Genomic DNA, 72,089 nt, shown 5'->3' with positions numbered 1-72,089 from the left:
ACAAGCCAAAAGGTTCTCATAAGAAACAGTCAATGTAGAAATTCTTTCTATGTTAAAATCAATACAAGAGCCTTTTCTCATGATGAGACTAAAAATAACACAAAGGGGATAAAAGAACAATTTTTTAATCTAAATCTACAAACTCAGAAAATGACTACAAAGAAGGAACTAGCAACCCAGAAAATAGAAGGAAAATCAAAGGAAACAGATCCAAAGATGAAGGACCTAAAGAAAGGAACTAACAGAGAGATTCAGACAAATGAAGAATTAGAAGACGTAGCGATAATATTAGAAATGGAAAAGATATCTTACCTGTCAAGATCTCAGAACATACTTGAGGATTAGAAAGAAAAGCTGATTAAATGGAAGATAGAGCTGTTAGGAGAATTGTGGGAAATTGGAGAAGGAGGGAGGCTGTTTAATGAATATCAATAGGCTGAGCATCCTTCCAAAGATACTTTAGTCAAATTGTCTTTCTTATTCAAAACAATATACACAATAATAGAGGAAGAGTTACTTGATGATTCAAATTCATTGACTTGGAAAGTTAGTTGGCAAAGGAAAAAAGCTAGAGTAAGAGTGAAGAAAATAGAGGTTTTGACCCATTACATGGGATGTTATACTATTAATCAGATGTTTGAATATGGCTGAGAATATATAATTGTTAGAAATATAAAGTATTATTATTATAACTAGAAAGATAGGATTTGTAATTAGAATATTGTATTTTGGTATGAGAAGGGAAATACAAAAACGCTAAGAGCGTTTGAATAAGGAAAGCTTTTGGTTACCCAAATATAACTTAGTATGAGACATTATAAGTGATAGAGACATTCTGAACACTGATGGGAAATTAATTTTTTTTAAAAGCGGGAAAAGCAGGATATTAATTAAACAAATGGATATTTGGTTAGAAAAGATATTTTAAATTGACATTATTGATATTATTAGGAAAATGTATTCAATTATATATGTATTAACAACAATAAGAATTGTATTTGCCTAATGTGGGAAAATATGTACTATTGGAAGAAGAGAGGAAGCATTGGATGGTGTAATATTGGGCCTAGATTGAAGAAGTTAATATGTACCACTGAATTACTAATGGACCCAGACAACATGTTGTTTGTTAAGTACTTATGATTGAAAAACTAGAAAATTAATAAAATGTTTATATATATATAAAAACAAACAGCCAATGTAAAGCAAGGAAGGAAAGAAGAAAAATAAAAGAATCCCAAATGCTGAAGTTGGATGTTAAAATTAATTCCAAATTCACTGTCCAGAATCCATGTTCAACTTGGTTTTGGAGAACTACAAAATTCCTGCAGGATCTCCAGATAAGTGGAAAATATTATGATTCAGGCACATTGTTATCACTGTAGGTTCGTAATTGCCAACCTATATTTAAATTGTAGCCCTCGTTAATGATTCAGAGAAGCAGCCAAGCACACACATGTGGTTACTGAAAAGTGCCATTGAATATTATTCAAATTTGAATAATATTGCGAGCCAGTTATATTGGGCAGAATGTTACCTTAAAATAAAAAAAATCATTCAAGTTTGTTGAAGAGATCAGATACACTCTATCTAACATCTATCTATCATGGGGAGAACAATCCTGAATGCAGGATCTGGGTGAAGGGTGGATATTTGAAGCTAAGATGCCATTGCAAAGCAGAATGTCCATTGAACCACAATGACAACAACTGCAGATAAGAAGAGGCAATTTTTGGCCAAATTCTTTTCAAGGGAGTTAAGATTGCCATCCTGAGACTGGTATAGTTTTTGAGCCTTTTCAGGACATAAAAGGGATCAAACTGCCCACAATACTTTTCCAAAGTCCCCTCCTTATCATCCTATCTCCCTTCCTGGCATTTTATAGTCTTTCAGCTATCCTCCTGAGGAACATTTCCTCCATAAATGTCCTGGAATCAGACAAAACCCACTCTCTGCTTTGGGTTCGGGAGAGAGTGAAAAGTGAAAAAAATCCTTAGAGACACTACTCTAAGCTTCCATAGAGAAAATATGAAAAAGAAAGACAGCTAAAAATAATTTAAAGTCTCTCCTTCATCAAGCTAAAGGGAAAAGCTATTACATTTGTATTGTTTTACAGTCTGTCTGTCTGTCTGTTGTCTGTCTGTCTGTCTGTCTATCTATCTATCTATCTATCTATCTATCTATCTATCTATCTATCTATCTATCATCATATGTTGGCCTGTCTATCATCCATTTCATACAAAGACAACACACACACACACACACACAGTTGGCAGCCTGGACTGTTATTAGGGTTGGTTTGATCCATTGCTGCAGCCTGCCTAACCCTCTACAGCTGGTGTGGGAGGAGGAACTGACCTAGACATCAGTTCATTTTTTGTTGTTATTATCCAATTCAGCTCCTGATTTTTTTTTCAACCTTGGAATTAATTGCAACGTAATGAATTGCATGCATGAGGATAACTTGAGCGGTCATAAAATGGCAAAGAAACGGAAACCGTAAATTGGACTGCTACTTGTAGCACACCCATTTTATTTGAATTTCTCTCGTAGGGAATATTATCAATTTTATTTGCCTTTTCTATCTCCAACTTTTATTGGGCTGTCTCTCGTGGAAAGATAGAGAGCACAGGCCATATGTTTCAGGGATTTGTTATCTATTTATTTTCTCTGCCATTTCAATCCTGGTGCTTTCTTCATCTGCTGAATTGACAACCTGCTCATATTTTACCATAAAATTCCATGAAGTACCAATTCACTTTTCTAGTGCTAAAAATAAATGCTCCACTCTTGACTTAGGCAATGAAAATGTCTTCCTCTGCACTGTTTCAAATTACATTGACATATTCAATTTTGGATTCAGTTATCAAGAACGACAATTAGCATACTTTAAAAAAAGCATTTTTTTTAAAAAAAAATAACAGCAGGGAAGATATCTATAGATTTGAGATTGCAGTAGTTTTACTCTTTGCAGCAATGACACAGTATCACAAGGATTTTTCCTTAGAAGTGAAAATGACATTTTGAGTGCTTTATAAAATACTTCCATTTCAATGTTTTATTTTATTTTTTACATTTTATTTAAATGTTTTTGTTCTTCATGAGTGTTATTCCAAAACCGGATTCAAATTAAATTCTAGATAAGAGAAATATATAGATATATAAAATATTATTTTGTTGTCTTGTTCTTGCATGATGTTTGGTGATATCATTACTAATACATGAGACTATAGTGGCAGTGTTATTAACAGTATTTATTGGTTTTAACTGGTTTTGTTTTTATGAGTATTTTATGGGTGTTTCATTGTCTTTATTGTATGCTATCAAGGTCATGGGAATAGGCAATAAACAAATGACAGTAACATTCATAAATTAAATAAATCAATATCCCAAATTACAAGGAAAAACATCGTTTAGCTACTAGACAATTGTGATTAACAGCATCCAATGAATAAACAAACAAACAATAGCTAAAGAGTTTGGTCTCTGTGTATTATACTGAAAGGCACTGTTGTGAGCTAGATAGCTTAAGGAATCTTTTTTTTTTTTATTGAAAATTTTTAAATTTTTACAAAAACAAATCCCCTTCCCATACCCCCCCCAACCCTACCTCACCCCCCTCCTCCCCAACCTCCCAAACCCTCCCCTAGACTTCCCAGAGCTGAATACAGGCTTAATTGAGAAAAAAACTTAAAACACTTTTAAAACCTAAACAAATTTAAATACAATCATCATTCTATATAAACTCCCTCCAAAAACGCAAATTTAAACATTACTTTCTTTGAATATCTATAGCTATAATGTAAAATCTAATTTCTCCCTCTTTCTTTATCCTAATACAAAAAAATAAACATATAAACCTTTGTTGTACCATTAAAACTAAATACTCTTAGAAAACTTAAAGTAAATACATATTTCCTTCAATCTTCATCATCTTCTCACCTATCCAAAAAAAAAAAAAAAACTTAAAAATCCTAAACAAATCTAGACACATTTAGTTAAACAAATTATTTTCTCTTAAAAATATTAATAATAATATTTAAAAGCTTGAAACACTTTTAAATCCTAAACAAATCTAAATACAATCATCATTCTATATAAACTTTCTCCAAAAACACAGATTTAAGCATTACTTTCTTTCCTAAACAAATCTAGACATTTAATTAAGCAAATTATTTTCTCTTAGAAATATTAATAATAATATTTAAAAACCAAATTTAAGCATTACTTGAAACTTAAACAAATTATACTCCCTTCGAAACACAAATTTATTAGAATCCCCTCACTGAAATAAACAAATTATAATCCCTTCAAAACACAGGTTTAAACAATATTATCATTAAAGGTTTAAAACTTAAAACTGAAATATATTATTATCCCAAAACACATATTTAGACATTACATAAGACATTTTCCAAAAACGATATAAGTTTTACTTCTCCCACAATCTCAATAGTAAACTTCTTGTCTAAAGTTCTCATTCAATGTCCATAATTTTCTGTCCAATAACCAGTTGCACCCACTATAAACACAAACTTCTTATCTAAAATTTTCATTCAATATCCATAATCTTCTGTCTAATAGCCAGTTGCATCTACTATAAGCACAATCCATATGGTCTCTCTTGCCCGCAAGCATCGAAAAAAATGCGTGGAATTCTGCCCTTGAAGATCGCTCCAAAGAGTTTGTAAGTCCTGGTTGACCCACCAGCTCAGGAATCAGTACCTGTGAAACTTCCTCAACCTCCTTCTTCTGTTGGTCTTTCTCTTTACATTTATATGTTACTTTTTCTTTACATTTATATGTTGCACAAGTCTCAGGGACCGATACCTGTAAAACTTCCTCAGTAAATTCCTCCTTGTGTTGATCTTCACAGTTGTAAGTTGTACAAGTTATCCTCTGCCCGTTCCTCTCTTGTTGGTGCCCCTCAAGCTGAAATTTCCCAATTTCGATTTCAGGCAGCAATTCCACCCTTGAAGATTGCTCCAAAGACTTTGTAGGTCTAACTTCTCCCAGAGCTACCCTTGAAGATTGCTCCAAAGACTTTGTAAGTCCAACATCTCCCAGAGATTCAGAGACCGCTGAATATGAAACTTCCTTAACCTTCTTCTGTTGCTGCTTTTCTTTGGAGTTATGTGCTACACAAGTTGTCTTCTGCTCCTCAATCTGGACTTGTTGAGACCTAATAGATGGCGATGCACATACCCCCAGGACCGAAGTATAAAAATCTTTTGCTTGAGAAACAGTATTAAGTCTATGACATGTCCCCAGGTAGTTCACCACCATTCCAGTCGGAATATCCCATCTGAATAGAATTTTTCTCTTTTTAAGTTCATTTACTAGAAAAGCAAACTCCTTTCTTCTTCTTAAAATTTTAGATGGGATCTCCTTAAAAATTATGACATCTTGTGAAGCAATTTGAAATCTCTTCTTATAATAGGCTTGCACAATTTGATTGCGTAAGGATCTTTTACCAAAGTAAATTACCACATCTCTTGGCAGATTCTTCTGTGCTGCCACCACAGAGTTAACCCTAAATAATTTTTCAATTTCACTAAGTATTCCCTCTTTTTCTTTATTCAAAATCAATGCAAAGTCCTTTGCAACCATTTCTTTCAAATCTTCTTGCAAAGACTCTTCCAGGCCTCTGATTCTTAAGGCATATTCCATTTGTCCATATTGAAGCATAAGAATCTCATTTTCCATTTCTTTTTCCATACTTTCAATTTTCCCCTCCATTATGTCCACTTTTTCAGCTACCTCTTCCACATGGGAGTTCACCTTTTCAAGAACAGAAGCAACTCCTTCTAAAGCCAAAACAAAATCTTGTCTCAAGATCTTATTATTTTCCTCTAAAATCTTTTTCATTTCTGCCCTAATTTGAATTATAACATCTCCCATCATGTTTTGCAAATCCTTCATAGTTATTAGCTGACCCCCAGAAGAGGGTGAAACTGTTGATTTAGAAGCTGTAGAAATCCCTGGACGCTTTGGAGCCATCTTAAAGAAAAACCTTTAGCCCTTCTTAAAAAATTATAAAAATTCCTTCAAAAATCATAACTCCCTCCAAAGAAGGTCATTATAATAAAAAGAAAAAAGGGAAAAGAAAAAAAAAGGAAGAGAAAAAGAATTAAAAAAAGCTTTACTCCTTCTTAAAAATTGCAAAAAATTAAACAGAAAAAAGTCCTTCAAAAAAGAGTCATTACAATATAAAGAAGGGAGAAGAAAAAAAAAATAATAATAATAATAATAATTAAATAGAAAAAGTCCATTCCAAAAAAAAAATACTTAGAGATACCAAAAACAACCATTCCAATCATAAGAAAATAAAAAGGGAAAGGGAAAGGAAAGAAAAAGAAACACCAAAAAGCCTGCCGGTCAGCATTCTAACTTCAAAAAAAAAAAAAACACCGAGAGATTTGCCGATCGCCATTTTACTTTCCCTTTCAACAGAGAAAAAAAAAAAAAATAAAATAAAAAGAGAGAATAAAAATAGAAGCAAGTCTTAAAACTTAAAATCCAAATAAATCAAAGAAAGCAAAAACTAAATCCTCTACTCAGCTCTGTCCGTTTATAAAAAAAAAAACTCACCAGTTCTCTTTAAGCACGGAGGTGTTTGCAGCGGCTCGTTTTGTCCCTGAGGACAAAAACAGCTGGGAAGCGGAGACAAGTCCGAACTCCGTGGGAGCACTCCTTTCACCCCCCCAAAAAAAACTTGGGGGGTGCAAAAGAGGCTCTACCACTATTCAGACACTCTCTACCCCCCCCCTTTGCCCGGGAGGGGGATTTTGAACCGCTGAACAGCTGGTGTCTGCTGTTCATAGCGGTTCTTACACTTACCCAGGAAAGACGGCTACAAAGTAGCCGCCATCACGCGCGCAAAATCCACCGGAAGCCTCGATAGCTTAAGGAATCTTAATACAAAGAAAACTTGAACTAGGAAGGTAGAAAACTGCAATTTTCCTATCTCCAGGTTCAATGTCAGGACAAGACACTGATTTTCATCCAAAACTACCATACACCAAAATATTTGTCCTCAAATTTTTTCTTCAAGGGCTTGAATATGAAGGAAAACCGAACATAAATATTTATGTGGCATCTGCTGCACAAAGGTTAATGTCTTTTCTTTGACTGGGCAGGACAATTCTCTAAACATTTGAACAGTTCTGGACCCAGTTTTTCCCCATTACAGATAGCCCTCGACTTACGGTCACAATTGACCCCAACATTTCTGTTGTTAAGTGAGACATTTGTTGAATGAATTTTGCCACACTTTATAACCTTTCTTGCCTCCATTGTTAAATGAACCATTGCAGTTGATAAATTAGTAACCAGGTTATCAAGTGAATCTGGCTTCCCCATTGACTTTGCTTGTCAGAAGATCTCAAAAGGTGATCACATGATCTTGGGACACAGCAACAATCATAAATATGAACCAGTTGCCAAACATCTGAATTTTGATCACATGATAGTAAACAGTGTTGACTAATGCAGGGGTCCCTAACCCCCCGTCCATGGACCAATACTGGGCCATGGCATGCCAGCAACCAGTCCACACAAACAAGCAAAGCCCCATCCGCAGCATGCAGACAGCACACAAAACCACGCACCTTCCAGTCCATGGAAAAACCTCTCTCCATGGAACTGGTCCCTGGTGCCCAAAAGGTTGGGGACCTCTGAACTAATAGCTCCTGATAAACCTGGCCCCATGAATGCATTCAATCTTCTTTTAAAGCCATCCAAGCTAGTGGCTACCCACATATTTTGTAGCAATTATTCCATAGGTTGCACTGTGTGAAAAATGTCATTGTGTGAAGTAAACAGCTTCTTTGGGTAATTGTTAAACTAATGTTATTGTACACACAAAAAACCTTCCCCTTCTATGCTGTCTCCGCATCATGCAAGTTTATACACCTTGATTAAATCCCTGAACAGCTGTCTTCTGTCTAAGATTTTTTTTTTTAAATCCTTCTTGTCTTTTTTTGTAAAGAAGATATTTGGTTCCCTGAATACTTTGGTTGCTCTACTTTTCCAGGTCTAATCTATTCTTTTTTCAAATGCAGCAATCAGAATAATACAGAGTTCCAGATGTGGAAGTAGCAATGATTTATATAAGATATGTTGACAATTTTATTTTCAGTCTCTTTCCTAATGTCCTCTACCATGGAATTTAGCTTTTTCATAGCTGCATCAAATGAAATTGACATCTTTATTGAGCTAATCTTCACTATGTTCTCAGACTTCATTCATCTGCTTAACCCTGCACTGCTTATCAAGATCATTTATGAACAAGTTAAAAAGAACAAATCCTAACACAAATATTTGAAAGACCACTTCTTACTTCCCTCCATTAAAAAACCCCATTTATTCCTATGTTTGCTTTCTGTTTTCTAATCAATTAGTAAGCTATAAAAGGATATTCTTCTATCTTATAAATACCTCTATCTTATGCTTACTCAAGAGCTGTTTAGCAGTGGACCATCACCAAATGTTCTTTGAAAAGCCAAATATGCAATATTACCTTCGTCCACATATCTGCTGACACCCAGAAAACTCTAGAATATTGTTAAGACAGAATTCATAATTGTAAATCCATGCTGGTTTTCCTTCCTGTAAATTTTGTTCCTTTAGGTACCAGTACTTAGGCTTTTTTTTAACCACTGTTTTCACCAAGTTGAAAAGAACAGAAATTAAGCTGAGCAACCTATAATTTCCTAGATCTGTCTTGGATTTTTTTTTTAAAAAAGTTGTTTTTCTACTCTTCTGGAACTAAGCCTAATTTGGGAGGCAAATTACAACTCTTTTGCTAAGAATTCAGCAATTTTATGTTAGAGTCCTTTAAAAACTCTTGGTGGATGTATCAGGACCCTGTGATTTGTTAGTGTGTCATCTTTCAAGATGTCTTAGAGCAGAGGACCCCAACTTTTCTGGCACTAGAGATCAGTTTAAGAAAAAAAAATTGTCTTCCACAAACATGTGTGTTTGTGGTTTTACACACAACTTAGATACCATGCATGTGCAGATGAAGCTTCGCTCGCTTGCCCACCCACTGTTTGTATGGCCTGGTTCCTAACAGGCCATGGACTGGTATTGGTCTGTAGCCCGGAGATTGGGGACCCCTGTTTTTTTTTTTTCTCAGTTGCTTTGTTTTTGGATTTCTCCTTGAGAAAGTCAGTACAGACTCAGGTAACTTCCTATATCCTCAGATGTAAATAATTTATTCTGTTTCTCTGCAACTGCAGACTTCTTTTGAAAAAGTTAGGTTAGAAGCAGGCAGGAAAGGACATAAAGTTCTAATAAGTAGGCTTATTGCAGAGCAGCAAATGAAGCCATTATAAAAGAGTTCCAGCTATTACTAGCTATCAAATACAAGTCCCGTTTATAAAGACATCAAGGTTTTATTGGACCTGTTTACCTGCACATATGCTGTGACAGACTTGAAATTCTCTCTCTCTCTCTCTCTCTCTCTCTCTCTCTCTCTCTGTGTGTGTGTGTGTGAGTGTGTGTGTGTGTGTGTGTGTTCCATGTTTTTATAACAGATTGGTCCATTTTCAGACTGCTTGCCTCTGCCTTGGTGTAGAATATACAATCTGTATATGGTACTAGATAATTTATTTTATTCGCTTGTTACCAACAGCCCAATAGCATCCTGGGCTGATTGCTTCCTTTAACTACCCAAAGTCACTAACAGTCAGGCAGCATATACATTTAATAAATCATCATTATTATTAATTAGTATGCTTTGACCCCCCCCCCCCCGCACACACATTCTATTATTTTTTTAAAAAAATTCTTATTGTCACCTGTGCTTTTTTCTGCTAGAGTTTATGTTCTTTTTTATTCCTCCCATTAAGACAGCCTTCCTATTTTGTGAAGGAAGCTTTTTAAATTTTTAAAGCTGCTTGGACATCCTTAGAAACAGGCAAGTTGATTCTTTCTTACATTGTATATATACAGTCTAATTGAGCCTTAGTCTTCAAAGTTTTTAGTTTGTTTTTTTTAAAGAAAATATTTATTTCTTTTAATTTTCAGTTTAGGTAGCAGACAAGAATATATTGGAAAATCAATTTTATTCTAGCAACAGGAAACAAACAGCTGATGTTGGGAAAAGAACTAAAGAAAGATCACAAATGTGGTCAAACTCTTAGTCCCCAGGCTTTTTGAAAACGTTGTTCTTACAATTGTCCCCCTGCTTCTGCATTCCATATATGCGTGGAAAATGTATGCATATATGTATAAAATGTTATCGTTCAGCAGCAGCACATATCAGAATTCATTCATTGTTCCCATAAATCATAGGCTTCCAGTGAATTCATAATTCACATAAATCTGTAATTCCCGTAAATCTGTCTCCAATAAATTGGAGCCATTATTCTTATTAACACATACACACATACATTCTTTTCAGAGCTTATAAAAATGCAATTCATCTCTCTATAAACCTATTACTAGAATTTCATGAGTAGCTTTTCAAGACAGGAAATTGACCATATTTAGTACACTATGCATTTTTTCCAATCCCTAAATTACCAAGGAATTTTCACTTATCTGCTAGAAGTAAAAAAAAAAAAGATAAATTCTCTATTATATAATTAAGCATTAATTCCTTTGAAAATATACAATGTGTAACTCTGGAACATATTCTACTCTTTGCTTTGTTATAATCCTTGCTTCTTTTAGTATTTTCTTCCACAAAGGTACAACTTTTTGACATATTTGTTACATATATTAAAAATGTTCCATTCTGTTAACAACTCCTCGAACATTTTGTCAGTTGTAAGATAATTGCATTCTACTCAGTGCTTTTTTTGTAAAAAAAAAAAAAAAAAGGTGCCGAAACTCACACACATCATACAACCCACCTTGCCTACCCTACAAAGTTCCATCCCAAAAAGGTGCCGGAACTCCGTTCTGGGCGTTCTATGACAAAAAAAGCCCTGATTATACTAATTGGAGTTAACCGCCACCGCTGTTCTCTCTTCCACCACAGCTCTTGCCTAGAAGTTGATAAACAGCTTCCTGATTGCCACTTATTGTTTACTGTTTCATGGTATGAGACTGCAGTGGCTTATGTGATTCGGATGCTGAGTCAGAAGACCATGGAGAGGTTGGCAGCTTGGCAGTTCAAAAGCTGGGAGTGTGAGCCACGTGATAGAATAAACTCCTGTCAATTTGTCCCAGCTTCTGCCAACATACAGTTCGAAAACATGCAAATGCAAGTAGATAAATAGGTACCACTTCAATGGGAAAATACTGGGGACATGAAAGGAGCCTTCTCAGGCATCCTCTGGGCAATGGCGATGTCACTGGCTAATCCTTTCAACTCGGAAGTGCCTTGATAGGTGCTTCTGGCACAAATGTATTAGTACCATTTCATATGACTTATTTGTTTCCATAGGTCTGTATTCTAAGTGTTTTTTACATATACAAGGAGATTTTATATTTTTCAAGAATAACAAACATGCACAAACATATATTTGAGATTTCTCCTTTAGGCTGTGCAGAGTATCTAAATATTAACTTTTCAAAATCTAAAAACAGTAAGATGTTGACAGACTTACGTCTTTTTTTTAATTAAAAAAAGATTTAAGTTAGAATCATGTTAACCAAAATAATCCTATTTATTTTATTTATTAAACAAACCCACACACAGTTTGTGTGACTCACTGTCTTTCTTATAGAAACATCTTATCCTACAAAGACTGTCATGACTCCATGATGTCAATCTGGGCAATTCCATATTGCTCATTAATTCCTGGAGATATCATTAAGGATATTTGGATGGAAGGGGAGATATCTTCTGTCAATGCTGGATATTGATTTCTCCAAGCCGGAAACATAGCTTTTGTAATCATATTATCTAGATTGACTTTTTAAAATAAGTTCCTTAGGAAGAAAAAGCAGAATCTCTAATTTGTCTTATAGATTTATCTAACCCTTGTACATATTCTGTGTATTCCCCTATTTTATGGAACCTTCCCACATAAATGGAGTAATATATCCCAAATTTCCTATTTGGTAATATAAAAATGTATTTATTTATCAGATTGATTTGCCATCCATCTTGCATTTCAGGTGACTCTGGATTCCCTCATTCTGTTTCTGAGTCTAATATAGAATATTTCTATTAACTCTTATTTTTTTTAAATTAAAATACAAGGTGTTAATTTTTCTTTGCCATAGCATGCATATTTTATCGCAAAACTATCTCTCATTTTGGTCATGTCATATGGGAGAATTCATTGGAGAAAGCAATTATGTTTGAAGGAGTTAGCGGTCAAAGGATATATGTTATGCTACATTCTACCCCTATGCTCTTCATTTCTGAATGTAATACATTTGATACATATAATATTCTTTTTAATCCTGATCATTTGGCTTATATATTCACTTCTTATCTTTGATTTCAGGGTGACCTATCTTGCTCTTAACAATGTTTGCTTCTCAGCATTTTTGTTTCTTTTTGTTTTTTTAATGTCAAAACCTGAGCTTAATGTTGTTTCACTTGGCTGGAGTTCAAATGAGAAAATGGGATGCTTCCATTTCAGGAACACTCCAAAATCAATGGAGCATGACCTGAAATATTCATTGGAACAATTTCTTGTTTGCTGCAGTTGAATAAAAAAAAATTTTTTTTTGAAGCTCAAATACAGATCAGCCTTGAATGATGCCTACCTGAGTAATATGTAAATCCTTTCATTAAGGATTTAATTAAAGCTGCCCAAATATCAATACATTTTACAGCTTTTCATTTGATTTTCCAATGCTTTCTGCAAAAAATTATCTTCCAAACTATTTGTTTTTAATCCTTTCTAATTTATATGTTTCCTGTAATACAATCAGAGAGGGGTTGAAAGATCTTAAACAAATGTTGTCTTTTTTTTATGCTGACCACTGGTTCAAAGAAGCAATCATCTGTTCTGCATCGATTTCATATTATGTTTTTTTTGTTCCTTACCAAGAAATATTTTATTTTTCATTTATTTCTTAGATTTTATCTAGATTTTTTTAAATCCAGCTTTATTATTTTTGTAGGTAACGCAAGGCAGTGAACACACCTAATACTCCTTCGTCCTCAATAATAATCCTGTGAGGTGGGTTGGGCTGACAGATAGTGACTGGCCCAAAGTCACCCTTAAAGCAGGACTAGAATTCACAGTCTCCTAGTTTCTAGCCCAACACCTTAACCATTATACCACATTTACACTTTTAATAAAATGTGTTATTTGGAAAAAGCATTACTAAATCTTTTGAGATCTAGCTTTCATGCCTAAGGTGGGACTAGAACTCATAGACTCTTTGATTCTAGCCAAATCTGTCATATAAGCATATAGATTTCCAATTAAATTAATAGAAAATATAGGAAATATTTTCTGATTATCTATCCTTCTTTAAAACACTATTCCTTCTCTATTCTTATCTCATCTTCCAAACCTATCTCTCTACTCTGCCCTACCCTTCCTTATGCAATGTGTGAATAACTGCTTTTTAATTTATTTTCATTTCTTTAAGTAATATGGCTGCCCAACTCAAACATTGCAATTCTGGGCAGCATAGAGTAGATCCAATAGAAAGAAAAAAAAAACATTTCAGTTTAAATCCAATCAACCATTAACAGAAAATCAGAGACCTATATTTGTATCTACTTCTGGATAGGAACTCCAATCATCCTGGCCTTAAAGCCCAAGAAAAAATGAAGACCAACCAGTTTGGAGCCAATCATACTTTAGGATTAGGGAGATCATTCCAGATTGTTTTAGGAGATTAAATAAATCCTCTGTTTTATCTAAAAGGAGAGATGCTGTGTTGAGCTCAAGTCTCCCCACTCCCTAGCCAATTGTGTCTCTCTATTACCTTCTATAAAATATGTCTCTTTATTTTTTTTCTTTCATATTTCCCAACTAACAATGAACACTTATTCTGTAACACCGAATCTTCTTATATTTCCCCAGCTACAAAATGTTCTTTTATCTTATTATCTTTTGGAGAGTTACAAAATACAGGATTCTGGAAGTCCAAGGTTATGTTTTATTAGTCATTCAAGCAATATTCTGATTGTTTTTTCTTTTTTTAAATAATTCTTTGGTAAGAGGTTTAAATGCTTTCCTTCCCTGTAGTTTAACAGGGCTAGCACATTTAAAAACAGCATTGTATCTCTGTTCCATTTTATCTCTTTCAGGTCATAAGCTCTTTGCACTTTTTTGTTTCTCACATGGGGATTCACACATCTTATTATGTCATTTTCTCTAAAAGCTGAAAGTCTAGCAAAGGGCATTAATCTTGGAGATAAGTTATCCAATTAACTCAGTATTTTCTGCATTTTCTCTGATGCCTTTTACATCTTAAATCATTTCTTCTATTCTGGTCCTAGACATCTATCAAATCTAATGTCTGTAATTTTGAGGGGAAGTTTTCCAATATCAAGCTCATTTTTCATAGCAGCATCAGATGCTTTACCAGCTATCTCAGTGACCTTTGATATTTGATAAGACATTCATTTCTGTTGTTTATTAATTTGTTCAGCCATATCCACCAAATCCTTTCCCATCTTTTTAGCCAACTTTTAGCTTTCCTTAAGTTGCTTAAGCTTATCTTTTATTGAATCAAAATCCAAACCCTTTCCGGGACTGAGTATAATTTTTGAGCATCCTCTTGAGATAGGAAGTGCTGTTCTTGCTGTATTTGTTTATCTAATGTAAGCTTTAATTCCTCTGCCTCTTTGTAAAGTTCCTTTTTAAAATATATATATATATTTATTTAACTTTGTTGCTTAGCAGGATTCCAACCAGATCTGAATGGTTAAAATTACCAAAGGAGCCGAGTCAGGAAGAGAGCAAATGTCGCAGCGTGCCATTTTTATGAGAGCTACCAATTCTCTTTGCCACCCCACTCCCCAAATAATTGATGTATTACTACTTGGCCTTCTTTCTTTTCAATCTTTTTCATCAGATCCATCCTTTTGAAGAATGTTCTCCCTTTGTAGTGCTATGTTGAATCCTTTGGTGTTTCCCACTTGCATTTGTGCTACATGAAATAACATTATGGTTCCTATTTCTGTTGGTTCCACATCACTTCCATATCACACTGATAGTCACTGTATAGGATTAAATGTAGGGTCGCCTTTCATCTTCTTGGCTTCAACCCTAGTTGTGCTCTAGCTCAGTCATTTAAATATGTAAACTTTTGGCTTCTTTGTTGTGGCTTGAGTAAAATTGTGCTTGGACTATGTGAAGACCTCTATTATTACAACAGCTTCCTATACACACCTGCACTGACAGGAGGGTGTTCAACTTGGCTTAATTGTCCTTTGGTTAGCCTCTGTGATTATGTTATATTACATTACTTTTCTGTTAAGAAATTATATTGATATATTCTGAGCCATTCTATTTTTTTAAAAATAGTTCATGTAAATCTTCAGCTGCCATACTCCCTATCTTGGGAAGCTCTTAAATAATCCTTCACCAGGTGTTGAAATAATTTGATTCAAATTCTACTGTGTATTTCACTGTTAAACTAGTCCTTTGTGCTTCTGATTACTAGAAAAGTTCCTGTGAACTCTAAACATCTGGAGGCAAGTATGGACAAATTCCTTTCTCAATCCTCATAGAATGTAATGATGAGAAACTCTTATTCCCCTGAAAGCTTCTCAGCATTGTAGCAGTTCCAGATGGCATTTGATATAAAGTCCCATGGTGGAATATGACAGTCATCTGAACTGGATTACCTACTTTGGATGTTTGCGATGATTTCATTGGTAGCTGAACCAATATAATCTCTAGCTTTGCTAACAGAAAAACAATGTGTTTGGCATTTTTTCCTTTGTTGAACATGGATGAGAAAGAAGGATCGACTCTGCAGTATGCTGCATGAAGATTAAATTTCACAACAAATGCAGAAAGGGCATTGCAGTAGTCAGAAATTCTATTTGACCTTCAGAAGACTAAATGAATAGATTAAGAAAAAGCAGGAATCAAGAGCTAAATTAGGAACAGAAGTCATAAAATGAATCCAAATGCCAACATAAAAAGATAACAGTACCTTTAAGGAAGACTGATTTATGTTAATTTAATTCATGCAGCTTGACTGGGGTTTGGTGAAGTTTGTCCAGCTAATGTTTTTCTTGGCCCTCCTCTATTCCAGTTTTCTGTTTCAACTAATTTCAGGAGTCTATTTTTTTTCCTTTTGTCACAAATTTTGTATCTCAAATTTCACTTCTTGCAGTCAATTCATGTATGTGTCCACTTCTGTGTCTCAGAGGCATTCCAGACCATTCCACGTCAAAATCACATGGATCAACTGTTCTTGGATTAAATAATGGTTCTGCCCAAGCCACTTCCTCTATTCAACCATATTCTGGCCTTCAATTCAAATTTGCCTAGAAACAATAGAACATTTGCCTAGAAACAATAATTCATCCTGAGTAGACTCTCTTCATCTTCTGATTCATTTAAATCACATTGATTCATGATTCCCCTCAGTTTTTCTATTCCATAACTATATTTCTAGTAAAACGGTTGATATGTTAATGAGATAGTGAGATAGTTCTCAAATAGCCAAAAACATCTTTGAATTTGCTACATCTATAGCACTGCTGGAAAAACACCTTGTATGGTCATAAATCTCTGATGAAACTATTGATTTAATGAAAAAACAACGGACAGTGAAGAATACCAGAAGTTTCAATAATAAACTGGAGTACATTGAACTTTGCAAGACCATAAGAAAACATATCCAAGAAGAAACGCATCAGTTTAACATTGAAGAAAACAAAGGGATTAATAGAGCAAAAGGCAAGCCTATGAATACAAGAAAGGTTTTTGCATTAAAATGTGAAGATGGCTCTGTGCGTAGAACAAGACAGTTAGAAATGTTAGAAATAATTGGAAAATTCTATTCAGAGCTATAGAAAGATCAAGATCACTCAAAATAACTATATTTTGAGTGATATACCCACAAAGAGGAAATGCCAAATATCCTAGTGGAGGAAGTATCAAGTGCCATAAAATCAATGAAAAATGGCGAAGCTTCAGGAAATGACTATGTTACAGTTAAATGCTGAAACCTGGTGGTCACAGTTTGTACAAGATACTACCAAAACAATAATCAAGATGACTCAGAGAAGAAAAAATACTTGATGCATGGAAAAATACTGAAGTGATTCTTATACACAAGAAAGGGGCCCATTATAATTTAAAGAACTATTGCCCAATAAGCCTTCTTTCAGTCATCTACAAGGTTTTCACCAAGGTAATAGCAAAAAGAATATTGAGAATATTAAATGATGCACAGCTAAAGGAGCAGACAGGATTCAGAAGAGGCTATAGCACAATGGATCACATCCAGGTTGTTCAGCAAGTTATTGAAAGACACAATGAGTACACCATGCTTCTGTGCATAGCTTTCATTGACTATGAAAAGGCATTTGACTTGGTATTCCAGCAAGCAATAATTAATGCATTGTTCAATCAAGGCGTAGACATTGCTTACATAAACTTATTACAATCAATATATGAAAAAACAATGGTGACAATTTGCCTTAATGATCTTAAAGAGGAAATCAACATAGATCAAAGTGTATGAAAAAGCAATACAATATCACCTATCCTTTTCTCTGCCTGCCTTGAAGATGTATTTCGCAAACTAGACCGGGCAAAAGATGGAATAAAAATCAATGGCGCCTATTTAAATCATTTAAGATTTGCAGATCTTGTTAAGATTTGCAGATGGTATTGCTCTCTTCTCACAAGACCTGAAGAGCTACACAGATACATACAAGAGCTGCACAAAGCTGGAGAACTATTTGACTTAAAAATAAACCTGAACCAGGTTATGTTTAATGAATTCACCAAAGGGGAAAAAAAATATCTGGAGAAGAACTAGATGTAATAGACTACTACAAATATTTTGTCCAATGGATCTCAATGGAAGATGATACAATAAAGGAAATTGAATGGCATGTTAAATATGGTTGGCAGGCATTCAGCAATTTAAGCATAATTTTCAAGAACTACTTCCCTCTATGCCTGAAAAGAAAAGTTTTTGATCAGTGTACGTGCTACCTACTCTAACATATGTTGGTGAAACATGGATACTAACTTCATAATTGATACAAAAGCTACGAGTGGAGCAAAGAGCCATTACAGGACATGATAGAAAGACCTGCATATGGATTAGAGAACATACGACAGTATACGATATCATGAAGAGAGTAAAAGAATGGAAATGGAAATGGGCTGGTCACATAGCAAGAAGAACTGATGGCAGTCATAGAATGAATCCCATTTGATTAAAAAAAAGTGTCCACAAAAGAGACCTAAAACAAAATAGAGCGATGACATCAGCACGTATTGTGGGCCCAATTGGCAAAAGAAAGCTCAGGACCGTATTGGTTGGAAACATGAGGAAGAGGCCTTCATCCTGCAATGTATAGACAATAGCTAGAATGATGAGCTGATATCAAAATATTCAAAATGGAGAATTTTCCCACAATACCCAATGCTGGTATTGCTGGGAACTCTGGATGGTTAAAACAACATCAGTACATGTGACTGCATTCTCAACAGAGTGCACAGAACTGAGTGTTTTTTTTTCATAACTGAATCTACATTTTTGCTGTAAAAAGTTAATTTCAGCACTGTAATAGGGTTTAAAAAGGAAGACTTGTTTTTATTTTGCCATCTGGTATCATGCCTCTTGGGCTTAGTACCTCACTGATGAAGGTCAGGCTGCCCCATCTTAAAGACCCCTTCAGGAGAAACTTTTCACTGACCATTCATATGCCTTCCAGCTTCAGAATATAGCTCTGCACGCAACTTTTAAACATTGTTATGCTAAATTTGTCCACAAAAATAGACTGCGAATATATACTACTGGAATAAAGACCCAATAAAATCACAATCCCGGAAAGGATATCAATAAATAAACAATGATTCATTTCTGATAAATGATTTTTGAGGGGGAGGAGAATGAACGATACATTTCAGTTGGCAAAAAAATAGCACAATCAATTCATGAAGCCTGAGTCATCAATCTTTTTGTGCCAGTGAAGATGTCTGAAATGTTGATATCATGTCACCAGCCCATTTGCAAAATGCCATGATGGATATGGTCCATACTAGTAATCATACAATGCATTAGAGTGCTGTCCCCTGCTCTTCTTCCTAAGAATGCTTCTAGCATCCAGCACTATTTGGAACATAAGTTATAATTCAGGGACATGTTTTGCTTTGCAGCAGTTAGCTTTCCATTCATCTTTAAATTAAAAATATCTTTAAAATAATAATACAAAGCAGGAAGTTTGGCAGTTTCCCCTCCCCACCAAAAACTGTTGGAGTTATCCTATCATCCCAGGTAGCATTTTAAGGACTTAGGCCCCAGAATAAATCTTTTGAATTTGCCATGCTGATTTACCTTATTATTTAATGAGCATTGGGGAATGAATGTATAAGCTGAAGAAAAATAAGAAGGGACATAAGCAATATATTAAAACCTTACTCCCAATCTTGCTCCTTCCTTCAATCACATTGGTTGGGAATTATGGGAATTGAGGTCCAAGACCTCTTGGACCAAGCTGGGCTAGGCTGATTGACACAAAAAATAGGGGGGATGCCAGATTATGCTTATAGGTCTGTTGGTGAAGATATAGTCCCATGTTGATGTGGAAAACAGTATTGTTACATCAGGGATATAGAGGAGCTGCTAGGGAAGATTAAGTTTGAAGTAAGAGCTCTGGATGTCCTCTAATGACTATATAAGAAGACTTATACTGAACCTCACACTGACCTTGCCTTTCCTGGCCTCCTCCCCCAAAAGACCAAAATTGTGCCAGGAGGAGGAGAAGGAGGAGGTAAAGAATTCAAGTTGATGTCCTTAGGACCACACACATTAAAAAAAAGGATTTTTTTTCTAAATGCCATCAGCTGCATATTGTTTAAGCAAATATCAGTGTTGATCCCTAATTCACATTTTGCATGGAGGAAGGCATCATCAGAAGTCAAACACTTGAGTTTTAATTTCCTACATCAATATGTTTCACTCAGCTTGATGAATGTTCATCTGTTTATGCTGTGGTGTTCCTGAAATCAAATTCTGTAAGTACCTCTAAATTGGATTTCTTCACTCCTTTTACTGTAAGACAAGTGCTTAATGTCAGATGAATCAAGAGGAAATGTCTAAAACAAGGCAACACAAATGCCTATAGCTATGAAATAATTAGAGAATTAACAGCAGCTTCCTGTTATTTAAAAGCTGCCCTGAGCAAAGACATAATCTATCCTACTTGGTTTATCCTATCAATTACACATTTTATGTAAAGTGAAAATTAAGGTCAGGGGAAAAAAGTCTTTCTGAATCTGACCAGGTTACTATGAGCATTTTCATTAAAGTAAGAGTTGTACCCAGAAAACAAATGTCTAATGTAACCCTAGGCTTATTTATTCCAAATTAAGCCCTACTGAATTCAATGCAGTTTACACTCCAGTAAGTACAATTGGATTGCAATGAATATTCATTTTTCTACCAATATAGCCATGCATGAAATGAATGCCGAAATACTCAGTGATTCATTTATTGTAAACATTTTAGTAAGACAATTTCCAAATTGGAATGAAGTAGAAGCAATTCCAGGCAAAGATAAAATACAGTGCAGTTATAACAATTAGAAAAAAAACATGCCAGAGCATTAGTGGAATAAAAAAAATATGCGTAATAACTCATCATAAACATTTGTTGAATGCACTAAATTAGATGTTCAAATATAGGACAGCGTGAAATGTCTCGTATGTCATATTTCTATTCATTCCAAATGTTGATGCATTCAGAAAAATATTATATAAAAAACTTATGTGCTTTTTCATGAAGTGTTCAGTTAAATGCTGGGGATATTTTGCTCCAACTACAGCACTGCAAAGAAGTTGACTAGATCACGTGATGTGATCATATGCTAGTATAGGTCCCTATGGAGCAGAAATCATTTCAGGTATTCATGTTATTCTGGCAGACTCATTGGTCTTTATTGATGCTGACAGGCTCCATGACAATAGTATGGGAGCTAAGAAGACAATGGGAATCGATAATGCTCATCTTTGTGACTACAAAGAAACCAATACTACTGTATAATGCAGGAGGAACACCAACTTTGGGTCAGTTATTCAAGGCATGGGGGAATTCACTTACTACATTTGAATAAGTATTTTATATAGGAAAATCCATTTGGGGGCAAGTTGCTTAAACCCAGAAGTATACTGAATACCTCTTTCATGTGACTACAGGACCATTTCCAAGTCTCTAAGAAAGATGATCAGGCTATCTGAGTACGATAGGAGAGGAAGATCAATATTTGTTCTCTCAGAACTCCATCTTGTTCTTTTCCTGACTGTATCTATGCCTCCACTGTTGTTTTCTGTTTCACTGGCATTTCTGTAGTATTCCCCCAAAATTCCAGTAATCCTTTGAAGTCATAATTTGACTGGGGGCTACCTACCTTGTCTTCGGTCTTTGTGGTTGTCTCTTAAGGCTGTCGAGTCAACACCTATGAGGCCATTCCCCATGACACCAACACCCATGTATTGGATAGTTGATTAGGATAACCAATAATTGCCTAATTGCAAGAGTTACTTGTAGTTGCTAATAAACTTGACAGTCATTGAGTTTAGAGCACTTCTGGACTTATACAAAATTAGGCAGAGAGCATCAATATTGGATAATTACTAAGTGGTTTTGTCATATATCCATATACAATTCCTCTAGATTAAAACTGGAGGTACAGTGCTGTTTTTAATCTGAAAATAATTCCAAACAAGCAGGAACTGCTATTACCTAATGAAGTAACAAAACTTTTGCAAGCAAACCACCAAGTTCACAGAGAACCAAGGTCTTGAAAGAGTTCTAGCCCCATATGAAATCTCAAGTAAGATAATTAGAATTTCCTTAGATTCCTTGGGGGCAATAAGCAAGTAGTTTGTATTGTCTTGCTCACTGTCTCTGTCTGTCTCCCCTTAGTCTAGTCCAGGGCTTTTCAACCTTTTTACCCATTGTACCACTTTTAGGATATGGCAATATCTGAGTACCACCAGTCACCTAGCAAGGTGTCAAAAACTTGATGATCAAAAAAAAAAAAGGAAAAAAGTGATGAAGTACAGGTAGTCCTCAACTTACAACAGTTCGCTTAGTGACTGTTCGAAGTTACAATGGCACTGAAAAAGGTGCCCCCGAAGCCACAGCCGAGCAAGACACCTGCCTGCCTGCCCGGCGGCACTCTTCCTCCTGTCCAAGGTTTTCATTGTTGTGAGCATATCTGTTGAGGATTGGCAGCGGGGGTGGGGTGGGGTTGTTTGGTTTTTATTCCCCCCCCCAGTCTGCTGGGTGGTTGCAGCAGGTTTTGGTCACTTCACATGACCCTGGGACACTGTGACCGTCATAAATATGAATCAGTTGCCAAGCATCTAAATGTAAATCACAAGACTCTAGAGATGCTGCAACATTCCAGCTTATCGGCGCTTCTTCTGGGCTCAGCGGAAGCGCCAGGATCAGCGCCGAGCTCCAGCTGGAGCCTGGTGCTGATTCTGGTGCTTCCACTGAACCCTGACAGCCCTGAAGAAGCGCTGATCCTGGTGCTTCCGCTGAGCCCTGATAGCCCTGCAGCTCCAGCCATCTCTCACTCAGGCTTGTGTGGTGCTGCCAACAGTTCAGCTCATTCCCCTCCCCCGCTACCACTTTTCTAGGATGGTCGCATACCACCTGCCAGGTGCCAATGTACCACAGGTGGTACCTATACCACTGGTTGAAAAGCCCTGGTCTATCTACAGCTCTGGTGTTCATGACAGATCTCTCCTACAAGTACATACCTTCTGAACTCAGACAAGATGGGCCAAGTACTGCTACTTTCTAAGATAAAAAAATGCCTTATCCTAAAGATACAAAGATAGCCCTTTGGGGAATATTAAAAAGGCAGAATATTATATTTTCCCAAAGGAAAATCTTAGGCAGAAACTCCCCCTCCCCAAGTCTCTCTGCCCCAAGCAGAAACCAAGTCTGAAGAAATGCAGATGTGGTAATCCTTTCAGAAAGATTGGAGCCAGGAAGCTTAGAGCTGATGGGATTAGAAATACAAAGATCCCTAGACTCAACAATCCCTCACCCAAAAAATCCAACACATGACACAGTCATCAGCTTTAGCCTCAGGGAAGCAAGATATGATCTTTGGGGCATAATAGGATTAATCCACCACCATTAGAATTCCAGAAAGACATACTGAACCTCAGGTCAAAGTTCATGCCACAGGAACAACTCCAGACACAAAAGCTCAAGAAGGTATAAAAACCCACCACTCCCAGCAACATGTGGTTAGCTTTCCCAGAGCCACATTTCTGCCTGGCTCTGCTCTTCAATAAACCACAACCATCTTTCTAAAGCAGTCTCCATTTTGTTTATTCTCAGCTTGGACTGGATCCTGATGGAGATTTTTCTTTCAATAGCCTGATGAGAAAAAAACTGTATCCAGAGATAGGAGGGTAGATTTTAATTATTTGTTTACAATTTCTTGAGTTACCCTTTACATCATTCTAATTTATCCTGGCACTCAACTTGAGAATGAATACAACAGAGAATCATTATTTCATTGCAGTGCAGTACTTGATCAGCAATGTTGTTTTATATTTAGAAGCATTTCATAGCTGACATGCTATGATAGGTAATATAGCTGATAAGAACTGACAAAGGAGATGCATTGGTAATACACCTTTACAGCTTCAAAACTTTTTAAGTATCAAATATTTATATTTGGAGATAATCAAAATTCAAACAAAAATATAAAGATTTAAGTTTTGTCTGGAGATATTTGAGTCAGCTCTGCAATGAAGATGTAAAGTATGTGCCACAGGACATTGGAAGCAACCAATCACCTCCTTTTAGAGGGAAACTGAATTCAGATAAGCATCGATTCTAGAATTTCTCACCACATCTGTGGAGATGGTAGCAATGTTCTGAGGTTAATATATTGTTTGGTCCCAAAAAAAAACCCAAGTTAATTTATTAATTACATTTTAATCTATTTCTCCAAATAAAAAGCAATAATAGAACTTTTATTTGTGCCTTCAAGTCAGTCTTGATTCCTAACCACTGCCTGGACAAGTTCACACAGTTTTCTCGCTAACATTTTTAGAAGTGGTTTGCCATTTTTTGCTTTCTAGGGTGAGAGAAAATACCGTAATTGGCTCAAAGTTGCCCAGCTGGCTTGGTGCCTAAAGCAGGATTAGAGCTCACAGTCATCTTGTTTTTAGCCTGGTGCCTTCAAGGATTACACTAGCCTCTAGAGTCTTGGAATTTTATAAAACTATTTTACTGAGGAAAAATAGAAAAAAGGAAATCACTGTCATGGTTCCGACAGATGAAACTCTTCAAAAGAACTTTGAGGCATTGTTTACCTTAAAGAATCTTTATTTTGAGTAGCATAACATCAGCAGTGCATAATGGAAGCCAAAAACTGAATTCCCCTCCCCTAAGCACATAGTATCAAAGCACAATTCCCTCCTTCAATTAACAGTCATAAATCACATCCCCCAATTAGCTTGAAGCATGGGCTTCCTTTCCAGTTCTCCAGCCCGCCAAGTCCTTATCAGCTCTGGTTAGAATACCCTTGTTTCTCACACAAGGCTTGGTGTTATTATGTTTAGCTGGACTCTCGTTCACATCCCCCCTCCCAGCATCATCTACCTCTAAAAGCAAAAGGTAAAAAATGGCTACATTTCCCTCTGTTGTTAATGCAAAAACATCCGATTAGCAGCGTTGACAATCACATTTCAACTATGTTTTTTAATTAGGAACTTGGTTATTTTTGCAATGCAGCTGGAAGGCAGAACATTGTTCTATTTATTTAGCAAAATACCTCCCCCCCTTTATGGCATACTGTTATTTTTCCTCTCCAAAGTCATTTTTTTAAATATTGGGCACCAGACACAACAGTGTCCCTTGGCTCAAGTCAGCTTCTCTTAAACTGCTTTTAAATTCCTGCTGTTTGTGAAACATAGGCAGGCTGTACATTGTTTTTGGGACTCTTTTCCAATGCAGCTACACTTCATTTCTACAAGCTTGATACTTCTAAACCTTTCCCCCTCTCTTGTAATTCCATCCACTCTCTTGTAATTCCATCCTCACTGCAGTTTAACAGCCCGTTCTCTCTTTCCCATAGTTTGTAATCCCCTCTGTAGAGAGAGAAACAATCAGAGGTTTGCATACCTTTTCTCTGAAGGACAAAGACAAATTAAAACAACAACAACACAAACACTCAAGCTTCAAGTGAGGCACTGAAAACCTTGCTTTGTACTCATATTTTTGCATCAAACTAGATGAGCTGCCTTGAGAAGATTTGTTAGAAAAACCCACTGACATGCACCTACTATCCATTATCTTGGGACTGGCGGGTGTGTGTGTGTGTGTGTGTGTGTGTGTGTGTGTGAGAGAGAGAGAGAGAGAGAGAGAGAGAGAGAGAGAGAGAGAGAAGGGGATAAGCCTTGTTGAGAATCACTGCATTAATTTACATGTAATTGGAGAGAAAATGAGAAAAGCTATTTGAAGGGTGCATATTTGAATTCCTGTAATTTTTCCAAAGAAATATGTCAATTCATCAGAAGCGGAGCCAGGATGAGCCCACGAGACATTGTCATGGATCATCAGTAATATGATCATCATCCTGCAATGCTCTAGCAAGTGATAATAGGGGGAGGCGAGAGAGAGGGAAGAATAGCTGTAGACCAAAAGTGGTTTCTACTTTTGCTTTTCACAAAAAGAAATGATTGATTTTAGCTTTTTAAAAGTGTTTTGTTTGGGTCACAGCTCTGACTGCTCCTTGTTTAGATTGGCATCTGAAAATATGAAAGCAGCAGAAATGTATATCATTCAGGCGTGCTTACTGAGAGCCATGACTGGCTGCAGCTTCCTATTGAAATGACAGTTCCAGATTTCACCCTGCATCAGGTTATGAAGTGACATCGTTAATTTCTAGTTCAGATGCCCATATTTATGCATGCTTAATGGCTACTGAAATATATGAATATGACTGGACATGACTGAACAGAGGATTATGGCCAAAAGGAACATATTCATCGTATTTTTTTTGAAATTCCACTCATTGCACAATGGCAATTTGGCCAGAGTCTCACAGAGAGGGAAATACATTGCCTTGAACTAGAAGCCAAGATTTTAATAGCAACCAAGGGGCCATTTTACTCAAGCAAGCAAACAATGTTGAGCTAATATGCTAGTTCAGTTGTTCTTAGGCAGTGGTGCTGAAATTATGTGGTTGTTGACTTATTCAATTGGCTTGTCATGATACTGCAGATCCAATTACAGATCTGAAGCAGTATTGTTTCTCTGTGATATCTTGCATAGATGGCTGATTAAATCCAAGGCCATTTAATGCTTTCAAAACTTTTGTGTTCCTATTGTGCTTTCAGAATGGCCGACTATTCTGCATTCATTTATATATTCCATGCCTCTCTCACTCTGGATGTCAGCAGGTGTTCTTCAGGCATTTTTCTCTTTTTAGATTTTATGGCCTTTGTAGTTGATATTTTATATATGCCAGCAGTTTTACTCATGTCTGAAATGTTGCACAAATGGAAAAAGGAGGCAGGGTGGAAGGGGAGGGAAGGCTAGTGAACAAGCCCTAAACAATGATTACTTTTACATTTTGAAATGAGTCCAGCGCTGCTTCCTCCAGTCCATTTATGTACAATGGAGTTTGCAGACTACTTCTTCTATGAGGGCATTATCAAACTGTAAGCATTTTGAAATTTAAGAGGATGAAAGAAGCAGATGGATTGCCAGTCATTCTGCAAAAAGAAGGCGGCTAGAATTGCTAATTTCCAGCATCCATGTCCACAGATCCTAACTCCCACCTAATAATCACACCAATTATCCACAATTCAGTGTGTGATCATACTTGGCTGATATGGCTATTAGCTATGGTAGCTGTGAATGATGGGATTTATATTTCAGTACATTTAGAGAACATCAAATTCGAGAAGTCTTTTCCACATAGGAGAGATCTACCCATATTGTCACTCTTAGCTTTTGCTACTGCTAAACTACTGCTCTGAACAAGACTAAAGTGAACTTGACCTTTATAGTCTAGGATATATATTATCCTAACATTAGATGTGTCCTTATGTGCACTATCATTCACTTTTAGTACTCCTCTATAAAGGTGACTTTGCCTCACTGTCTTCTGTTGCCTTACTGTCCACTTCCTTTTCCAGATGTAAATGATATCTAACCCTTTGCTGCTGAAAGCCCCATGGACATTACTGTGATATGCTGCAAGCCACTTTTGCATAGGCCAAACTGACAGGTTAGTCATGTTGATCGCTGAGGTTTTTATTCTGAACATGTCTACTGGAGTCCCAACCAACCTGTTTAATGATGTGAGATGGTGAGATGTTCAGCAACATCTGAAAAGTCCCCAGTTTCCTATACCTGTTTCTATCTTCCTGCCCCTCTCTTCCCCCACATTCCCCCCATGTAACAAGCTTGACTTTCAATACCTGCTTCACTCTAGGGCAGTGATGGCGAATCTTTTAGAGACCAAGTGCCCAAACTGCAACCCAAAACCCACTTATTTATCGTTGGGTGCCAGATGCGTGTGGGCATTGGGTGGGTGTGGCCAATTGGGTGTGCATGGCCCATTGGGTGGGTGTGGCTGCAGTGGTCATGGTAGACTGGGTGGGTGTGGTTGAGGTTGGCATGGCCATCTCGATGTTGCTCGTGGGGAGGGACACCTGTGGGAGCTAGGCAGGGTTGGGGGAGATCCAGAGGGTCTCTGGCAGGTGGGACAGTGGGCAGGAGGCTTGTCCTGTGGGGTGAGGCGAAGCAGGGCAGGGGAGCCATTGCTGCAGGGCAAGGCAAGGCGAGACAGGGACCGGGGTGGCTACTGCCTGACACCATCGGCCCCCGCACACAGCGAGTGCATGGGGGCCAACTGTATCCATCAGCAGCCATAGCCTGCCAGCCCCTTGATTTCGGCATGATATGGCTGTTTGCCACCTCATGTGTCGCACCCAATGCAGTTGCCATAAGGCCGCGGAACAAGCTGGGTGGAGGTAAGGAACCGGTATACCGGTTTCTTACCACCGCCTGGCTTGTTCTGTGGCCTCATGGCAGCGGCACTGGGCAGGTGGCAAATGGCCAGTTTAGGCGTGACGTGACTGTTTACCTCCGGCCATGGTCATTTGCCGCCTTGTACGTCGCACCCAATGCCACTGCCATGAAGCTGCGGAATAAGCAGGTGGAGGTAAGGAACCATATACCGGTTTGTTACTGCTGCCCAGTTTGTTCCACAGCCTCATGGCAGCGGCACTGGGCAGGAGGTGGTAAACGGCCAGTTTTGGCATGACGCAGCTGTTTGCCGCCTTGCATATTGCGCCCAATGCTACTACAATGCACGTCGGCTGAAAATGGCCATGGAACAAGTGAGGCAGATTTCCCCCTCACCTGCCCATTCAGCTACAGCTGTCAGAGAAGAGAAGTTCGCAGCTCTGCCTACAGAGCCACCAAAGCAGCAGATGGAGTGCCAAAGGCTTGGGGAGGGAGGGTGCTGAAGTGGGCAGTCAGGCCCTTGGCAAGAGAACGCATCTGAGCGGAAAGCAGCCTCCGAACAAGTGGGGCAGGTAAGGAAATAAATTCTTGCTCCCCCCAGAAATTGCCTTTCTTTCCTTACCTGACTTCCAGCCCCGTGCCGTTGCTCCTTCACAATCTGCTGTTGCGGCTGCATGCAAGGAAACAAAGGAAGATTTTTTTGGGGGAAAAAGGTCAATCAATCAATTCCAACGTCACAATCTTTCAGAGGGTTCTGTGTGCCACCTGTGGCATGTGTGCCATAGGTTCGCCACCACGGCTCTAGGGTCACACAGACACTTTGAGTTTTTGGTTCAAGTTTTATGATAGCTCTCCCTTATGCATAGATGGTGGCATTTTGGTACCAGGGCCTGAACCTTCAGAAATAAAGGCTGTTCTACAAAGAGCGGTTGACTGTTAAAGGAGGCTTGGCTGTCTGACCAATATTCCATCATATTGGCATATTGACTTGTTACCGGCATATCATACACTAAGGCATCACAAGCAACTGCGTAAGGGGCCAGAAGGTGCAAATCGACAACCACCACCCCTCTCATGCAGTCACCCAGGATAAAAAGGTGAGAGATTGTTGTTGCACTCCAACTGATATGCCTGCATGATTTGAAGTCATCAAGGACACAGGAGAACGGACTGGACCGGCTACGAGATTGAGCATGAGACAACAAACCAATGCGACCGACACCATAAGCATGACTGGGAAGCCACCAACCAAAGTAACCACATGAGGTGACAATAGAATACTGGACCATGGCAGTAGGAGGAGCAACCACGTGGTAACACCAGACAGTCTGATGCCATATGACAACCATACACAGTCTACAAAGCAGGTGGCGGGAAGCAGAGCAACACGAACTAGGCAGACATCAACTAACACAGCTGATTCGAGAGCGATACATCCAATTGCATGCGGGTAGCGAACTGACAGACCTATTATGCGCTCCATGGCTAAATCATTGATACTTAAAGGACTATAAAAAGCAATGTTTCTCCAATGTTAGGTTACACTTTGACAGTGTTAGCAGTGGCTAATGAAAGCTTAGTGCATAATAAAAATTCTCTGTCCCGGAGATCAGTATATCTTCTTCACAAATGTCACTGTATGTGGATTGATTCTGCAGCAGAAGCAAAGCAGGCACATGTGTCAACTGAACAGTAAATATGCCTAATGTGAACAAAACATCAATACCAATTGATTAGACGGCACAGTGAATCCAGATTAACATTGATCATCCATCCTCTTTACTACCAAACTAATGCCTGGAGCATTGGCTTTCAATTTTGGAGTATGTGTGCCCTTTCTGCTTAGAAAACATGAATGACGTGCTAGACTTTACATCGGAAGCTTGGAAACTTAACATGGTTCTAGTTCATACCTTATAAAATGCAAAATGACCACCACCTAACTACAATTGTTTGATAAGTCCATTGATGTGTTGCAGCAGATCAGCTTATAGGCTCTCCATTGAGGCAGCAGCTCATTATGGGTAGAAGGAGAGATTTAGGCCTTCAAAACACCATGTAAGATTTAAAGCTTTCTTGAAATTCAAGGAGGTACATTTAGTACCCTTCCAATTTGACTTTATGATGAGTCCTCTGTGTGGGTAACTGTGTTGCCATGAGACAGCTGATAGCCCAAGCCATTCTATCACCTTCCAAGGCTAAGCATAGACTTGAACCTGGACTTTAGTCCTAATACAGTCCTACTCTATATCATGATCTCCTCCTACTTCTCTCTCCCTTTCTCTATTTGTTTTATGTCTCTCTGGCAACACTAGGATATAAAGCTAATGCCTTGATCAGCATGATGGGATAAACCTGGGACCCCAGTATGCCTAAATGAAGAAGAGAGAAGGATTTGTTTGGATCTTCAACTAATTTTTGTTTCCTGTCATCTCTGAAATGAGGACTGCTGCTAATTTTAGTTTATCTAAGCTAAAATTATGTACCATGGTTGGAAGATATATAGCAACAGTATGAAAACCAATATCAACCAAAATCATAATCTTTTTGAACATATAATAAACTTGAATGTTTATTTGTCCAGCTAGTTCAAGGTTGCTAGTTTTTTAAAACATGTATCTTCTGGCTAACTTGATATTGTCTCCATGTTCTTCAAAACAACAGCTGCCTCTAGTGTTAAATGTGTATAATTACAATTAACAAAACTTTACATTTAAGGAAGACAGAACCGAAAATGAATATATGATGATTACCAGCAAGGTTCAATCATTGGCTGACTCTATATAAGGTAATGGATTAGATTAATTTAGCTGAAAATAAGCCCCACAAAAATGAAATCCAAGTAGTGTCTTCCAATATATATGTGCAGATAACCAACAAAAGATAGACACAAATGCTTTATATAGATATTTTTCCTTGGCTTTGATGGGTTTATATGTTTAATTGTGCTCTAAGCTCACTAAATTTTCTTTTGATTTTACTATTAAGCAAGAATTGTGAATTTACCCTATTATTTAATGATTAGTATTACACATTAGGGTTACATATTCTACTGCCTTGTTCAGAATTGTCAACTATTATATAATTGTCCCTTCTTGTATTGCATTAGATGATCAGTGTGAATAGAATGAAAGCAGATACAGTAATACTAATTTAAAGTACCTGTATATACTCACAGAGAAGCCCTTCCTTGGATAAGCCAACACTTGAATTTTTAACACAAATACTGTGAAAAATGTGCCACCCACAGATACGTCAACTATGAAGATTAAAATGTATATACATTTTGAGGGTCAGCTTATCACAAGTGGCACATTTTTCACGGTATTTGGTTAAAAAAAAGTAAGGGTTAGCTTATTCAAGGATGGGTAATCTGTATATATATAGCACTTTATTTTGATAAAGATGCCTCCAATGATCTACCCTCCTCTTACTGCTGTCGTGCTACATCTTGATTTAGGAACTGGGAATAAATAGGACCTTTCTAAATATTATATAGTGCTTAGCAAATTTAAGCTAAGGGCTGAGCGCTATGGCTGAAAAAGTAATGGAGCTAGGGTAAAGGAAGGGTAAGATTTTGCTAAAGAAATAAATCCTAGAGTTGCAAGGGCTTTCAAAACTGGAATAAGAGGCAACTGTGTGCTCCTCAGTGATCAATATCCAGATGCAGCGTTGGGCTTCTCTGTAAGAAATGAGAAAATGGAAGGGAAGTTTAAAACAGAGAAACAGCGCAGTGACTTGAGGTTTTGCTATGATCTCTGGAAGGGAGATCATACAGTGGTTTTCTACTCAGTTATAATGGAAACTTTAGTTCAATAGGTCTGGAAGATATCAGACAGAGGGACACTGTATGATGATATTAGGCTGTGAGAGGAATCAGAATGCTGGTCCTGCTATACCCGTAGTTTCTATTTTTTTTGCAACTCTTTTGATATGGAGACACTAAAGCAAAATTCAGGCAAGCCATTTATTGATTATTTTTGCATTTTAAATCCCTATTGATATATGCATTTAATGCTTAAATATTTCAAAAGCAGATTTATATACAATAGTTTCTTTTATTATTTTCCATGTAACCAGATAGAAAATCAATCAATAATGCATATATTACAGAGGACCAACTGACAGAAATTGCAGAAGTCTACAATCACTTGTATATATAACATATGTAAATGACTACATATGACCGCAGGGCTTTAAGGTATTAACATAGCATATAGGATATAGCATATAGATAATAATACATAAAACCAGAAACACAGTTCAGGCATTTAATAATAGATTTACTATTGGAAAAAAGCACCATCTTATTTTTATATAAAAGTATGAAATATAATTATGGCAACTCCCAAGCTACAAATGTAATGCTGAAACCACATTTTGGTGAACAAAGTTTTCTAATATTTTCACAAAACACTACAGCTGAAGAAATAAGAAGACAACCTCATGTCTACTAACATAAATTAGTTTACACACACAAAAACAGGCAAAACTGAACTTCCAATTAATGTTCAGTAATAATAGCTTTATGGCTGGGCTCTTGCCCGATTATTCATAAAAATTTGTTGCCCATTTGAGAAGTCTTGCGTTGTTTTTTCATAAGGTTACATCATTTTTTTAAAACAAGTACATACCACCCACAATAGTTCTCCAAATATGTTCATAACACTAAAACAATATTTGGTAAAAATCTCTGCTTAAAAAAAAGACTACCCATACTGCACAATATTCACCATACATGATTTTTACATCTAAGCCATCTAAATTGCTTGTCTCTGTCCTGCCTTTCTTTCACTAAAGAAAGTGATGCAAACCAATATCCTCTCTTTTTATAGGTTATACCTAAAAATGATTTATAGAACAGAAACATAATTCTATATTTACAAATACATCCCTTTGCCAAGCTAAGCCTGCATGATCTATTTTGCTTCAGAAACAGAAACAAATATTAAGAAAATTAAGCTAAATATTGTGAGGTATTGTTTTCTTAAACAATCTGTTAAACAGATGGGCATTACTGCCAATGACTCAAATGCCCAGGTGCCATTACTACAACTGCTTGCCACCCACTTGTGCTATAAATATAACAGATTCCTTCAAAAATCATGTTTCTTCAACTTTTGCTAGAGCAAGAAGGATTTCATATCTATCATAAATTTACCCTTGCACTATTTAATTTTTTTAAGTCATTTTTTTTAAAGCTAAGAAGGAAACTATGTTAAGAGTTGTTTCCCCCACCCCTAAAAAAAATCCTTATATGAACTGGATTTATTCAAATGGCTGGAAGAGAAAGGGACAGTTTTATTTCATTAGCAAATGTGACCTCATAGCATAAGAAAAGGACAGACCTGCTTATAGTACAGTGTTTCTCAACTTTGACAATTTTAAGGCATGTGGACTTCAACTCCCAGAATTCCACAGCCAGCAATGCTGGCTGTGGAATTCTGGGAGTTGAAGTCCACATGCCTTAAAATTGTCAAGGTTGAGAAACACTGTTATAGTAGGAGATGATTATATGATGGATTGCATCACTTCAGATATCTGAAGTAATTTTCTAGAAAAGTTAAAAGCTTCATACAAATGTATGTGAGGGAAACAACAGGCAACAACTGACTAAATTAAACCCTCAACAATTTAATTTTGAATTTACAAGGTTTGTGTCTGCTTTTTTTTTAATGTGAGATTTAACTTTATTATTTCATATCTGTAGCCTGAAGCAGTAGCAATAGCACTTAGACCTATATACTGTTTCAGTGTTTTACAGCTCTCTCTAAGCTGTTTACAGAGTCAGCATACTGCCTCCCCACAATCTGGGTCTTCATTTTACCAACCTTGGAAGGATGGAAGGCTGAGTCAACCTGAAGCCAGTCAGGATCAAACTGGCAGTCAGCAGAATTAGCCTGCAGTACTGAATTTTAACCACTGCGCCACCACGGCTGTAGTAGGCAGTTACACTACTGTTGAACAAGAGGAATCAGTTAAATGTCCATATTGGTTGCTTACTGTAGTATGGTGTTGCCCTTTGAAATTTCCCCAGATTTTTCATTAGGACCAGGACAAATGTTACTCTGTAGATAGCAATCCTCAGCCTGCTTTTCTAACTGTATATCTTTTTCACCCAAATTATCATTGGCTCATGTTAAAAGCTTCACTGGGGTAATTTTCATGAAACACCTATAACTGCTATCAAATGACATTGTCCTCAACATTGGCCACAATTCAGTATACTAAATGAAGAAGATTGAAGGTTATAATCACTAATACCGAAGTTGTCATTGTTTTTATCATAACACCAAGAGAACCTGAAGATTTTGTCATTTCACCACGGCAATGAAATGAAATGAAAGAATATTCCAAAAGCTGATATTATGAGTATAACCGAGAAAACAAGCCTCACTTATTAAAATACTTGGCAATTGGCAGAATATTTAAGTGGTCCATCCTTGGCTGCAATGCAAAGGTTGCACTTGGATTCCTATTTTCTAATGCAAATACTGAACAGGAACACAGATACAGACAATTGAATCTCTGGATATTTCATACGTTTTTCAATTGTAACAATCACATAGTCTTTTTATAGCATTTGTTTTGCAATGACCTGAACCTTATAATTTCTTGTACAGTACACTTGTGAACTGTAATAAAACTTCTTTTAATAAAAGAACTGAGCACATATAAGAATCTACGTTTCTGAGTAGATATGGCAAAAACTATTCACATCAACGTATTATTCTGCTGTATCTCATGAACAGATAACTCACCAGCCTTCATTTTAGTTTTTAAGAGCAAGCAAAGGCGTACCGTGCCTGTTTTAATCTTAGCACGCTAAAAAGTGGGGGGAAATGTAACAAAGTCCCCAGTTATTTTTCTTGATATTATGCCATCAGTGCCCTATTTGCTGCAATCTTTCTTTCACAAAAATAATAACCTGTACCACATCAGCCAACAAAAGTTTGTCCACTCTATTATAATTGGTAGAAAGGATTCCTGCTGCAAAATGCTTCTAAGATTAGTTATAACATTCCTAATAAGAACTTTAAAATAGCTTCATCTAAGCCAGTGTTTCTCAACCTTGACCATTTTAAGGCATGTGGACTTCAACTCCCAGAATTCCACAGCCAGCGTTGCTGGCTGTGGAATTCTGGGAGTTGAAGTCCACATGCCTTAAAATGGTCAAGGTTGAGAAACACTGATCTAAGCTGATTTTAAAGTTACCTAACAACATTTAAAACAAAAAACCAACAGGGATCATGCATCTGCGACTACAGTGGGATTTTCCCTTTTCTCTTTCAGAACATTCTCCCAAATCAGGAGGAATGTCATACAAGTAGCTTTGCTATTCTATTTGGATTCAGCCCTCGGGCCATCCTCCGATGGCAGGGAGGGGACACTATCCTGAGAAACAGTATCAATACTTTGTGCTTCTGACTGAAGGTGGACAGATACCTCCACAGCTATTTCTTTGCCGTGGTCATTCATTGAACCGTCATCTGAATCTCCTGCTGGTGAATTGCTGCGCTTTATTTCTGGGTTTAAGGGATAGAGTCCCTCTTGGACACCAAGTGCTTGGGTTTGTTTCACTCCATCTCCAACTTCATCAGGGTCATCAACATGCACTGCTTCAAATATTTCTTCCATAAAGGCCTTGCAGTTAAGGATTAGAGGGGGCAGAGGGATACTTCTGGCAAGTTCTTCAATGTACCGAGCAAACTCCATGGTTTTAAACTGGGTGACCTTGGCCAGCTCTAAAGTTTTGGCAGAGGTAATAATAGGAATGCGTTTGGCTATTTCAAAAGCCTTCTGTAGCTTCTCAGCCCCTTCAGTTCTGAAGAACTCATTGATGGCTTTCTCCGTTTTACGAAGATGGCTGCTCATCATGCACAAACGTGTAATATTTAAGATTAGGATGATAGTAAAAGCAACTAGGCAGACAATCATGTAATAAATGCCCATGTCTCCAGAGGTGGAGACCACTCTGAGGGTGACTGAATAATAAGAAGTGCCATTGTCATTTGTGACACTGCAAGTATATCGTCCCCGATCACCAAAGACTACACTTGTGATATTGAGGATATTGTCAGAGATCACCAGTCTTCCACCTAAAGATACAAATAGAAAAAAAAATATCTTAATATTGTAAGATCAAATTATGCTTTTATATTTTCTCACAAAAGATGGGGCCATTTCAGTTATGGTCCCATCTCCCAATAAATATACACCCAGAATTTCTCTTTAATTATTTATAAATTGGTTTAAATACTCTTTTATTCTAATTTGCCTTTAATTCTGGGAGCTGTTCTGAATTTTAAAAACTGTTGTTCCTCATGCTGTAGAACAAACATAAACCACATGAAGTTTAGCAGGAAGAAATATTCCATACCAGATTTCTACAAATACCTTTTATTTTGGATTAATGTTACCCATTTATTTTCCTTTTTTTCTATGAAAATATCTCTTTGTGAATACTGCAATTGTAGTTAAATCCTCTAGAGAATAACAGCAAGTGGATACTTGGATAAAATATTTTAATGCCTGCATGAAAGGGGGCTTTCTCATCCAGAGTCTAAATTAATAGTCAAAACAATGATCTTTAAATCTTTGCAGCAACTTTGGTTTAAGATTCCAATTTTCTTGGAAACTCTATGCAATGTAAACTTAATTCCTACAGATGGGATTCAAATAACTAGATTCAGGATCTGATTGGGGTTTCTTTAACTTGTTCTTTCTTAAGAGAAAGAATTCTGTTGCTGCAAATCCAATCTTCCTTGCAGCTCTTGTAAATTCTTGTAAACTCTTTAAAGGAGACTGCTTCAGAAAATGCTGTTGTTCAGTCAGGCATTCAAAGATTTTCCTGCAGATTCTTTTCACTCCAAATTCCAAATGATTATAATGTTGAAGCAACTTGATTGAACAACCTATTTATTGCAAGATCATTAAATTATATCTCTATATATACATCAATATATACATCTATAAATTCTTAACTGTCCAATGTTGTAATTTAAGAGAGATTTGTAGTACATTGTAATACAGATACTTTTAAGCATTGTGATCTCACATCTCTTATATTTTTTCTTTCGTGCTTATTAATGGAATGTGACAAAGAAGAAAACCTTTATGCGCATTACATATTGAGTCAAGCTTATTGTAAGTTTAGACAAATATGTGTCTTACCTCTTCCACCTTGCTCCAGAAGATGCCCCTTTGAGTTGTACCAGAATATGGTGTCCCGCTGGCTAATGTTTAAATTACATTCAATGAAAACACAGGTACCTTCTTTTGCTATGATATCCTGAGGAACTGGAGATTTTGCCAAGACTTGAAAGACAGGGAGAAGTGATATGTTGAGAGGCAGGAACCTTGATCCCATAGTCCGGTTGGAAGTAACATTTTCTTCAGCAAAAACACTGAGGTTAAGAACCAGAATCAACAGGCAGCAGCTGAACTTCATGGAAGCTTAAAATTAAGAGCTTCTTTTGTTGAATTTAATTACTGAAGAAAGTTAACACTGAAACAATGTGCATTATCTTGATCACCAGAGAAGATATTGAGTGATGCATCAACCATTGTCTTTGAAGATGCCTAAAGAGCAAGTACATGAGAAATCCAACTAAAATTCTAAAAAACATGAATGTGAGTTATTAAAAAATACAAAACTGTATGGCAGTGGTTCCCAACCTTTTCTATACCCCACACTCCTAGAACACTTCTTATATAGTCTTGCACCCCTTACAAAAGTTTGAAACAACAGCAACAAATTATGCATATACACTATAATTTTGAAACTTCTAAACCCAAGTTTTCGTACCCCTTGGAATATTGTCTCGCAAACCCAGGGGGTGCAAGCACCCTCGGTTGGGAACCCCTGCTGTATGGGTTTGTAAAACTTATGAAAAGGATATTACAGTTAAAATTGCCATAACTGAGACCTAGCTTACATAATAATAACAAGAAAAGAAATGAAAGAAGTAACTGATTTGTGGTGGCCACATGACCTATTTTCCTTCTTATATTATAGGATTGGATCCAGAGTTTCTACCATCAAAAGAGCCCTAGTGGCGCAGTGGTTAGAATGCAGTACTACCGGCTACTTCTGCTGACTCCTGTCTGCCAGCAGTTTGCCAGTTCGAGTCTCACCGGCTCAAGGTGGACTCAGCCTTCCATCCTTCCAAGGTCGGTAAAATGAGGATCCAGACTGTTGGGAGCAATATGCTGACTCTGTAAACCGAGGGCTGTAAAGCACTGTGAAGCAGTATATAAGTCTAAGTGCTATTGCTATCAATGGAACAATATCTTCTGTCTGTGGAAGTTGCCATCAAAAACGCAAATTCCACTAACAAAAGTCTCCCCCCATTTCCCTACCTGAGCTTTCTTAACAGTTGACAGTATTTGCAATGGCTCCTTCCCTGATCAACTCCATAGAACTGATTACTTGACATTACATTTTAATACCTCTCCTCAACATTTTGGAAAAAAATAACATACCGTAAATGCCGGCGTATAAGGCGACTTCCGCGAGTGCTGAAATCGGCGCCAAAGACGGGGGTCGTCTTATAGGCCGAGTCGTCTTATACGCCGGAAATACTGGTAGTTTCCGGCATATAAGATGACGTTCTAGGAATGTGGCCCGGCTATAAAGACGGGGGTCGTCTTATACGCCGGGTCGCCTTGTACGCCGGCATTTACGGTAGTTCAAAAATAAAATACAAATATACCTTCTATTTGTATTTTATTATTTGCTAAATGAAAATGAAAGATAACAGAACTCAGGGTGGATAATAATTGATGGTTTTTTAAAAAAAATTAAAAAATCAGATTTTTAAAATTTAAATTGGATTTTTTTATTTTTATCAAATTTATTTTAATAATGCTTTTGGAGTAAAAATCTATCTAAATATAGTTTTCTATTCAAGATACATTAACAGTTTATTCAGCATGAAATGGAGCTTAATCGTGTAGCACGAGACTGTATATTCTGCAATATTTTCATTTTTAGTAAACTCATTCAATGAATCTAAGCTCTGCAAGCTGAGATAACATGCACTGCTTGATGCATTCACACAATTTCACAGTAACCATGAGATAAATCATAAAACAAAGTTCAGGAATATTTCTTTATCCCATTGTTTTGCAAATCTATGTACACTGCAAACTGTATGATTGTTTAAAGAGAAATCCATCTGTACCAGGCTCTAAATGTTTTAATTAAATAAAAGAATTTGAGTAGTTCTCTAACTATGTGTGATTAACCTATTAACCTAAAATCGGTTCTGATATCGCTGTTTTACTAACCTGACAGCTTATTATTCTAAATAGGAAACCTTCATTTTGTTTGCAAATAATAATATTAAAGATTCTAACTACCAGCAAGGATGAGTCCTTACGTTTAAAGAGCATCTGTCATTGTAGATCCATCATGGCAGTGCCTGCCAGCGGGCATCCACTCACCTGCTGCCCGCCACATCCCTCACCTTGTTGTGTCACTGTCGCATCACCAGCCATCCCATTAAAGTGAATGGGATTGTTGGTGAGTCAACAACAGGTCAGAGGAGAAGCCATTGCAGGACAGAGATGACAAGTGCTCTTTAAAAATTATGATTTAAATCAATTTGATTTAAATCAAGCCTTTTTACTAGTGATTTAAATCATGATTTAAATCAACTTAATTTATATCAAATCCACCCTGACAGATCTAGTAACTGATCTCAGTCTAAAATAATTCTAATAGTAAAAAATCAAAGCTTTATATGATTTGAAGAGAAACCAGACCAAACAATGTAAGAGGAATGCAGTTCTGATATCTTATTGGAAGCTTGGACTTAAAGAGTAAGCAGTAATAACATACATATTTGCATACATACATATGATATATGTGTGTGTGTGTTTGTATATACACATACACGTTTATTTGTACACATACATAAATTTGATCAACAAGGATTCCCATAAATACAACACATTATGCAGAATGGCAAACATAATCACTTATAATCTGATTTCTAAGGAGGCTTAACTGTCTACAAATATTGCAAATTGGCAAATATATAAAAACTTCAGAAATCCCATGTTTTTTATTTCATTTTTTTTCTATTTTTTAGTTTTTAATTTCTTGTTAAATTTGCTGAATCTGTTATTTCCTTTCATGAAACAATTGAGACTTTAATATTAAGTAATCAGCTTAAGATTGAAATCTTTCTCATACAATGAATACTTTGATGTAAGTTGCGGCAGTTCTTTTCTCAAGACTATACTCAACATTGGGTTAAAAAGTCAAATATTACACTTATTCTAATTGATATTTTAAATTGTAATTAATATTGATGGAATAGAATATTGTTTTCTCTTCCCTTTTCAATACTTTAAACTATCTAAATGATAGAATGTTAATGAGTTTTAATTATATGATATAAAGATCACTGTGTTGAAACCAGACCAAACAAAATAACTCTCAATAGGGCTTGGCAAAGCCTTTGAAAGAGCTGCTTTGCAAAGTGAGTTAGCATGATCAAGTATACCCAATTCTTGGGTTTTGATGACTGGGGCAGTATCACAAAATGATTATACAAATTTGCAGGTGTATCAACAGACAAATATAATGTGTTTTTCAGTGAAGCAATTGATACAGCTGGAAATGCATATATCAATATTTACAGGTAGCAGAAAAAGCTTTAGCAAAGAATAAAAAAAATTGAAAAAGAAAATGAATTAACCCCCAAATTAGTAGATACAATTACACACTTAGTGCATTTTCTGGCAAAATACTTCAGTGCTTCAAAAAGGAAGATTAAAATGTATTTAGGCAATAATCTCTTTACAGTAGCTGCTTTAGAAAAAGAGGGATACCACATTAACTCCCACAAAATGTTTAATGAAACACATCAGTGACTTGCTTCAATGTTGAATCACAAATTGACCTATTCTGATGGCAGTTTCTAAAAATCATGAAGAAGGTGATGCAACTATTGGGGTCAAAGTTCTCAATTACTGGGATAAAAAAATAATTGAACTTGTGGTATCTATCCTCAAGCCTATTTCTGTGCAGAATAACAAATATTTTATTTTGATGCTACCATCTCTAGTGACATTTCCTTGACAATATTCTCAGCATCATGGTCAGTCCTTTTCTCAGATGATGCTTGAGTTACTAATTTTAAGAAGTGTTGAGCATTTCATAAACTTCTTCCTCAGAGTTTTATTTTATTTATTATTTTCATAAAACCTCATAGAATCTATCAAAGGTGATAATTAGTCTCTGATTTCTAACTGAGAAAATAATCAGCTTTCAAAAGCTCGAGGTAATCATATGCACCAATTGCATATGCTCCCTAAGTATGGGAGCAAGTTTGCATAATACACAATAGTTTTGAATGCTACTGAATTTTTCCATTATTCCACAGACTTTTTTGCTATCTAATCTTTCCTAATCTCCTGACCACTGCTATTTTCCATACCTGCTTACAAACTGTACCCCTTACTATTAAATCATTTTGTAAGATATTAATCATTAAACTATTACATGTTATTTAACACCTAATATAAAAGACAATTAACTGAAAAACATTCTTTTCACTTAATCTTTGGATTAAATGAAAAATATCTTTGAAGGCAACAAATATATACACGAAGCAACCAGGAGCTGAGATTGACATTTTATATCCAGTCCCCAAAGGTTTCTTAAGAATTATTAGCTATAATTACCAAGATTCTGTGCTTCACAACATCAGCCTTCACAATAACTAATGCAATTATTCAGGCAATGCAACATAATCAAACATTCAGCAAAGATATCACAAGGTACATATATTTCATTTTACTGCAATGATCCAAAGGTAGGCACAGACAATATTTAGGGGAAATGAAATGTGTGTGTGTGTGATGGAGAGATAGACAGACAGACAGACATCAGGATGTTGATGCTTCTGAAATCTGATACTAAATTTTTGGAATATTTGTTGTCTGATTGTAGACTGATGTTCTTATGGACCTTTCTTGGGATATCCTTATTTATTTGGGGTGACTTCGAATCACCTGGAGACTGCTTGTGCATGTCCCTGCAGTTTTTGGGAAGTGGTTTGCCCTTGCCTTCTTCCTAAGGCTGGGAGAAAGAATGACTGGTCCGAGGTCACTCAACTGGCTTCATACTTAAGGTGGGACTAAAACTGCTGGTCTCCTAGGCTCTGACCTGGTACCTTAACCACTGCACCAAACTGACTCCATCCTTCTAAGTACTATTATGATTATTGTTTACTCCATCGAGAGGCAAGGTGTGAGAGCTCAAGTTAAAACTGCCTGGAAAATCTGTGGGCCCAGTTCATCCCGACAGCCCAGACTGAGGAACTCAACACAGGCGCAGCTCTTTCTCCGACCCTGTTGATTTAGGGGAGAGGTGGGGAATGAAGGACCCTTTATGACTTGTGGACTTCAAGTCCCAGAATTCCTGAGCCACCATGGCGGGCTCAGGAATTCTGGGAGTTGAAGTCCACAAATCATAACAGGGCCATCGTTCCCCACTCCTGAGTTAGGGCACCTTACTGTATCTGCATTGCTTCTCCGATACACGAGCGGAGTAGTAACAGCCTGGCCTATCCCTCCGCGGCGATATACCACCGCACTCCTGCGGGCAATTTTTCCACCACCATCTCCACTGCGCCAACAACATCATCCCTCCCCCTCACATCGCGCTTGATCGCTCCTGTTTAGCGAGGAACGTCGGCTGCGGTCTCTCTTTCCGGCCTCTATGCCCATCCTCGCCCTCTCAAAGGCCCACCACGAAGACAGCCAGGCCTACCTGTTCAACTAGCAGCTGGTCGGTAACTTTTCCTGCAAATTCGTCATATCCGGTAACGAAAACAACGAGGTCACCTGTCTTCCGGCTCAGTGACGCTCTTTCCTCCTCTCCATGGTTGAAGTACAATAATCTGGCGTGCTGGGGCCATAGAGACGTGGCTGTTTCTGGTGAGATATTTCAGTGGAGAGAAGGAAAAAGGCGTGCTGACTGCAGGGTCCGGAGAGGACAGTCCCTGCGCTTCGAGTTTCTGTTTCTATACAAGGTGTATTTTTGTTACTTGGAAGTGCCTTTTTATGTCTTTGCTGTTTTGCTCTGGTTAGGAACATTTATTCCCATAAGTTTCCGTTAGTGATGATGCCAGTTGAAATCCATGCCAGTTGAGTGGAATAAATAAATAAAGAGGGTCCATCTGCGTGGGTATATCCCGAGTCTCCCTCCTTGACTGCTTGCCAGTTGTAGACTGGACTACAACTCCCAGAAAGGCAGTGGGGCTTCTGGCCAGGGAGAATGGTAATTGCAATCTTCAGGGTTTGAAGGCTGCTGTGTTGAAGAAAGTTGTTTTGCTGGAATGCATATGCGTGAGAGGAAGAGAATAGTGTAAGACTTCTGTATTTATTTGCCCTGTTCACAGATTCTTAGGGGATCCTTTTGTTTTAGAAGATCTTGATCTTTTAGATCAGACAGAAGTAGCTGAGTTTGGGCTGGTAATTACAGTTTGATTGGAGTCCATCCTCTAAATTCAGGTAGGTGTCTGTTCTTTCTCATACCAAAGGTTGCATCTTGGAACGATGTGGCTTTTACAGCTAACACTTGTCTTTACTGACTCCTACTTACTTTTTTGTTTACTCTTAACTATTTCCTCCTCCTCCTCCTTTATTGCCACATTTAATAAACTTAACTTTGGCCCCTCCTCCACATATTTTTTTCTTGTTTTTCTGCCTCTCTTATATAAAGTTGTGGGACTAAAGTCTTTCAACCTTATGCAACACTGATGTAATACTCTAAATATGAACAGTTGGCTGAAAGGTCATTTGGATAAGTGGAATAATCTATGAGCAAGTGTGCATAATAACAGCACAGGCCTGGAAAATAAGATAGGCATCATATGCTGTGCTGGGAAGATTGTCTGAAGGAAACACAAAGAAAAGTGAGGGATGGTTAGTGCAGGAGCACCAGCTAAATGCTTTTTCTTTATAAAAAGCAAATTTCTAGCATGGTTTCATATGTTAAGTGCAAGGCACTAAACTGGTAATTCTCATTGTATCAAATAAGCAAAGGCAATTATTTCTTTGAAATTATGATTCATCTCTCATTTACACTGAGATATGTCTGCCTATCCTGCCCTGAGGGGAGTGGGCAATAGCAGGAAAGAATATAGGAATCTGATGTATAAATTACTTTCAAAAACCAGTCCATTTACTATCTCTCAAAATAGACCAAGGTTTTGCACACTTTTTGATACATTGTAAGCACATTATTTTTCTAATTAAACCAGAATAATGTTTCATGCTTTTATTTTTGTATTTCTTGATAATGTATCTCAGAGGTGTCAAACTGCCCGCCTGCAGCCCAGTTTTATCATGCCAAAGCCGCGCCTACCCCATTGCCGGCAATGCAAAAAGAATCGCAACAAATCGCGAGTTTGACACCCATGATGTATCCTATCCTTGGCCTTTGATTTCAGTTGATCAAATGCTGATGCTTCTGACACTTTCCCACCCTTGTCGTGTAGATTCTATTAAAACAACTTTGCATATCCGTTGGGATGATGTTATTATCTACATATTAAACAAAAGCTGTATAAAACTTGTTCCAAAGATCATAACGTAGTGACCTATTATACAAGTTATTCATATTTTTCTATTTTCAGATAGTCAAAACAAAATAATCAGCCTAATAAGTGCAAAATATGTAACAATAAAGCTCATATTAATTTAAATATGTTAGAAAGCAAACGAGGGAAAAAGATAGGTCTCTTAATGAAAGGATTTTCAAATTCTATGTGAAGTAGAAGAGGAGAACATACTTTGTTCCATGCAAATAATTGATTTTATTATTTGTTCTAAATAAATGTATTTAATTAAACATTAAATTAATAGCAGAACATTATAGTTGAACTAAATAAGCAAAAAGAAGTGGAAAACAGTAAGATATCTTGGTCCTGAATCCTATAAGGCAAGATATAATTATATAATTAAACAAATAAAAATAAACAGTGTAACCAATATAGGGCCTTGAAAGAAATATAAAGTCATTGTTTCAGCAATATAATGGTGTGCTTTTAGAATCCCAATTGTGGTTTAATAACTTACTTGCCATTATGGGCTGAAACCTCTGGGCATTTAAAACATTCAGCCTCATGTGGAATGACTTGCCATAAATGGTCAGAAACATTTGGAACTGCTACTGTAGGCTAAATTGGATAAAGATAGTTCTATCCATAGGTGCACACATGTACGCGGGATCAAAATTAAGAAGAATAATTGTATCTAATGTGATTTAGCTGTTCACAGTACAAGTAGTCCTCTACAGTTTATTTAGTGACAGTTCAAAGTTACAATGGTATTAAAAATGTGACTTATGACCATTTTTCATAGTTATGACCTTTGCAGCATCCCCATGATCATGTGATCAAAATTCAGATGTTTAACAACTGGTTCATATTTATGACCGTTGCTGTGCCCCAAAGTCATGTGATCATCTTTTGGAATCTTCTGACAAGCAAAGTCAATGGGAAAGCCAGTTTCGCTTAACTGGGTTACTAATTTATCAACTGCAGTGATTCAGTCACCCGTGGCAAGAAAAGTCATAAAATGGGGCAAAACTCACTTAACCAATATCTTACTTAATATTAACATAAGACTTAACATAACTTTTGGGCTCAGTTGTGGTCATAAGCCATAAGTCGAGGACTACATGTACTCTTCAATTTTAGGAGTGTGTAGAGTTTAAGAATTGCTGTCATATGGGAAGCTCTATGTTTCCTTTGAGGTTATTTGTGTTGTTATTAAAAACACATCTGTAAAATACATAATGTGTTTTGTTATTTAATTGCTTTGCAATCAGTTTCAAAGCCATTCTAATTATGAATTTATATGTATACCAAACAAAGGACATATTATTATTCTCCTCTGCCTGCTGCCTTAAAGGAGAGGAAAGTAGTTAGCTATGATGAATGATGATGAATCTAAAGAATGATGAATCTAAAGAATCTCAGTAAAATAGTTACATTTTCTTAATGGAATTGAAATAACCAATAATTATTCTAATATGCCTATATTTTTTTACTCAAAGGACAGTTTAGAACAATACTTATCTAACAGTTGTGGTCAGAACTATATATCTATTGCTTGACTTGTATCCCTATGCAAATAATTGAATTAGAGATGCTTATCTCTGGGTAAACATGCATAGAATTGTGTTATGTATGCGCTTTACTATTTATAATTGCCTTCAAAGTCATCTAATATTTAGATTGTGTGGATAATCGAGCAACTAATAAACTAGTTACTATCAGCCTCATTTTCCAGGTGAATTGTGGTATAGGTTTTCTGAAAACTTTTTTTTGCCATCTCTAAACTCTGATCTGGTTTTACCTATTTAGTAGTACGTAAGCTGTTTTACTACGCTGGTGTGCTTTACTCAAATAATCAAAGGGATTCAATTAAGTTGAAAATATATGTGACATTAAAGCTAAAGTAAATAAATATAACAATTATTTATTAAACAAGGATATGCTTTGGTCATGTCCCAAATGGAAAATGAATCACTGAGAGAAGATGTGGGTGAACTTGATGAAAATGTGCAGAAGTCAATGGATGAAGAGGTGACCAAGAATAATGGAGAGGGAGCTGAACCTACCTTCACGACCCAGAAAAGAACAGGAGCCAAAGTCACTGAGCTCAGTGCAGCCCAAGAGCCACAGGTGCAAAATATACTGGTATTTATGCTAAAATCTGTCAACAATTTTCAGCTTTATCTCAAAGTATTCACGCTGTCTTCCAAAATAAAACATTTGCGGGGTGGGGAGGGGGGAACGTGGTAGCTACAAAAATCAGTTATTCTAATTCTGCAGTTTAAACTGAATCTATCAATTTCAACCTGCGGTTGGATTGTATCTCCTTCTGAGTTCTTAAGAAAGATAAACATATCATGTGCAATCAAATTAAATACATGTTATTTGACGATCTTAAGTCAATAATATAAATGAAACATATCATTATTTTTTCTGCCATTAATTTGAACACAATTTGTATCCATTCCATTATCGGTTACTACAAGTCTGCTTGCGAAGGTGACTATAACTGTTGAAACGTAGAAATAAACATGCAGTGTATTTTCCTATTCTTGACTAAATTCATTCACATGACATGAAGAGTTGCGTAATTTTGATTAACAAATCAAAATGTTTTTTTCTCATAATATTGATAAATTTGAGGATTGTGTACAACTATATCTTTAATATTTTTAAATAACGCTTCTTATTATATTACTAAGAATCCCCTTTAATCTGGAATAATTAGACATTCAAATAAAAAATAAACATTTTTATTTGATGTCTTATCAGATCTTTCTCCATTAAGAATCTAAGTTTGCTAACAGAAAGAAAGTCTTCCTGCAATGCTGTAAAATAGAGATATAAAAACATATTCTTTATTTTGTTCCTGAATTTCCTTTGCTAGAAATTAGTTTTAATTTTAAGAGCCGTGATGGCGCAGTGGTTAGGATGCAGTATTGCAGGCTAACTGAGCCCATTGCCAGGAGTTCGATCCTAACTGGCTCAAGATTGACTCAGCCTTCCATCCTTCTGATGTCAGTCAAATGGAGATCCAGATTGTTCGGGGCAATATGCTGACTCTGTAAACCGCTTAGAGAGGGCTGTAAAGCACTGTGAAGCAGTATATAAGTCTAAGTGCTATTGTTATTGCTATTAATTCTTTTTAAAAGGAATAGATAAATAACTGTTTACCTTGTTCTCTTTCACTCAGGTCTCAGGTCCCATTGAGAAGACTCAAACAGGATGGGGATCTTGGGGAAGCTGGGGAAAATCATTGCTTTCAAGTGCTTCAGCTACAATGGCCAGTGTTGGTAAGGATACGTTACAAGTCAAATGAACTTTTTTTGTTTAGTTTTTTTCTTTTAGAAGTTAATGGGGCAACCACAAAATACCTTATAAAAAGTAAAGAAGAATATAGAGCAAGCTCAAAATATGTTTTTTTTAAACATGTCTTTATATAGGAGTAAATATATCTTGGTCTTTTGAGCATCACCATGGTCAGAAACATTTGGAACTGCTACTATAGGCTAACTTGGACAAAGAAATTTGTACTCATAGGTTCACATGTGTGTGCAGGATCAAAAATAGGAAGAGTAATTGTATCTAATGTGACTTAGCTGTTCACAATATTCTTTGTTTTTAGGAGTGTGTAGAGTTTAAGAACTGCTGTCATGTGGTTTCCTTTAAGGTTATTTGTGTAATTAAAAACATCTGTAAAATATGTAATTAATGTGTTTTGTTATCTGATACATTTTGAGTATGTATCCCTCAATTCAAACCCACATAGCCTTTACAAGGTCTTAAAGCAGGGGTTCTCAACCTTGGCAACTTTAAGACTTGTGGACTTCAACTCCCAGAATTCTGGGAGTTGAAGTCCACAAGTCTTAAAGTTGCCAAGGTTGAGAACCCCTGTGACTTAAAGGTTTATATGTTATTTCTAATTGAAAATATAAAAAAAAATATATAAAATTGAGATTAAGCTAGTCACTAGTGGCTAGACTGAGCAAAACAGTAGAATGCAGCCTATTGACTTTTATTTTGCTTGCTTGGAGAATACAGGCAGATCTAAGGGCTCCAACTTTCCTGTCATCAATAGATGCCTCAATATTTTAGAATAGATGACTGATTTTTAATCGAGTTCTAACTAACATTTTGATGATATGATTACTTTTCCTGATTTACTGATTTTCATTTGTTACTTTTGATTGTTAGGATTTTTTTTGTTTTTTGGAGATTTTATTAGTAATGTTTACTTAATAGATCAACGTATTTGTTTACTAATTGTTTTTAATATGTTACAGTCTAAGCTTTATTAAAAATGGTTGAATATGATATTTACTCATTATTATGATCCAGACGGTTGCTTGTTTGTTGAAATATGTGATTGTACCTATCCTTATTTTACCCTAATTCCTTATTTTCTTCCCCTTTCCTTCTACCCCTCCTTTTACCATACCTGTATTGTTCCTATTTTTCCTCACCTATATAAACTTAATAAAATTTTGTTAAAAAAAATAGATGCCTCAATAGATGGATTGTCACATAGCCATAGGAAATGTGTCTCTTGTCCTGCTCTTCCCTTTGCAGTGTTGGATGTCAAATATAAAATAGTGCAGCAGTGGTTCAGAAAACCACAGAACATGTTCTTCTTTGTTACTCCTTTTGTAGAGGCATTCAAACTAGATTTATTCTTCCTCTGCTTAGTGATCCTGATTGCTCTGACTTGGCCTACGTCGAGATGAGCTGCCATTTATTGCAATGAGTATGGCTAAGTTTGGGTGGAAGCATAGAAGATATGCAGCATCTTGATAGGCCAAGCTCGTGCTCCACAGAAGTATTTTATGTAATTTTAGATTTTATGTAACTTCAGGAATTTTTGCATTCCATGTAAATTTTATAAATCATATTGTAATTTTACATGTTATATTTTATGTAATCTTAGGTACTCATTTATAGCCCAGACATTGATTGTTCCTTTTGGCTCTTATTTATGGGTCCTAGTCAGGATGTTTTAATTTCACAATATACTATATTTTAATTTTGTCTCAAATTTTATTTAGCACTGTTGTTGGTGCCAACAGATCCCTCATAAACACATTCCTTGTACTGGTCTAAGATTGTTAATAGAATACATTCTGCCCTCCCCCCCTCCCAAAGTTATTTGCACCCTATTGATTTTTATTTTGCTTGCTTGGGAAATTCATCATATTTTTTCCTCAGGGTTAACATTATTTCTTTTCTTTCTCTGTAGGTCATGGAATCTCAAATGTCATTGAAAAAGCAGAAACGTCCCTAGGGATCCCCAACCCTAGTGATTTACCATCTAATGCCAGAGATGCAATGAAAGGTCAGCTCTTATCTTAGCACATAAAATATTTTATATATAATAACCTTTGTTACCTTTGAAGTAATCTGTATTCTATAGCAGACAAGCTGAGCATCAGGCTGTCATATTAACTGCCAAATAACATGACTTAGAAATATTGGTATTGCTGGTATCTTAGAAACCTGTATATCCTAGAGGAAAAGCACCTGCAATCTTTGTATTACAGTACTTTGTTCAGGATATAAAATTTATGCCTGCGTTAGGATAAACCTTTGCTTTTGTGCAGTATGAAGATGGCAGGGTTTTAGTTTTTGTTATCAGTCTAGATAGATATGGATGTTTATAACTGACCGGAGGAGTATTGGTTAGGTTCAGAGAATTGCTGTCTTAATTTCATATTGTCCACGGAGGACTTAGGATACTTTGAAATATCCAAGGGCAGTTTTGATCCTTCAATGAATGTTTTTTTGTTTTAGAAAACCACAGCTCTGAAGAAGTAAGTGATGACAAGAAAGAGACTGAAAATCCGTCACCTCTCAGTGGTGCTTTTGGAATGTTTTCTACCATTTCTTCTGCTGTTCAGAGCACAGTGAGTGAAACTAAAAGAGTCATGTTAATATTTGTCTTGGTTTGATATTGCTGTGTCCTCAGTTATCAGCCCTTTAAAGTAGACCAGATCAAGCCCTTTAAAGTAGACCATTGAAGACTAGGACACTATATTATTGAGATTGGCTATAATAATAAGGACCTTGCATGTCTGCCTGTGTTTTTCCTTCCTCCCCTCTTACATCCCAGAGAGTTGAGGATGCAGACTAGTTCTGAATCTCTTTGTAACATTCTCCCACCTGGCTGGATTTAGCACACATTCCTTCTGCACCTGGTGCTTTCCTGACAATCTCTGAATTCTTTCTCCAACCTTCTCCCTGGCTCTGTGAAGGTTCATTACATTGTCAATCAGGGATGAAGTTTTTTACCATTTGCAATCTTTAATAATTGCTTTGTTTATTGCCAGTAAGTTATTTGTGCCCTGTTTAGAAGTCTTGAATTACAAGCGTTTTCCTATCATAAAAAATTAGACTAATCTTGGGCATTTGAACTTTAGCCAATTCTTCAGTTGACATTTGGGATTTAATTGGACCAGAGTGAAAAGGATATATAAACCTAACAATTAGTCATGTTGTTGAAATTTACAACTTGGTTTGGGATAAAGATGTAATGTATTTATAAAGCACTAGTATTTGAATGTTATTATAATTTCATATTGAGTTGTTTTATAACTTGGTTTTCTGAACAGAAATTCTCATGAAGCAAAATATATCTTAATTTAAAATGTCAAGATATACTGAAGAAGTAATAATCCTAAATCATTAAAATACAGAATGGGATAAAAGGCTTATTAAAAGTAGCCCACTTATTTATTGTATTTTTAACCCCGCCCCTTCTCAGTGGGTCTGAGTAGCATACAAGTTGAAAACCAAAGAAATAATGCAAGGTCAGAATACAGTGGGGGGGGGGAACCAAGAATCTTTTACAAAAGCAGTCGACGACCCATCCTAGCTCAAACCTGAGAAATAAGATAGTTCCTCGGAGACTCATTTTAAAGAAAGCAGGGTTGTTTCCATTTGAATCTCTGAGAGAATGCTGTTCTGGTGATAGGTAGATCCAATGTAGTGGAGCCCATCAGATTGCATTGTTTAATGCAAAGGTCCCCAACCTTTTGGGCACTAGGACCGGTTCTGTAGAGAAAGGTTTTTCCACAGACCAGAGAGTGTGTGGTTTTGTGTACTGCCTGCAATCCACGGATGGGGCTTTGCTTATTTGTGTGGATCGGTTGCTGGCATGCCGTGGCCTGGTTCCAGTCCATGGACCAGGGGTTGGAGACCCCTGGTTTAATGGGTGGGATCTGAAAAAGACAACTCTGGCTGATATTACAGGATGGGAAGAAACGTTGAGAGATGACCCTTCAAATTACAAGGCCCTATGCTGTATAGAAGACTGTTGTGCAGCTGAAGTTTCATGATAGTCTTCAAGCCCCAGAATGCATTGCAATAATCCACACAGTGAGGAAACCCAAGATTTGGTGTTCTTTGCTACACTGATCTGAAATGAGGCAGACTAAAACTGAGTGTTGGTATACACTTGTAGATGAGCCCTTTTTTTTAATGTAGCCAGTTCAAGGGTTATAAATACATACTTTGGAAATTCTTACTTTCTGTCAACACATTTTCACTATTTATTTGTGTCCCACTTTGCTATCTTGTTTCCTAAGGAAAATTATATAAATCAATCCTGTATTTTGAACATTTGGCTTCCAGAAGTTCAAATTGCCTTTACCGTATATCTCTATCATAAAATATTTTCCTTCTTTCAAAAGTGCAAATCTATCTTTTTTTAGGGGAAAACAGTTATAACTGGAAGTTTGGATGCATTGGAATACATTGGTAAAAAGACTATGGATGTGATAGCTGAAGGTGACCCTGGATTTAAGAAAACAAAAGGCTTGATGAACAGAAATTCCACACTATCTCAGGTATGGGTTTCCCACATGACATCTGGGAGTGATTTATTTCTGATCCTCTTATTAACAAATTATCAATCAACAGAATAGTTCACGGCCTAGCACCAAATTTATAGCTGGCAACCTTTTCTCCATGCTTTTTTAATGGTGTTGTTGTCACACTTCAGCTTCTTTATTTGTAGGTCTTGCGAGAGGCCAAGGAAAGAGAACAACAGAGGACAGCTGCTGAGGTTTCCATGACAACAGAGAAGAAAGCACATTATGGATTGCTTTTTGATGAGTTTCAGGGGCTTTCTCATTTGGAAGCTTTAGAGATGCTTTCCAGAGAGAGTGAATCAAAGGTAAATGACCTTAAGCGATATTTTTTTTTGCAATTGAGGAGGAATAAGAGTAGAGATCTATATAAACTCTGGGAGATAAATCCAGTTACAGATTCTTTGCAGCACCAGTAAATAAAAGCCAATCAAAGCAGGAGAAAAGACTTTCTGTTGTCACCTATTCCTTCTCTCTGCTTTAGGTAATGTGTTTTTAAGTAAGAGGCATAAAAGGGTTTGTTATTCCCACGTGTTATCTGACTGGGATAGTCCAAAGAAAATCAATTCCATTGTATGATATGGAAACACTTTGCTTTTTGCTACCATTTTCCAAAAAACATTTTCAATTACTCAGTCTATTTTGTAATACTGCTTCTGTATTTCTCATATCGGATATGAAACTACCAGATCTACAATACCTTTTCAAACAGGTGAAATCTATTATAAGTACCCTTTCTGGTGAGGAGTTTGCTACTTTAAAGGAAGAGCTGGAAAAGCTGAAAGAAGCATTTTCATTAGCTGAATTTGATGATGATGAAGATGATGATGAAGAAAAAGGAGGTAATTATGCAGATCCAACACTTGAATGCCGGCTGTGCAATAGTATATAAAGTGAACTGAGTGAGGTGGCTTTCTAATATTCTGTAGCATTCAGTCATTGATGCTTATATTTTAGAGGCTCTAGCTTTTCATTAATCAACTGAAATAAATAATAGATACTAAAAGCTACCATATACAAGTAGCTTTCGACTTAATGACCATAGTGGAGCCCAAAATTTCTGTTGCTAAGCAAGACCTTTCTTGCCATAGTTGTTAAGTGAATCACTGCAAGTTAGTAACCCGGTTGTTAAGTGAATCTAGCTTACTTAATTGAATTTGTCAGAAGGTCGCAAATGTGATCCCATGACACTGCAACTGTCATAAATACATGCCAGTTGCCAGGCATCCACGTTTTTATCACGTGACTGGGAATGCTGTAATGGTTGTGTGAAAAACAGTCATAAGTCACTTTGTTCAGTGCTGCTGTAATTGTAAATGGTCACTAAATGAATAGTTGTAAGTTGAGGACTGCCTGTATTTTGATGCTCTGTTCTTCTGAGTAGTAGATAATTATCTGAAAATTTAAATGAACAACCAACTGACAGCATGGGACTTCCTTAAGTAAATAAATAAATAAATAAATAATGTAGAGAAGAACATGGGGGTCATAGTGGCTGATTGGAACCTTAGGGAGGAGACTTACAATGGCTCCTGTGTCTGTGAATCAGACAACTTATATGTGAAAAAGAAGAAAACAAAAAGCATTCATGTTTGTTCCATTATGTTGCTAGTATTGTGTTGGTTGCATAGCTGTTGACATGTACTTACCGTGTTTCTTCCAAAATAAAACCTGGTCTTATTTGGGGGGGCTTCAAAAGAGGCACCAGGTCTTATTTTTGGGAGGTGTCTTTTCCACTTAACTGACAGCTTCGCCCAACCGGCCCAGTTCTGCAGCCGAAGAAATGCCTCTGCAGCTGAGAATGGAGCTCCGGCCTGCTTTTTGCCGACAGAGGCCTTTCTGGAAAGGCCTCTGACTGTGAAATGCAGGCCAGGTGATGAAGCAGAAGAACTGGGTTGGCGAGGACAGGCGGTCTGCAATGGTAAGTGGGTGCAGGGCACATGGGGCAGCTCCCCCCCCACCCCTGCCCTAGCTTGAGTTTTAGGCATGTGCTTTACTCCAAAACTAGGGCTTATTTTGAGGGTAGGGCTTATATTACTCCCAGTCCCAAAATCAAGCTAGGGCTTATTTTTGGGGTAGGCCTTACTTTCAGGGAAACACGGTATTACCTTTAGAAAATATCTAGAGACCCCTATCTTTCGTTCACAAGGATTATGAAAAAGTGTGCTCATGTTCTGAAACAGAGATGTACCCCACCTGGGTAATGAAAAACAACAAACAAACCTATATGTAATTTTATTGAAAATACACAATCTATTTCCTGTTGTTTTTAGAAGACGAAGATTTCACAAATGAAGTGGGCCTACTCTTTTCACAGCTGTGCATCTCTCTAAAACCAGCTAAATTGCTCCAAGTGAGTGAATAATTTGTTTTTGGCTTTTAAGATCATGCATAGACCTGGTCTGGAAGTAATTTGTCTTTTGAAATTTGTAGTAGCTTGTAGTAATTAGACTAACTTTAAATTAATTTTTATCTAATTCATTTTTATTTTAATTCATTTAAATTACATTGATTAATAATTAATGATATATAATAGCAACTGAAGGAATTTTATAATTTAGGCTATTACACATTAGAAGTGCTTTTCAACAATGTGCATCTTGGTCCACTTCTAGGCGGAATAGGTGGCAAACAAGCCTAATAAATAAATAAATCCTTCAAGCTGACTCTGTTAGTGGTCCATATTGTTGCAGCTTTTTTAAATAGCCAGAATTTAAGCTAACTAAACCTAATTTCTGGGTATTGGCTTGTTATCTTTTATGTTTTATATGTAAAGTTTAAAGAGTAGCTTAAGGCAATAATTGAAGTATTTTTCTTTAAGGTGATAGGTTAATAGAAGTAGAATGAAACAGAAAATACATTTTGTTTTGAATTTCAAACAAAACAGCTGAACCTGAACTTTCATATGAATATTCTACTCTATTCTATCCTGCAATACGAGTCAGAATTGATCAAGTGTTCTAAAAAAAACCACCCTGAAATACTTTGACTTCACCCATAGGAAACAATGGATCTGAGGGCCGGCTTCTGCTCTCTTGTGTTTTACAAGAGGGTCAGAGGAAAAAGGGGGACTGGTAGTTCATGCATCTGCCACCTCAAGCACAAAACAGAAGTCCAGTTTTGGTGCTTGGAACAGTTGGAATATTTCAAATGGCAGAACTCCAGATGACCAGATTTTATTCAATCTTAAAATTCTTCAAACCTACACTATTTCCAGTCATATTTCAAAGATAAAAGACACATTTCCTTGTAGTAATGTGTAGAAACAGTAAGTGGCACTGTTTTCCAGGAGAGAATGACAAACTATTCATTGTTATTTGTCTGATTTTTTTTTTTAAAAAAATCTGGTGTACTCCTCTGGTTTGGAAAGTTTATCTTACACATACATATTTTTATAGTTATCTTGTACATACTTTATACATGAGATTACATGCTCATATGAACTTTTAGATGTATGAATCATCTTGGGTTGGGTGGGATGGGTGAATGGAGTTTCCCAGGCCACAAGAATAAAATTATATCTTCTATGTTAACCCAAACACTGGCTTATATTTATATATTATATATTAACCCATTGCACTGCTTCCTCCAACAAAGAAGAAGAAAGGAAAATGAGAGTGAGCTGTTTCAGTTTTGAATGGGGAAGATTACAGACTTCAATATTATGCTATTTTCCAACCCTTCGTTCTATACCAGTATGATTGAAAAACCATACTGGCATTGTACAGATAGAAGCAGTTTTGATTTTCAGTGGCTAGAGTTGGGAAGGCAGGGAGCAATTCATGTAATCAATGAAGAATGACCACTTACTTATAGGAAGAGGTGTTGTGGTGGAGATACACTATTTGCACTCTCCTCCTGGACATGACGTTCGCTTGATATTTTGCTGCAAACTGAGAGCATGAAGCCTTATAGATATTGTTCTCTCTGGCATCTGTTGTCATTGATCACATTGGCTGGCAGATGCTGGTAATTCAGCTACATCTGGAAGGCTAAACATTCCCCATGTCTCTGTAAGAAAATAATATATCTCTTTAAAGAAATTAATTTCCTTGCCACGTAGCAGGCCTTTGGCATTTTGTTATCACTATTATATGGGAATAATTATGGATTGGGATCTTTTCTCTTTTCTCTGTGGAGCCTGGATAGGGGCATTCTCCTGATCAGCAATATGTTAATGTATCTTTTTTTTTTTTTCTCTTGGGCAGGCAAGGACCTCTGCTCATGAATTAGTTAAAAACCTCGACATGCAAGTGGTCAAAGAAGCAGAAAAGCATGAAGGAGACCAGGAAGTGGGCTCAGGAGATACTGAACAAGAGAATAAAAAGTCGGTGGAGGTAATAATTTTAATCAAAAGAACATTGCAGTACAGTTTAAATGGATACATCCATCTAACAGCTATCATCATATCCCTTCATTCTTAAGCTATGATCTCTGCATGTAGTCTTTGTCAGGTGAATTGGATGTGAAACTAATGTCATGACTTCCTCTTTTAAAGAAAATAGAATAACATTATTTTCTAATTTTGCAGGATATCCACATGGTTGCAATCAGAAGCCTGGCTGAGTTGACCGCTTATTCCATTGAAATATTCCACAAAACTGCAGCATTGGTTCTTCATGGGCAAAAAGAAGATGTGTTGGCTATAAATAGAGCTAAAAGCCTTTCCCAGTAAGATTAATCACTCCTGTCTTCTCTATTTCTTTCCCTTCTTCTCAAAAATGGAAAAAGATTAACATTTACCTGGTTCCTGCTTATCATTCTTGTTTAGGGCCCTGGAGTAAAAGCCCAAAGAATCTCCTACACAATTCTTTACTTCTGTATGTCCATGTCTAGTATAACACAATGCCATGGAAAATCGCAGGCTTATAAGAGCTCCAGTACTTCCTGTAGAAATTGTTCTTACTACCATGTTTATAGGCCTTCTGCTTGCTTGTGGCTCCAAGAGGTTACAGAGTTACACTCAGTTTGAATGTTTTCCTTCAGTTGAGCCTTCATATTTCTCTTTAGTAATGGAAGTGGTCAAAATAATGGATGAATGAGATGAGGAAGGGGCATATAGAACAGAGGTCAAACTGGAAAACAGCCTGATTTATCTCTAACAATCAGAGAGTGCCCAGTTCTAGTCTAAATCTGAATCTAAAATTTTGATAATGGCAATCAAGGTCTCCATGTCTTACCATCTATCACTGAGAAATGAGTACATCCTCTCCTCATTTATTGATTAGTGTTCCATTCCAATGGTCATTAAGTGAAATGGTTGCTAAATGAACACAAGAGAGAGATGCGAGTATCACTGGTTGCTGCTGTCTGATTCAGATAAAGTTATCTTGTACAATGTCCTCTTCCTGAGCTACTTTTCTTCAGAGCTCAGTGCTTCCTTGAAAGCGGCTAACCCAAATTAACAAGCACAGCTCCATGCCCTTAATTAGTTGATTAGGACCCTCTGGCCCAGCGACTCCCAACCTTTTGGGCACCAGGGACCAGTTCCCTGGAGAGAGGTTTTTCTGCGGACCGGAGGGGATGTGATTTCGTGTGCTGCCTACATCCCGCAGATGGGGCTTCACTTGTTTGTGCAGACCGGTTTCTGACATGCTGCAGACTAGTGCCAGTCCATGGAATGGAAGTTGGGGACCCCTGCTGTGGCCCATTGATGAAACTGACCAGAACTTAAATAAGTTTCACACTGAATACTTTTGTTGTCAGATGCACAAAATGTCCTAAATAACGTGCATTGGTCAGAAAATGAATTTTTAATTACCACTTATTACTGTCATATTTGTGAATGGTCACTGAGGTTATCACTAAATGAGATATGTGGTTAAACTATATATAATTTTCTGCTTGACAGAATTGGTTACTTGTGGATATGTACCTCAACTACCTGGAAATCTGACACGTTTTAAGTGAATTGATTCAGGTAGTTCTGTAAAACAACATATTTAAAAATTATTTATCCCAGAAAGATATTTATGTTCCTTTGATTTTTTTTTGTCTGCAATGTATGAAATTAGTAGATATCAAGATGATTTTTTGTTGGAAAGCTACTAAATAGGTGTGGAGTTTAAGTGCAGAATAAACAGCAATATAAAGTATTTATAATTTTGCCCAATACCAGAATGGGTGAGCAGCTTTCAAGGAAGCACTCAGTGCTATGCTCTCCCAGATCTCACTGGCGTCAGTATTTTTTTGTTTAATTCTTAGTTCCAGGAAAAAGAAGTAATAAAGAACACTAATAGATAAAGAAGAATATTTGTAGCTCACGGTTGAAATGAGGGGTCCTTGGTGCTCTCTGAGCTTGATTGTTTTCTTGCAGACATTTCATTATCCAAACTAGGTAGCATCATCAGTTCTAGTGCACTGACTAACATTGATGATGTTACCTCTTTGGGGTAATGAAATGTCTACAAGAAAACAACCAAGCTCAGAGAGCACAAAGGATTCTCAAAGAGCACTAAATATTGCAGCAATCTTGCACCATCCTTTTTTCAACATTTCTCCCAGAAAGTACTGTATTTTCCGGCGTATAAGACGATTCGGCGTATAAGACGACCCCCGACTTCGGAGCCGATTTGCATGCTTAGAAAGTCACCTTATATGCTGGAAACTACAGTAATTTCTGGCGTATAAGACAACCCCCAACTTTGGAGACGATTTGCATGCTTTAGAAAGTTGTCTTATACGCCGGAAAATATGGTATATCAATTTGATAACCCTGCTAAAAGAATTTACTGTAATTAGAAGCTAAACCTCTCCTCACTGCCTTTTTTCCTTTTTTTTTTTTTTACATACAGAGCTAAAGAAAATATTTGCAAGTTAATTGGCATCTGTGTTTTCATATCCCTTCAAACCACCAAGAACCAGCTTTAGAAGCTCTTGATTTTCTATTCATGTATTTTTCAAATCAGCTCATTATGGCAAAATCAGAGCATACATCTAGTAGGTTCCCAGGCATACTAGTTGCAAATTAGGGAGGAAAGCTGACGGAAAGCTTGTAGATCATCCTTAGTCTTCTACATGGTAAAATAAAAAATAAAAAGATAAAGACATAGTTTATGATGTATTGTTCTTTTTTAGAATGACCATTATGCTGTGCAAAGAATTGTCATCCCTCTCTAAAGAATTTGCGACATGCTTAACAGCTGCGGGGGTAAGATGCTGTATGATGTCTAGTGATGAAAAGCTTGTCATGACAAAGTAGAAAGAATCAGCCTGCAGGACACATATTGCTGTTTTTGTTTTATGCTATTTTAAAGAAAGGTGTCCTGCTATTTCTACTTCGCTTTATTAGTAAGATGTTAGAGTTTATCATTTTTAAAGGATTTTTTTTCCAGATAAATCAGAAAAGGTTACTAAGGCTGAATTTTTTTTTCATAGGTTTCTTCATATCAGTAGTTTCCTCTATTTTGCTTTAGATGCTCACATTACTCTAGTGTGAGAGGATCCATGCCAGATATTTAGCATCATTTCCATCTTGGCTCTCAATACTGCACATATTCATTTCAGTAGCATGGGGAATAGATTATTAACTGATTAAAAATCAAAGGTTTTGATTTAGTTTTAGATATCTAGCCTGTATTCTCTTCAAGATTTTTCTTTTTTTGGCTTGGTTTTCAAGTGCAACTTAATATATCCAATCTTTTCAGGTGGAAGAGAAGGCTGATGTGCTCAATCCTTTAATCACAGGAGTGTTTTTGGAGGTGAGTTACATATACAAATGCTTGTGAGAAATTTACACTGGAGGCTAAAACATATAAGGAATGGTTGCTGGAATTGGGTATGTCTAGTTTAATGAAGAGAAGGATGAGGGGGGACATGATAGCAGTGTTCCAATATCTCAGGGGCTGCCACAAAGATGAGGGAGTTAAGCTATTCTCCAAGGCGCCTGAAGGGAGGACAAGAAGCAACGGATGGAAGCTAATCAAGGAGAGAAGCAACCTAGAACTAAGGAGAAACTTCCTGACAGTTAGAACAATTAACCAGTGGAACAACCTGCCTTCAGAAGCGGTGAATGCTCCAACACTGGAAGTTTTTAAGAAGAGACTGGACAGCCATTTGTCCGAAATGGTATAGGGTTTCCTGCCTGAGCAGGGGGTTGGACTAGATGACCTCCAAGGTCCCTTCCAACTTTAATTTTTATTTTTATTATTTTTATTTTTGTTGTTGTTGTTGTTATTATTATTATTATAATATCTGGCCTGACATAGCTGTGAAACTAGTACAGGAATTCCTTGACTTAACGGCCACAATTAAACCCAAAATTTCTGTTGCTAAGCAAGACTTGTTAAGTAAGTTGTATCACATTTTATGACCTTTTTTGCCACAGTTGTTAAGCAAATTGGCTTCTCTCATTTACTTTGCTTGCTGGAAGCCAGCTGGAAAGGTTACAAATGGTGATCACATGATCCTGGGACACTGCAACTGTCATAAATACATGGCAGTTGCCAAGCACCGAAATGTTGATCATGTGACCATGGGAATGCTGCAACGGTTGTAAGTGTAAAAACTGGTCATAAATATGTTTTTTCAGTGTAACTTCATATGGTCACTAAACAAAAAGCTGTAAGTTGAGGACTTCCTGTATTTAGTTCACAGTAACTGTTTCTGAACTTTTATCATGCAGAGAAAAGGAGCGTACATAAAATGGTAAATGTTTCGGGATGTTGTTTTGCTCAGGACAAAATAATCCTATCCAAGTTCGGATGAACAAGTTGAAGAAATAAAACATTTGAAACATCACACTTTGTTTTCAGCTTATAACACAGTTTGGGTTAGAATGGTCCACTTCAGAATTCTCTTCTGTGATCAAACAGTTAGTTTTTGCTGCTTAAAACAATCCAATTTTATTTTGAACTCAGATAAATGTCTTGGAACATGTGACCTGACTTTTTGCTCAAACATTCAAAATGGCAGTTCAGAGTTGAAACACTTTGCATATTCCTATTAAAATGTGATAGTGTCACATGATTTCCTTTCTTAGATACTAAGGATTATGAGCAATGTAGAGATTTTATGCAAAGGGCCTTGATTAGGGCTTCAAAACACAACCTTATCTTCATAGCCTAACCTTATACAGACTAAATATATAACAATGAAGATTAATATTCCATTTCTCCATCTCCATCCAACTGACAAAATGATGTAATAATTCCCATAGATTAGAACAAAACTGATATAATGTAAAAAGGGTTTAAAAAAACAGGGATGGCTTTAAGTGAATATGAAACAATTTGTTCATGTAATATGCCCAGGTCCCAATCATATTACTTATATACCTATGCTTCATTATTTATTTTACTAAAGCAATTAATTAGAGACAGATGCCAAACAAATTCTGATCTTTAGAATGGATGGATGTTCTTTATTCATTTGACTAGCTTTTCATTCTCTTACAGGCTTCCAACAGTGCCTCTTATATCCAAGATGCCTTTCAACTACTTTTGCCCGTGCTGCAGATCTCGCATATCCAGACTCGGACAGAGTTATCTCAACAATAAATCAAGTCTGAGTAAACTGGAACATCACTTCCAAGGGACCTGAGTGGAAGTTCCCTTGTTCCACAAGAAGATGAAAGCATCTTACTATAAATTAAGACAGATGTGTTGACTTGTAGTTTTCCACTGTCCAGAATAAGATGCTGAAGGGCCATGATGCAACCACCTATATAGATAGACAGGATGATCTGTAGACAGCATAGGAAGTTTGTTATGCAATTTGTCTTTGTCATTTTGCTGGATAATGTTCTATCTGCTTCTGCTCCTTAGACCCTCTGTATTATGCTCCTTGAGATAAAAGCATTATGAAGGAAAGACTCATAGTGCAAAGGATGCATAGCACAACAATGTTCTTGGCTTGAGACCTGAGATTATTGGAGTCCGTAACTGCTGCAAATTGCATTATACTCACATTGAAATGCTGTTTTAAGTTAAATGCCTAGCACTCCAAAGAGACATTGAGAAAATAAGATTTGTTTTAAAGCATGTGAGTGATTTTTCAGTTGTCTACTCTAAGATCTGGAGATCCCAAAGGAAAAAAGACTTTAAAAAACCTGCTAAGATTGCAGTTCTATGTGTTATTTGAAAGGAGAAAAAGGGCCATTTATATATCTCGACTTGCTGCCCAGTAAGCATGATTATGCTTCAGGTGTGAAAAGTTTTTAGACAACTTAATGATCTGACCTTTTATTGATGTATACTCTATTAGTGCTAGTTTACAGATAAATTTGGTATTTTTTTTTAAAAAAGAAACACTTTTATGTAATAGCATTTGATGTTTAAATAAACACATTTTGCTAGACCTCACTTAGTCAATAGATTTTCAGTGTCCTACTTCCTTAGCAGTAATTAAAAAGGAGCCAAGAAGGAATTGACTCCATTTGAAGAAAAGTAAGGCTTTTGATAAATGCCTTGAGGTAAGATGGGCGGCCTATACATTTTATAAATAAATAAAATGAAGCTATCAAGGGAAGCTTACAATTAGATGCAGCATTTTGTTTTCCCTTTAGCCCCATTTCATGACTCTGGATAATTCTTTGAAAATAATTTTTTAGGGTTCTGGGAAATTTGCCTGAATTCCAAAAATTGTGACTTAATTCTTAATATCATAACTCCAAAGACTTTAGAATACAATTTTTTTCTTATCTTTTTTGTCCAATTGTTACTTTGCACAATTATGTCTTGTTCCATAATTTATATGTTTATTAATTTGTTCTTTCCTAGAATCCTATTTCGGCTCAGGGAAAGTCTACTAGCTTTTATGTTTTGAACAAGCAGCTTGCTGTGATCATAGTGACTCAAATATCACTTCAGCAAAGGAAAAAAAATGAATTGCAACTTGTTTTACTTAAGTAAATGTTCTTGCTTTTGCCTTTGTTAGCATGTCTTTGTTTTAACTGCAGTTTTGAGTTTCTGTCTCATTGCTTGATGGTCTTTACAGTTACTAAATTACTTTATTACCATATTACAGCACTAGTAAGAAATGTTGGAACAATGCACTATATGCATGTAGATACATGTGTGTATGTGTATACATGTGTCTCTGTGTGTATGTATGTATATGTATATATGTATGTGTGTGTGTGTATGTATGTATATATATATATATATATATATATATATATATATATATATATATATATATATATATATATATATAAATAGATACATATACATACATACATACAAATCCAGTAAAAATGCCCTTTAACTTCACAAATAAATTAGGCTTTTTAGATAGTTTAATTTCTAGCAAAGAATCTATTTTATCTATTTTAAATATGTATGTGCACTATATTGTATACAGAGAATAAATGTCTTATGATGTAATAAAGAAATGGCTGCTTATTAAATACGTTGACCATTGAATACCTACAGTTACTCATATTCAGGTCAACAAAACAATATTTCTGACATGTGCTGCTTTCACACATTTTCTTGTTTATTGTATGGAATTGCATTGTTTCAAGATAGTGGGAATGATAGCATATGTGATGAACATATAGTATATTGGGCAGAATACATGCATTTTGTTTTTCTACTTGTGTGAAATTGATGCTTAAATTAAAAATGCACATTCTACCATATTATTTTACCTGAAGAGAATAGCAATCTGTTCAAATGGAACAATCGCATATTTTCTCCAACAGTTGCCCAGCCCTCGTTTCATTTTTAGATCTTTTCAAAGGAGACATGGACTTTGTGAAATACTTTGCATTTGACTATAGAATTGTAGTCTTGTTATAGACTACAGAGAAATGGTACTTCCAATTCATAAAAACAGTATGAAATTAAAATTAGAAATGTATTGGATTGATAGGACTGTAAGTGAATGAACAAACAAAGGCCATAAGTTGAAGTCTTCAAACAAAGTGGCTACAGGTTTGGATTTATAAGAATATTGTAAATAAATAGAAAACAAAGAAACCTGGAATGACTTTTTATGCATCCCTCTTCCCTGTTTTTGGTTTTGGAATCCAGTTCCAAATGCACTCCCAAGTAAGCACGCTTACTTGAAAATATAAATGTTTTAAATGCTGAGTACATTTAACTAAATTTAATTGGCGTATGTCTTCAATACCTATGTCTAGCTTAATCTTTTTTGCCATTTTTATTCCTCTATATTGTTTTTGTTCTGCACTATTTTCCCATGGTATAAGGCTTTGGAGCATGCTGGATGAGGAATTCTGGGAATTGAACTACACATCTCTTAGAGATGCAAAAACATTGCTTTAAAACCTATTGATCATCTTCCATAGCATTATTTTAGAAAGGGATGAGATTAGTGAGACATACAATTAAACTCTCACATAGTTTTATGCTACTGCAAATAACATTAACAAGTTTCAATTATATAGAATAAAAAACAACTTTGTATCTAAGGAAATCATTCACAAGCCCAAGAAACCTTCTCAACTTTAAGCCAATTGTTAGGGATCATGTGGTTGCAACACAAGTAAAGATTGAAGTGAATGAACTTTAAGTCTTTTTTAATTTGTTATAATTCTATATCAAAGGAATAAGAAAAGAGAAGTCTATCACTTCTTGTTCAAATAACTGCTCAAAAACAATATAATTAAATGGGGTTTATGAAGTAGACTTGGCTAAGCAGAACAAAATGTAGCAGAAGAAGCCAGTTGCATAAATTATTATAGCAATAATTGCAAGAGCAAAAGAGGTATGAATTGCCCACTTCAAACACATGATCATCAGTCTCCATCTTGGTTTCTGGCAACACTTGCCCAGGACTGAAAATAGGCAACAATCCTTTCAAACGTGATCTTTGGTATGTTGGATATGTCAATTTTAATATTAAAAATGAAGACCAACTGTGAACCATGATTGTAATTCTTTAAAAAAAAATTGGTTGAAAAGCAGCTCTGGGAAGTGTCCCAAAGGTGCTTTTCAACAGGCAACTGGAATTTCTTTGTTTTTTTCTTGAAAATGTTTCACTTCTCATTTTACTTCTCAGTTCTGAAGAAGCTTCCTGGATAAGAAGCGAAATGTTTTCAAGGAAAAAAAGAAAAAGAAAAGTCCAAAGCACCTTTGGGACAACCATGACCTGGATGATTCAGAATCTTCATAGATACTCTGGGAAATGGATAAATTCTCAGAAAACAACCTAATTCTAACATTTAGTGGGCTTTTCCTATTTATACTTTTATTTTCACCTCAATCATTTTGCATAAATGTGGACTGGTTCTCAGTTATTATACTATTCTTTATTTATAGTATGAAGCATACATGAAACACTTCTACTAAAAATAATCAAAAGCTAAATTTGGAATATAATATGATCAATCATTTAGTTATGTAAGAAATAGACTATTATTTACTCTGCTCTCAATGTGGTATGTAACTTTGCACATGTGTATGCTCTTTTAGACATCTTCAAAACACCTTTTCAGTACTGACTCAGCTTAGTGGAATTCTTATCTCTGGAAAAAATCTCAGTTACAAAATCAGTTGCTTTCAAAATATGTGTGTAGAAATGTTTTACTTGCTAAGTCTTGCTGACATTTTGAGTGATTGCTCGGATTGACATAATCTCATCACTAAACCAATCAAATAATCTATTATTTTCTTTCTTTTCTGGTCAAATCTCTTGCCAAAAAGAAAAGTAAAAGTAGAATGGTGAGTGAGACATTTGGGAAAATACTACTATTTCTCCAATCTATATTCAGTTTTGAGTGAAAACTATTTTGGTCACATTATAGAAAGCAAATAAAATGTGATTTTAGGTGTCATGGAGGAACATGACAATCATAACTGAAGTTATGATTATGAATGATACTATTATATATTATCCCAGAAAAGGCATTTGCTGGATTGTTTTTCCTTAGATGCTAAAATAATTTAGACAATTTTTAGTATAATGCACTTGATAAGTTCTTGGACAACATATTGTGCTCCATCATAAATTCTACACTAAATTATATCCAGTGAGATTATAGGATGTAATAGCATTTGAGAAACAAGTTGGTCAAATAAAGACAACCTGTCTGACACCCAGGCCTATCAAAACTGGCTGGAATAATCAGGATTTAAGAATGAAGTTAGTGTGAGCAACTGTATACATACTGCCCAGTCATTCTGTGTAGGGTGTATAAGCCTGGTGCTGGCTGGAACCAGTTTTTCTTCTTTCCCAGATCATAAAAAGGGAGGAGGAATATCCACAGCAGGAGCTACATTTCTCTCAGTCAAGTCTGCACTGAAGGGCTTGCTTCCCTTTCCACTTCCCCAGGTGAGAAGGCTTTCTTGTATAACTGTACCTTTATCTCTTTTCTGTGAACGATTTGTTCTGTGAACGATTAGAAAGCGCTTTAGAAGGCTGTGTCTTGACTGGGACTGGGTGCTGCATGAATCAGATTGAAGATATTTTGCTTTGATGTTTAATCAACTTTCAGGAGAGCAAGCAATTATTTAAGTAAGCAAGCCCATAGGAGAAATTAATGTTAGGGCTTGCCGAATTTTATTTGGTGCATGAATGGTGGTTGTGAACTCATGCAGTTTATAAATCTGTAATAGCTCTGGGTGTGTTTATTTGCCCTGGAATTAAGGAAGATGAATGAGAAACCAAACTCTTTCCATTAAGGTCTCACACGTAGAGAAACCTATTTATCATATTTGAAACTTCTGCATAAAGAACCTAAGCATAGAGAATATGTACAAATTGTCTGTGTTGTTTGCTACGGGCTGAAGACGGATGAGCCAATGGAAACTGGTGAAACCAGATTCTTAAATAGAGGTTTGGAAATCTGATAGTTTATTTATCTAGTCTTCTAATGACAAAAAAGAAGTCCATAACCATTTTTATTCCTTTTATCCTAGGAATCTTACAGTCCTGCTTAGATACAACTTAATTTATACTGATCTGACCTAAGAAACATAGTGTGGAGCATTGACGAATTAATTATATATTTTGTAATAACTGTATTGTTACTGAACAATGTCTTCGATCTTAAAAGGTAGGGTCCTTTTTTTCATTTAGAAAAAGGAAAGAAAACAAATCACCGTAGGTGTCTGTGTCATATAAGATGTAAATAAATATCTCCTTTATTTCTTAGCATTGATATTGAATTTATTTTGTTTTATCATGCCTTGCATTCTGTATAGCTATGCGTAACTACTATATGACATTCTGAAAATACACAGTTGTTAATGTTTCTAAAGAATAAAAATAGCATTCAGTGGGAGTTTTCAGATTTGAATTCCTCAATTCCTTCCTATCTCACTTGAGCTATTTATCACATAATCTTGGGAGTCCCACATAGTTTTGACTTGGAACTCATCTCCTATTTTCCTGTCTTTTTCAGAAGATAATTCTTTTCTTCATTTTAGTTTTGTGTTCCATTTTGTTCTAGCTCTGTTTTTCTACTGACAATCTAGTTTCAACATTCTTCCTAAGTCATTAGTGAAAGACACTACTTTGAATAGAAACTTAGTCCCTTTATCAGAATGCTGTAATTTCTTTGCAGATAAAAAACAAATTTAATCATTACACTGAACTTCAGCAATTAACAGATAATAGAGTAATAGTAGTAAAGGTTAAGTAGTAGTCACCTTAGTTTTGAGTCACTGATTTTATTGTCCAGTGATTCATAAGTTTCCTATGTTTTTTCCATCATTGCATCCATTTTTTTCTTCCCCAAGGAAGGATTGTAGAAATTTCAAGGATGAAATAAGGTTGTCTTTTATGTCTTTAGAAAGTCCCATAAATATATAAAGAATACATTGCCGCACCTTTTTTGAGACCCTATTCTTTTCTTTTTTTAATTTATTTTTTGTTGCTATCATATCTCAAAATACACAGACTTGTAAGCATTGGAATTGGTTCTTAGAGAAAGTGAGGTGTAACCTATTCTATATGAAATAACCTTACCCTCAGTATAAAAAGTAATGAGATTCACAAACCCAACCCACCAATCAACCAATAAAAGGTGCTAGAGATGAAGATATGGTTACATTTGACTTACACCTTTGGTCATTTGCTTCTTACAACAGGTTAACTGCTGTTCTACTAGTTTATTTTTGCTTCTATTCCAGGTCCTTGCGGGAAAACAAAACGAAGAATGGAATTTGTCCCAGTTAACAATTTAGTTTTTATATTATTTATTCATTTCACTTATAAGCCACTCCATTAATGCTAAGTGTCTCACAAGTTTAATATAATAGGATTAAAAACCTAAACCAATTAATACAACAATAACCAATCAATCTGATGAACCATCATGGCTAAGGCGCCTTTGTATAGATTTGTCTTGTGCACCAATTTTGTCCTTTCCTTCCTGGGCTGGGAAGCCTTGATCATAGTAACCGTGCACTGTGGACACTTGTCATTTGGATTATTGCCATGTTCTTATCTGGGGCTGCCCCAGAATTTACAGTTGGTTCTGAATGCAGCAGTAGGCAGTGTTGGGTATCTGTAAGTTTGCTCATATTATACACTGGTTATCCTGCACTGGTTCCCAGTTACTTTCTGGGTGCAATTCAAAGTGCTGGTTATTATGTTTAAAGCTATATATGGCATGGGACCAGGATATCTCTGGGACCGCCTCTCCCTAGAACATCTATCCATCCCACCTGAATAGATAGGTTGGACTTGGTCCAGGTTCTTTCTCTTAAACTTTGCCATTTTGTGGGTCTTCAGAAGTTTGCCTTTTCTGTTGCAGTCCCTAATCTGTAAAACACCCTCCTCACTGCAATTTGAAAGCTCCTTATTTTTCCATCTTTTTGGAGAACACTTAAGACCTGGCACTTGCCTCAGGCATTGGGCAAGGTTGGGGTGGGATAAGAATACGGGTGCATCAGGGAAGTGTGGTTATGGTGCCGGATGTTTCAGTTTTAGTTTTATTGCTATTGGCTATGTACTGTTTATATTGGTTTAATTGTTTTAGCGGTTGTAAGCCACCCAGAGTTGTTTCAAGATGAGCGGCTATACAAATATTTCAAATACTTAGATAAATTTGCAGTAGGGCAATCTACATACCTATGGAATGCCTTTCTGTAGAGCCATGTTATTATGCTCTCTGCTCTCTTTCTTGGAGGGAGGCCATTGAATATCGAGGAAGTAAATAATTCCAATGAGAAGGATCAAGGGACCGTAAAGGTGGCCTTTCTTTAGTACTGGGACCTTCAGCAAGCCCTCTTTCTTACCAGCTGAGCATATTCTACTCAGGGCAAGCGGTATCAGAGATATTCAGAACCTGACCCATAAAGCCATAGGCTGCTTTCATACTAAATGTAGATTAGCCAAGATTGGCCAAGTTCTTGCTTGCTCCTCTTGCATGATTAAGCAGGGTTATCTAGCTTTAGCCTTTGGAATAGGAGTCATTATAGAAGATAAGACTTTTGAGATAATTTCAGCTACATAGTTAATGGTACTGAATGCCTTTCATACACCAGTTTCAGGACTGTGTCTTTGTAGATAGAATGACATAATCCTCTCGGAATGGTGGGGAAACAGAATGGTGTTGAAAGAAGGAATGGCCTATGCCATATGCTCCACCTAGACTAGTCTCCAATGTAGTGTAAATTTCCCTTTTGTAAGTCAATGGAAATAGGGAGTGGCCCTTTAAACAATATCTCCGCATATGCTATAAAGCTATTCTAATGCATGAGATTGTATTGCATATGAAGAAAGTATTCTTGTGCAACAAAATAATGATTTTATGCAACTATCTAATGCTGGACCTAACTGGAAATCTTGGATAAAAGAATAATCTTGTTTTCATTTCAATTGCCACTAATCTGTTTTCCACAAGCAATAGTTTTTAAAAAAAAAAACATCTACCAAATCAGCAGTCGTTGTTGCTCTTCTGTCCTCAAAGTTTTCCCTTGAGCTCTACCCTTCCTATGAAGCTTGAGTAGCTGTTCAGCACTGCAACACATAATATGCAGGAAAATGCTGGCTGGCACCATTTCAAAATGTCCTTGTTAGGAAATCAAGGCATGTGATGTATTATTCCCTTAGTTCTCTACTTTTCTGATCTGTGAATGTCCCAGCTGATTTCCCTATATTCTGAAATCTCATTGCCTTTCTTAGCATTTGGGAGAGAAGACAAAGACAAGAAGGATGAAAAGAACAAAGGAAAAGAACATAAAGACCATAAAGATGGAGACAAAAAGGATAAGAAAAAGAAAAAAGAGAAAAAGGAGAAAAAGGTAAGATGAGAAGGGAGGAATAGAAATGGCTTCAGGTAAAAAAATGTCCATGCCTTCCATCATTTTTTGAAGGTGACCCAATAATGCATAACCTTTTCTGTAGACCTAATTCAGCTTTCTATCGCCTTTCACTGTAGTGTGGTATATACATTAAGTTCTTGGACTAAGAATAGAAATACAAATTCAAATTTTGTATTTTGTATTGTTCAGATTCATTTTCCATTATGGAAACTCTCTACTTACAGGTAGTTCTCAACCTACAAAAATTTATTCAGTTTATAATTTATACCGTATAGTTACAATGACATTGAAAAAAGTGACTGATAACTGTTTTTCACCCTAATGATCATTGCAGCCTCCCCATGGTCACATGACAAAAATTTGGATGTAATTGCATTTATCTATGATGGTTGCAATGTCTTGGGGACACGTGATCACCTTTTGCGACCTTCTAACAACCAAATTCAAAGGGAAGCCAGATTCACTTAATAACCATGTTACTAAATTAACAACTCTATAGTGATTCACTTAAAAACTGTGGCGGGCAAGGTCATAAAATGGGACAAAATTCACTCAATGACTGCCTTGCTTAGCAATGAAAATGTTGGGCTCAATTGTTGTCGTAGGTTGAGGACTACTTTTTGATCTAGCCATCAACTCTGAGCTCAGCCTACATCATTTCTCTCTTATGGGAAAGACCGAAAGAAGGAATGTTGCCATGAGGATATACTGTAAATCAAATAAAATAAATTACCTTACATGACTTAAAATTATAATACTGATAGTTTTCACAGAATTCTTAAGGACTGGAAGGGATTTTATGGGATCGTGAGCAATGCTTAAACCCATATTTAAATGAATGTGAATTTTGTTAAATCACAATTACACTCCTCAGCGTCAGCCAATTTCATATGATAAAGTGGAAGGCGGTATAAAAGATACCATATTACCAATGCCATAGAGAACTGGCAGGAAAATCTTTTGTCATTAATTCACTTTTTGTTGTATGTTTTCTTCCTTTTTGGCTCTTAGCCATGTTAAATCATCGACCTGATGCAGTTTTATAGCTTTGGTTTAGTGAGCAGAACTGACCATTTGTTCAAAGGGATCAGAAGCAACAGAAAGGTAGTGTTGCATCATAAGTTAAAAATATTTATCTCGGTTCATAAAGCCAGATGAGTTAATTTGGCAGTGCTGCAGAGAACAGCTGGGTTAAACTGAATGGAAGAAGAAGTAAAAGCAATACTGTTCTTATGTCTATCTAGCCAAGCAAGAAGGTAATGTTGACGATGTCTTCCAAAAGAAAATGTTCAGAGAGAGGTGAAGTTAGTAATGCTAGGGAACTTTAATTGCTCTGGCATCTGTTGGAAAACAAACCCTGCTAAGTATGGTATTTCCAC

The 72,089-nt window shown here is 36.4% G+C and overlaps 3 protein-coding genes across 6 annotated transcripts in view; 2 read left to right on the top strand and 1 right to left on the bottom strand.

Annotated features, from left to right (window-relative positions):
* Nucleotides 1–33,754: 33,754 nt before the first annotated feature.
* MFAP3 (microfibril associated protein 3) lies at nucleotides 33,755–42,942 on the bottom strand. The gene is made up of 3 exons (XM_039335765.1): nucleotides 42,878–42,942; nucleotides 37,264–37,671; nucleotides 33,755–36,188 (listed from the first exon to the last, which is right to left on the bottom strand). Exons 2-3 carry the CDS (start codon nucleotides 37,538–37,540, stop codon nucleotides 35,431–35,433), a joined length of 1,035 nt encoding a protein of 344 aa, XP_039191699.1. The 5' UTR covers nucleotides 37,541–37,671; nucleotides 42,878–42,942; the 3' UTR covers nucleotides 33,755–35,430.
* A 48-nt stretch (nucleotides 42,943–42,990) lies between these two features.
* On the top strand, nucleotides 42,991–63,930 carry FAM114A2 (family with sequence similarity 114 member A2). Of its 3 annotated transcripts, none has more exons than XM_039335761.1 (15): nucleotides 42,993–43,139; nucleotides 43,509–43,620; nucleotides 46,609–46,817; nucleotides 47,866–47,965; nucleotides 49,906–50,001; nucleotides 50,457–50,569; nucleotides 52,376–52,510; nucleotides 52,681–52,839; nucleotides 53,244–53,373; nucleotides 54,805–54,884; nucleotides 56,740–56,868; nucleotides 57,063–57,202; nucleotides 59,609–59,681; nucleotides 60,178–60,231; nucleotides 61,927–63,930. In XM_039335761.1, the coding sequence occupies exons 3-15, from the start codon at nucleotides 46,623–46,625 to the stop codon at nucleotides 62,026–62,028; spliced, it is 1,506 nt and encodes a 501-aa protein (XP_039191695.1). In that variant the 5' UTR covers nucleotides 42,993–43,139; nucleotides 43,509–43,620; nucleotides 46,609–46,622; the 3' UTR covers nucleotides 62,029–63,930. The 3 variants fall into 3 exon arrangements, with proteins under 3 accessions (XP_039191696.1, XP_039191695.1, XP_039191698.1); XM_039335764.1 differs by having other exon boundaries at nucleotides 42,994–43,139; nucleotides 46,609–46,802; XM_039335762.1 differs by lacking the exon at nucleotides 43,509–43,620 and having other exon boundaries at nucleotides 42,991–43,139.
* A 2,681-nt stretch (nucleotides 63,931–66,611) lies between these two features.
* The window catches only part of LOC120304800 (protein PXR1-like), a 14,244-nt gene continuing 8,766 nt past the window's right edge, over nucleotides 66,612–72,089 (top strand). Inside the window, exons 1-3 of one of the 2 annotated variants that reach the window (XM_039335760.1) lie at nucleotides 66,612–66,769; nucleotides 67,357–67,493; nucleotides 70,571–70,689. In XM_039335760.1, coding sequence (XP_039191694.1) covers nucleotides 67,475–67,493; nucleotides 70,571–70,689 — 138 coding nt within the window. In that variant the 5' untranslated portion in view covers nucleotides 66,612–66,769; nucleotides 67,357–67,474. The other variant, XM_039335759.1, reaches the window with a different exon arrangement.

The sequence above is a fragment of the Crotalus tigris genome, unplaced genomic scaffold, assembly GCF_016545835.1.
Source record: "Crotalus tigris isolate CLP2741 ecotype Arizona unplaced genomic scaffold, ASM1654583v1 scf7180000017658.5313226, whole genome shotgun sequence".
NCBI classification, from domain to species: Eukaryota; Metazoa; Chordata; class Lepidosauria; order Squamata; family Viperidae; genus Crotalus; species Crotalus tigris.
Note: the sequence above shows the minus strand (reverse complement) of the source record. Positions and strands in the feature narration are given on the sequence as shown.

What these genes read in the sequence shown, in the direction of transcription:
- MFAP3 (XM_039335765.1), bottom strand. Translation starts at nt 37,540, where the DNA reads ATGAAGTTCAGCTGCTGCCTGTTGATTCTGGTTCTTAACCTCAGTGTT. An exon ending in TCTGGAGCAAGGTGGAAGAG is followed by an intron (nt 36,189 to 37,263) that starts GTAAGACACATA and finishes TTGTATCTTTAG; the next exon opens with GTGGAAGACTGGTGATCTCT.
- FAM114A2 (XM_039335762.1), top strand. Translation starts at nt 46,623, where the DNA reads ATGTCCCAAATGGAAAATGAATCACTGAGAGAAGATGTGGGTGAACTT. An exon ending in CATGCTTAACAGCTGCGGGG is followed by an intron (nt 59,682 to 60,177) that starts GTAAGATGCTGT and finishes CAATCTTTTCAG; the next exon opens with GTGGAAGAGAAGGCTGATGT. An exon ending in TCACAGGAGTGTTTTTGGAG is followed by an intron (nt 60,232 to 61,926) that starts GTGAGTTACATA and finishes ATTCTCTTACAG; the next exon opens with GCTTCCAACAGTGCCTCTTA.